The sequence below is a fragment of the Felis catus genome, chromosome C1 (assembly GCF_018350175.1).
Source record: "Felis catus isolate Fca126 chromosome C1, F.catus_Fca126_mat1.0, whole genome shotgun sequence".
In the NCBI taxonomy this organism is placed as follows: domain Eukaryota; kingdom Metazoa; phylum Chordata; class Mammalia; order Carnivora; family Felidae; genus Felis; species Felis catus.
In genome coordinates this window covers 136,011,874-136,083,962 of record NC_058375.1, presented here as the reverse complement: position 1 = coordinate 136,083,962, position 72,089 = coordinate 136,011,874, and the positions used below count along the sequence as shown (strand labels likewise).

At 37.6% G+C, this 72,089-nt stretch overlaps 1 long non-coding RNA gene across 1 annotated transcript; it reads right to left on the bottom strand.

Moving 5' to 3' along the window:
- Positions 1–30,321: 30,321 nt before the first annotated feature.
- LOC109502675 lies at positions 30,322–55,244 on the bottom strand. The gene is made up of 3 exons (XR_002161435.3): positions 51,973–55,244; positions 34,743–34,925; positions 30,322–33,433 (listed from the first exon to the last, which is right to left on the bottom strand). It is a non-coding gene; the product is annotated as an uncharacterized LOC109502675 (long non-coding RNA).
- Between the last annotated feature and the right edge of the window lie 16,845 nt (positions 55,245–72,089).

Genomic DNA, 72,089 nt, shown 5'->3' with positions numbered 1-72,089 from the left:
TTCAGATAACTACCAAAGGAGATGAGATGATGCTAGCAAATAACCATGGAAAACAGGAGAAAATATTTTAGCCTATTTCTCTGAATATGTAAAATCCCTCCCCAAGTCTATTTTCCTGAATCTTCTTTGACACCAAAGACAACTACTCACCACGTATCATTCTTCAGCATGTTTATTTCATTTTGTATATGAAAAGGTCAACCTGAAAATATACATCAAACCTGAACGAAAACATCCTCTTTTCCTATGCAACATACCAGTGCTTGAAGTTTGCTCTTCCCGCATTATTTGTTTAATAGAAATATTTTCCATACCACCTGGTTCTGGCAGAAAGTCAAAATTTGCATTTATATGAGGTAGTTTATCAAATATAACATACAGAAGTCTGTTAAGTACACATTGCATTTTGTTTGTGAGAAAATCTGTTTGTATTTAATGTAGTTTTTAAATTAACCTTAATGAAAGCTTCTGAAAATTGTTGTTCTAAGCATTTGAAATATGCAACAAGAACTGGTGGAAGACATAAACATGTTTTCCATTATATGTTATCAGATAGCCCAAAATTACTACAAAGAAGAATGTGGGACTATGTTAAATTAGAAAGATAAGCAAGCATTTAGTTAAAAGCAAAGGTCTTTAGAAGAGGAAAGCATCTAACGCAGTTAACCCCAAACATCTTATAACAATCTTCTGTCAGAGGTATTTTTACATTTTTAAGTCAGAATGTTCTTACTACATACAGAAATGAAAATTATTTGCATCAAACCTTAACATTTCATTTCTCTTAATCTAAGATTTGCTAAATACAGACTCACCCAAGGTTTTTTCAAGTGCTTCAAAAGGTAATTGGAACAAGACCCTATCTGGCCGTGTCTCTCCAGACAATAGTTTTGGTCTCTTCTCATTTTTCCACTGCCCTTTCATTCCCTACATCATTGTTCTTAATATCTTTTTAAATTTCAACCTATCTCAGTAGTTTTCACATGGAAGATTCCCCAGTAGGGGATACTGGATTAATGTCCATTTCTAGTAGACCATGTTATCAGTTGAGGCCAACTCAAGTGTCTTTAGACCTTAGACGATCTATTTACTCATGTAAAGGCAGCTTCACAAGTACTAACGTGAACAGGAGAACACAGAACGTGACTTAAAAGAAGGGATCCCCACTTGTTCCCATACCATCTTTGTCATGTAAAAGGAAATACTCAGCATTTTCAGAGAGCAGATATTTAAAAAAAAAATAAAACTAGATGTCCAGATACTTGTTTAAATCACATGATATTTAAATGCTGGAAACTAGCTTTCAAGTATCTTAAAATATTGGGTAAGCCAAACAAAATATGGCTGATGCCACTTTGCAACCTGTGTTACAAAGTACAATAAATAAATGTTAATGATCACCAAATTCAAGCAACAGCTAGGGAAATGACTATTTCCTTTTAGCATATATTTTAATCCTTTGGGCGGAAAGCCAGGGGATATTTAGAAATTAATCAGATATTATTCAGAAGTATTGCTCTTCAATGCTTACAGCATTTGACAAAGTCTAGGTTATGGTCCTTAATCCTAGATTTGCTGTACCTTTGATCACAAATTTCTTTGAAGCCACCGCAGTTTTGTTTTGATAGTTTTGCAAAAAAAAAAAAATCTTAACAACAAAGTTTTTTATGCAATAAATTCCATCTTTGGTTACATTATTTATCAGTTCCAGTTTCCTACCTGTCTCATCTCCTAAACTTAAATTTGTCTATTCATAGTTTTATCATATGGAGCCCCGTCTAAAGTATTTAATTTACTAAAACTATACATAGAGGGCTTGATCATTCATATATTTCTCCTTAGACATTTGTACAAGGCACATGTTGCTGTAAACCATCATATGTAAGTCCCCTCTTGAATTACCTTCCAGGGGACTTTGGTTGAGATAAAGAGAGGTATTACATGAAACTGTAAATTTTTATGCTAAGATCAAAAAAAAAAAGCGGTATACACCTTATTTATTCCTTATAGTCACAATGTGGGAAAGTTTTCTACGAATTTTACTTCCCCTTCCATCTTAATCAGGCCCCTCTGACAAGTGAGAAAGAAATTCCTAGAACTGGATGTGAATCATACACCTCTTCCCTCCTCAACCCCAGCCAGCTTAAAACAATCCTATGAGGGATGAGCTTTGAGCTCTTTGCCATCTTATCATGTCTCCAAATTCTTCCATGTAACAAAGTCAGCATCTTTAACGTAAGAATGATTTCATACCCAGATTGTTATTATTTCTAGAATGTATTTGAAGTGTGATTTAATGTGTTTGAAGGCGATGTTAAAAGGATAAAAGGAGTTGTTTAGTGGAGATTTAAGAGTGAATTTTTAATGTAAATAATTTTTAAGTCTTTTTACCCTAAATTACATTCACCAGGAACTCAATCTCGAATATAATGCAGAACTTCTCGCACGACACAGCAGGTCTAAGAAAAATTTGACCTTTGTGCACATGCAAATGTGTGGTTTTGTCTATTTTTAAGATGGCCCAGGGAACACATGTTCATGTATTATTATGGAACTTACAGTATCACAAAACTCATTCAAATAACTTCAGAAATTCCAGCACAGTTTTTTTAGAACAATCTCAGATAGAAAATGCTTATTCTGTGTGTACAGCTATGATTTTTATGACAACAGTCATGTTTGGCAAATAAAGTGGATAAACTTAAATTGGGCCATTCACTGGATTATGACATACAAGATTAAAATCCAGTTTCTCTATTTAATAAACATCCATAAATGCCTATAATATGAAAAGAGGACGATACAAAATGGCTTATCATAAGAGGTATATAGGTTCCCTGTTTTGAAGGGGATTCATTAGTTGTATTGTTTTTAGTCATTCTAATATAATTCATGAGATATTGCTAATACTAAAGTCATTAAGCCAACATATTAATTTATATGGCTATTTTCTACATATACTAGTGGCACCTTGGCTAATAAAGAATTTTATGGACTGAAATGTATTTTTTTTGAAATATATTTTAAAGTCATAAAAAGTTTATCATCAGATAAAATTTGAGTGTTATTAATCTTATCAATATTTAAGGTTTGTGCTCTATGAACTATCTGCATTAGAATCACTTACCAATTCTTGTTAAAAACATAAACCCTTGGGCACCATGCTGGAATTCACATTCTTGCCATCACCACATAATTTTCTTACACAGAAAGAATTGAGAACTATTGGTTGCTATATCAAGATACTATTATGGTAAGTTCATCACCTCTCCAATGGGCTCAGAAATCCTTCATAGCAAGGTAGAATCTCATCATTAGCTTATTTGTTGTATTGAGATGTTCCTCTTTGCTAAAAATTATATTATAGCCACTAGATTTGCTAACAATTTTATTGCAGCCACTAGATTTGATACATTTCTATTTTTTGTGAAGCACCTATTTACATCATTTAGGGAATTGTGTGTGTGTGTGTGTGTGTGTTTTAAATGTATGTTTAAGTTTAGAATCTCTTTCATACTCCCTATATTTCCAAAAAAAGAATGTCAAGGGGTTTGATATGATATAAATGATTAAAAAATTAATCATTACGATTTTGGCAGTTCATGCCTTCACTCTATACTTTCAAGAAAAAACATATTGTGCTTTCGCTTCTCTGGTTTTTGATCCAGTGTTTGATCTAATTTGATGGGGGCTTCAAGAATGTCCCTAACCCTCATCTCAAGTCTAATTATAACAAAGATAAAACCAGTACATTTCCATCTTCCTATACGAATTTTCATAAAATGGAGGAGTTAATATTTCCATACTTGACCTTTTCTCATTACAAAGAGAAATGCAAATAATTTAATAACATTATTTGCTTATACCCCTTAAGGTTCAAATAACTAGTTATTATATAGGAACAGCTAGGTCTAATCTGCTTCAGAAGAAACATACTCTGTTAGTGTACAATAGCTAATATCAGATCACTAATAGATTTAACCTTGTAAGTTCATAGATATTTAAAAGTGTGATGGTTTGAAGGTCAACTTGTCTGTCTTACTGTAAAAGAAAGGCAAAGAAATGAATAAAAATTAGAAAGAATTAATTCTTCAAAAAGTTTTTACAAATCAAAACCCCACAGTTTCACACTGAGAACAAAAGAAGCATATTAAACACCAAAGTTTATCAAGACAAATTAGGTCCCAGTTTCAAATTTTCTTTAATCTTTTGCATCTGAACAGTTTTTTTGCCTCATGCTGTTTTCCCTAGTTAAATGTTAAAATGAATTCTAGCCAATACCATTGACTTCCTCCCTTAAAAATATTGAGACACATAATAAAAAATTAATTACTTCCCCTAATTTCCGTGTGATTCTTTAAAAAGATGTAAAATTCATTTAAAGTAAGTGGTGACTTTGTCTTTGAAGATCACGACAATTAACATGGATCAAAGCTTAGGTTCTGTAACGATGATAGCTTATTAGCATAATGAAATTAACTTAGAGACAAGAATCTTTAATAGGTACAACAAAAACGCTTTAATAATACTTGAAGAAAATTATGTATTTGCTAGAAGTACAACAGTTTCAGATTTTCTATCCAATTAATAAGTTGTTAATTAACTCCTTTCCCAAACAATGCGCACTTTCAGTTAACATCTGCCCATGGAATATTCTGTCTATTGTGCTTCATTTTTTTGGACGGATATTGCAGTTTTGCCCATGATACTTTGTATCTTTTTTTATTAAGAAAATTCAAGTTTACTGCTCTATACTGTAGATCCAATATTTTCATCATGAAAATAAAAGAAGGCTTAATCGCATACCTTGGGAGGGGAATGAAGATGTCCAATACGTGATTACATCATGTTTGGCAGCTCACAATTCAGGTTTCCGCATTTCAAGGGCAAATTGTTTTTGGACAGCTTGAGGGTGTCTATAAGATTTGACCCACTGTTTCAATCCAAGAAGAAAAAACTTACTCATTAAAAATAATACTAATAATTTTTGTCTAAGTGGATGTTGGAAAACGCTTGGATGTGAGGATAAGTAAAAGAATGCTTTATTTCCTGTATCGAGTCTGTAAAATTGTGCTTTATCCAAGTGCTGTTAAAAATGTATTTTGTCAGGGGCACCTGGGTGGCACAGTCAGTTGAGCATCTCACTCTTGGTTTCGGCTCAGGTCATGATCCCAGGGTTGTGGGATCGAGCCCAGCATAGGGCTCTGTGCTGAGCATGGAACCTGCTTAAGATTCTGTCTCTCTCCCTCTGACTCTCTCACTCATGCTCTTGCTCTCTCTCTAAAAAATAAAAATGCATTTTGTCATTTATTTTGCCATTCGTTTCTTAAACCAGTATTTAGTGGATACTAATATTTATTGACCATGCCATGCACCGGGGTCTCTGAACATTCAAAAGAAGAGGGATAATGTTGTTATAGGTGTTGTTTTCACTGCTGCTGTTGTTCCTTTTTCAGTTGACTTATTTTCTCTTTGTCCACATAGCAGAAATGGGTGCTCTGTTCAGGTCCTTTTCTCTGTTACACATGACTTGGACACTAACTTTCTGACTGACACAGGCATAATCCAAACACAACATTTAAAAAATCAACACAAGAATGATTTTTTAAATATTAAAATCTAACAAGGAATGTCTCCCTATTGTACTCCCTCCATTCCACCTCCAAAAGTCTCTTCCTCTTCTGTATCCATATAGAAAATCTGGGTCTTTTCCAACCGTAGATGGTGGGAATATTCTAAGTATTTTCTTCTCTGGATCCAGAAATGAGAGAATAGCTTCTGATCCCAAATTTTTCTGCTGTTCCCAATCCGTATCATCAGTTCTTGGTTCCCTGGGAAATATGAGGTCCCCTGGCTGCCTCTTTTATCACCTGATCACCTACCTGCCTGCCCCTGCCCACACAGTTGTACTATAAGCTCCTTTCCTATCAGATAAGGGCCAAAACAGAAAGCATAGAAATAGGGCTCACAGCAGACATACAGAGAGAAATAGAGGAGAGTGGGAATATTATGAAGGTCAGTGATGCAATGGGAACATAATTCTGTGATGCTTTCAACTCTTACCCCAGGATAAATTATGGTTTGAGTGAATTACGACAAATCAGCACATGAAAACTGTTTCTTTTTCTTTTATTTTCTAATCTCACTCCCTACTTGAGCCCTAAGAATATTTTGTACCTTTATGTTAAAACTTACAAATTTTATCTTGTATATATGGCTATTTTGGGATGGGTCTTATCACATTACTCAACTATCCTTGAAGCCCCATCATTATTATTATTATTATTATTATTATTATTATTATTATTATTTTAATTCAAAGAGCATCTTGAGTCCTAAACTATAGCAAAATTTAATGGCGTTTTGAGAAATAACCTGACTTCTCCCTTCTTTCTATCCTCCACTCTCACACAAGTAACTACAATTGGTCAAACCTTAACTAAAAGTTCAATGGACAAGAGATCTTGGGAGGTATAGTTTGCAGGGGTCAGCCACTCTGATTATAGGACAGAGTAGGAGAAAGCACAAAATGGATAGAAGAATGACTGACATAATTTTGCAAATAATAGTTTCTTAATAACCACAGATATTAGATATAAGAGAATATTACTGAAATAGAATCCTCATGGATTTTCTTACCATCTGTTTAGTACTCTAAAGAATACCTCCACTCAGCTTGAGCATAGGGATGCCTTTCTTAAATGCATATCAGATTATATCATCCCTCTCATTCTGACAACCTTCAATTCCTTCTCATGCTTTATAATATAAATCCTAGTTTATACAGTTGATCATACGGACCTCTGTGTTTTGTGGCCCTTTCACCTCTAGCACCCCCTTCTGGCCACCAAAATATACCCCCTGGCCCAACCTAAACTAAACACTTGTAATATTGGATTGTTTCCACCTTTTGCATACATGATTTTAGAATACTTGAAATGTCCATAACCTCTCCCAACTCACGGCCAACACAGCCATTACCATTTTTTTTTGGTCCCTATTAGAATAACTTTTACAGTTCTTCAAAACTTCATTTAATCTTTATGTTCCCGGTATGAGCCTTTTTGTGTTCCTCTTGAACTCTAGGTATACCCCCACCAATACATTTCACTAGAGCAATTTTTTATATTTGATATCCAGTATCCCATGCAGGATTTTAAGTACATGAAAGTGAAGGACTATACCTTCCTAATTTTGAACCACTAATGCTCATCACATAGCTGGAAAACGATAATTGTTGAATTACTAAATGAATGAATGAGTCATCTCTTCTTTGACCACATTAGGTAAGTATATTCACTTTACACATCCCATAGCGATAAAGACACTCAACAAAGGAAGCAAAATCCCATTCTGTTTCCTTTAACGTAAATGGAAACTGTTCCTTAAAGATATTTTAAACAGTAATTAAAATATCTTACAATGGTCTCCTCTAAATAAAAATAGACTTAGTTCATTTCCTTTTCATTGAGGATCTGTTCTAAAGTAATCCTTTCCTTCTCTACATGAGTGTTGCTACTCTTTACCGTCTAAGGTTTTACACAGCTCTGTCCTGGATTTGAATTTCCCTTGATGACCCTGTTCCTTTAATGTTGCTGTTCTTGTTTTCAGAATAATTTATGTTTCACACTTAATTTGCATGTTTTTTTCTAACTTCATAAGTTTGAACAAGAGTATAGTTTTCTCGTCTCATATGACAACTCAGCAGGATAACATACTGTACAAAATATGCTCTGTTTTATTTTGTTTCTTCCCTGATCAAGTACAAAAGATATTTGCCCCTGGTAACTATCTTTTTTTTAAATTATATATTACTCAACTAATAGCAAGGGAATCCCTAGGGAAGAAGGTAGCAGAGGAAAAGAAGGAAGGAAGAGAGGCGGAGAGGAAAGGGAAAGATAGGGGAAGGCCAAAACAAATCATGTCTCTTCCCATTTGTGTTTACTTACCATTTTTTGACCATAAAAATCCTTCACAGCAATACCTTTAACAATGTTACCGCTAAGCTGAAGAAATTAATTAAAATCAGGATCCCTGGGAGGATAGATATACAATAGATTTGTCCAAGGGCTGATACAGTGAGAAAACTTAGGGTATATTAAAGTCTTAGCCTCTAGATGACCAATGATATTGTAAAAGGCTATCAGGAAAAGTAGAGGGCATTCAATTTGTGTGACTGACACAATTTGAGCCAGAGTCTGAATTATATATTAATCCAAAGATGGATCACTTCAGCTGTTTTAAAATATTCTATGAAAAGTTGACAATCATTTCTGATATCTCTATTTGCTTTGGCATGGCATAAATTGTGTACATATGTATGTATTATTTTAATGGAAGATTTTCAAATATATGCAGAAGTATAAAAGGATGATATAATAATGTTTTATGTATCCATCCTCCAAACTCAACAACTACCAACTATTGGTCAACAGACTCAATACATCCCAATTCTCCCACTTTTGTTGTTGTCATTGATAGTGTTACATAACTGGAATGTTTTAAAGCCAATTGCAGACATATAATTTTACCCACAAGTTCAATATAAATTTCTAAACGGTAGGGACCATTTTAAACACAACCACAATACCCTCAAATGTTTAAACATGAAACAATGACTTCTTAATGTTATCATCTAGTCACACTTAATTTTCTCTGCACTTTCTTAGATGGTGTGTTCAAATCAGAATACAGTCAAGGAAACTGGTTTGTTTTTCCTGTTGAATTTCTCTTATTTGTAATGTGTGTGATTATTTCCATAGACTGTCATTTAAGCTCTTTTTCATCTCTGAGTTTCCTATAAACAGGTGGGTAGAGTTAGGAATTTAAATGGGGTCATTTTAGTATTTTTGGTGGTATTTGTGAGGCAACAGCATCTCATGGCTGGTGCTGTGTGTTCCCTATCGTACCATGGCAGGATCCACTTAATATCCAGTGGCCCATTTGTGCCATTTTTATTTTTTTGTTTAGTGACAAATGATATTCAGTGAAGACTTATCAGTAGACTCCGGTGCTGTCAGCCTAATATATCCATTATACGTCCATTACAAAATTCCCCATCACAATATTCATGCAAGTCTTGGTATAAGTATCACATACGTAATTATTTTGTTGGAGGTTGCAAAAAGTGATTTTAAAAATTCTTTCTTTCCTTGTGAATTTTTTTCCTCTTATGCTAAAATCTTGGTTTCTTTGAAACACACACTGGGGTAAACTGGAAGGAACCAATGGGCATCCACATTGGGCTTAGAAAAAAACATTTGATTGTGTTTTTCTTTATGTTATATACCTGTGATAAGAACAAATTCAAAGTATTTGGTGATGCATTACAAATTAAAGTTTTTAAACTTTTGGAAAAAATCTTGTAAAATATTTATGAAAAGTTGAGCTTGCTTCTATAACTTTAATCAAACTTTTTTGGAGTTGAAGAAAATGTAGATACATAAGAAAGTATAAGCAATGATACATAGAGATTTCATGTTCCCTTTACTCAATGGTATCATCTCACAAAACTATGGTATCATCTTGCAAGAGTATAGTACCATATCACTACCAGGATATTGACACTGATACAGTCAAGATACAGGCGTTTCTATCACTACAAGAATTACTCATGCTTCTCTTTATAGTTTCCATCCCCTCATTCTTACACTGTGAAAACCACTAACATGTTCTCTAGTTATACAATATTGTCTTTTCAAGAACGTCATATAAACGGAATAATTCAGTATGTAAGCGGAATCATCTTTTTTCAACTCAGCGTAATTCTCTGAGATTCACTGAAGTTATTCCGTGTGTCAACAGTTCATTCATTTTTAACTGATAAGGAGTAGCCCACATACATCAGATTATTTAAATATTCCTCTACTGAAGGACCTCTTGGTTGCTTCCAGTATTTGGCTATCATGAATAAAGATGAAAGGAACAGTTGTATAGAGGTTTTTGTGTGAATACAAGTTTTTATTTCTCTGGGATAAATGCCCATAAGTGCAATTAATGGTCGTGCAGTGCTCGCATGTTAAATTTCCTTAAGAAACTACCAAACTCTTTATAGAGCCGCTGCACATTTTACATTCCCACCAACAATGTGTGAGTGATCCAATTTATCCTCATCTTCATAAGCATTTATTTCATCACTATTTTTTATTTTAGTCATTCTGATATGTGTGTAGTGATATCTTGTCCTTTTAATTTGCATTTTCCTAATGGCTAATGATGCTGAATATTACTGAACACATTTACTTTTTGCTATCTCTATGTACTTTTCAGTGAAATGTTTGATCTTTTGCCTATTATCATTTTTTAAAAATATATTTGAGAGAGAGAGACAGCATGAGAGGGGAAGAGTGGCAGAGGAAGGGAGAGAGGGACAGAGAGAAAAAATGAATCTCAAGTAGGCTCCACACTCAGTGCAGAGCTAATGCAGGGCTTGATTTCATGACCCTGGGATCATGACATGAGCTGAAATTAAGAGTTAGACGCTTAACTGGCTGAACCACCCAGACACCCCCCTTTTGCCTATTTTCTAATTGGATTGTTTATTTTTTTTACTACTGAATTTTGAGAATTCTTTACATGTTCTAGATATTACTCTTTTGTAAGAAATGTGGTTTTCTAGTATTTTTTCCAAGTCTGTACCTTTTTATCCTTTCAAAAGTATCTTTTGCAGAGCAAAAGTTTTAATTTTGATCATATGTAATTAATTCATTTTCCCTTCTATAAATCATGATTTTAGATTGCAACTATTTTCTCCTATATTTTTTCTAAAAGTTTTATAATTTTGTGTTTTACATTTAAGTCCATGATGCATTTTGAGATTTAAAAAAAAAATTAATGCTTATTTATTTTTGAGAGAGGGAGAGAGAGAGAGAGAGAGAGAGAGAGAGAGAGAGAGAGAGAGAACGGACCTGAGTGGAGGAGGGGCAGAGAGAGAGGGAGAGACAGAATCCAAAGCAGGCTCCAGGCTCTGAGTATCAGCCCAGAGCCTGACGCAGGGCTCGAACTCACGAACCATAAGATCATGACCTGAGCCAAAGTCAGATGCTTAACTGACTGACCCACCCAGGCACCCCAAGATAATTTTTATATAAGATGTGAGGTTTAAGTCAAGGTTATATTTTTGTCTGTGGATGTCCAATTAGTCTAGCATCTTTTGTTAAAAGAATATCTTTCCTCCATTGAATTGCTTTATAAAAAAATCAGTTGAACATATTTATGTAGCTCTTTATTGCTACATAAATTGATTTATGTATATCTTTACCTATGCTACACAGTCTTCAATACTTTTGCTATATAGTAAGTTTTGAAACTTTGGGTAGGCTGATTCCTCTTTTTTTATTCTTCTTTTTTTTTTTTAATTTATGTTAACTATGGTAGTTCCTTTGCCTTTTCATATAACTTTTACAATAATCTGCTCTTTGTCCACAAAACAATTTTGTTGGTTTTTTAAAAAGAAATGCATTTAACCTATATGTCAATTTAAGGACAAATGGAAGTTTTCTCTGTTCCTGTTATGGAATAATTTACATAGAGAGAATAATTTATATAATTTATATATTATGGAATAATTTATATATATAGTATATATATATATTTATATATATAATTATGGAATAATTTATATAGAGAGAAATATTTATTCTTTTAAGCCCTGAAAACTCCCTATTGTAATACCACCTGGACCTAAAGCCTTTTTGTAGCAGTTCTCTGACAACGTTAAATATTTGTTTTCATGACTTGAAAAAAAAAAAAAGGACAATTGAAATCTTTACTATGTTGAGTCTTCCAAACCTTGACCAGAATATATCTATTTATTTAGATCTTTATTTCACCAGCATGTTGTATTTTTCAGCATGTGAGTCCTGTACATATTATTTTTTTAGGTTCACACCTAACTGTTTCTCCCTTTTTAAACAATTTTAAGTAGGATTGCACTTTTCATCTTTTTTCTATGTTTATCATTAGCACATAGAAAGACAATTGCTTTTTGGACATTGTATCCTGAAAACTTGCTGAACTCCGTTATTTTCCAGTTTTCGGTAGAATCCTTGGGATTTTCGCACGGACAATCACATCATCTGCACATAGCAAGTGTTGTATTGCTTCCTTTGTAACCTTTATGACATTTATTTCCTTTGCTAATCTTATTGCACTGGCTAGGACTTTCAGAACCAAGTTGAATACATAAGAGCAGATACCTTTGCCTCCTTCCTAGTCATAGGGGAAAGCATTCAAATTCCTCACCATTAAGTATTGGCTGTAGGTTTTTTATAGATGCTCTTTATCAAGTTGAGGAAGTTTCCCTCTTCTCTCATTTTTCTAAGAGTTTTTGTTATGAATGATGTTGAACTTTGGTAAATGCATTTTCTGTACCAATTGATATCATATGGTTTTTCTTCTTTAGCTTGTTAATGGGGTAGGTCATATAATAGTTTTTGAGGACCAATCTTGCATTGCTGTAATAAACCCCACTTGGCCATGGCATACAATTCTATATATATTACCTAATTCTATTTGCTAATATGTTACAGATTTTGGGGTCTAATTTCATGAGGGATATCGGACTGTAGTTTTCTTCTTCTTTACTGTCTTTATATAGTTTTAGTATCAGTGTAGTATCCACTCCATAAAATGAATTTGGATATAGTTCCTGGTCTTCTCTTTTCTGGAAGAGATTGTATACAATTAGTCTTAAATCTCTCTTAAAAGTGCGGTGGAGTTTCCGAGTAAAATGATTTGGACCTGGCTATTTCTTTCATGAGTTTTTCAATGATGAAGGCAGTTTTCCTAACAGTTGCAGGACCACGGGCCTCTTTCCGTCTCTGGCTACGGAGTGAGAGGAGCTGCTGCCGTGACCGCCCACCCGCAACAGAAGGTGGCGCAAAACTGCTCCAACGTCCTGCCCCTGCCACAGAAACAAGCAGCCGTACACCGCCAAGTGCCGTAGGCTGAACTTGTAACTCCTTCTGCTACCGAGGGCTGATTCCCCACAACATGACTGGGCATGGAGCCAGGGGCCCAAGGCACAGGTGCAGTGGGGGTCATGAAATGTACATGGGGCCAGCGAAAACCTGCCACCTCCTACGTAGCTACCACCTGTCAACAAGAATGCCCCGGCCACCCTCAGCAGCATCTGACATGTGATCCGCAAGAACAAGTACCGCCCAGATCTGTGCGTGGCTGCCATTTGCACAGCCGGGACCACCCTGCGCAGCCAGAAGCCTGTGATGGGGAAGAGGCTCCCCACCAAGAGCACCTGAGCACCTGCCCCCCACACCCAAAGCAATAAAGATGTCAACCACCTTGGAAAAAAAAAATACTTACAGAACTATTTAAGTTATCTATTTCATATTTAGTCATTTGTGGTAGTTTGTGCTTTTCAAGAAATTGATCCATTTCATCTAAGTTGTCAGTTTAATTTGAGTTATACACAGTGTTCTACTGCTCTCCTTTTGATGTTTGCAGGATCTATAGTGATATCCCCTGTTTATTATTAATATTGATAATTTGTGCCTTCTCTTTTTTTAATCAGTTGATAAATTTGATCTTTGCAAAAAAAAAAGTTTTATGTTTTTTCCTTTCTATTTATTTCTGTCTTTGTATCCTTCTGTCTGCTGGTTTAGGCTTATTTTTGTTCTTTTTCTAGATTCTCGTTTTTGTTTGTTTTGTTTTGTTTTTTAAGTAGGTTTCACGCCCAGCACCATGCTTGAACTCACAACCCTTAGATCAAGGCCTAAGCCGAGAATAAGAGTCAGATGCTTTACTGACTGAGCCATCCATGCACCCCTATTTTTCTAGATTCTTAAGGTAGGAGTTGAAGTTACTGTTTTGGGACTTGCTCTCTTTTCTCATGTGTTTACTGCGATAAATTTCCTTCTCAGTACTGATTTAGCTGTGTTACACAAATTTTGGTGCGTTCTATTTTCATTTTCATTCAATTCAACATATATTTTTTTAACTTTCCTTCAGACTTTTTCTCTGACCCAGAAATTATTAGAAGTCTACTTAGTTGAATATTTGATGATTTTTCTGTTATTTTACTGTCGTTGACGTCCAGTTTGATTTCATTTTGGTCAGAGAACTCAATCTGATAACTTCAATTCTTTTAACTTTGCTGAAGGTTATGGCCCAGGACATGGTATACCTTTCAGCCCTGAGCCATTTTCTCTGTCCATCCAGGACTCTGATGACATGAATGTTAGATCTTCAGGTATAATACCAGAGGCCTCTTACATTTTGTCACCCAGTCTATTTTCTCTACATTGTTCAGATTGAAAATTTTTATTGTCTATATTCAACTTCACGCTTTCCTCTACCCCCTCCATTTTGCTGTGGAGCCCATTCACTGAGTTTTTAATGTAATATTACATTTATATTTACATTATATGTAAATGTATATTGTATACATTTGTATACATATTGTATACATTTACATATACATATTGTATATGTATTTTTACATTTTACATATACATATTGTATACATTTTATACATATTGTATACATATATGTATAATGTGTAAATGTAAATTTATATTTACATTAATTTTCTTTTTATTTGTTGAGACCTTTTTTTATTTGCTTCAGTTGTGTTTTTAATCGGTCACTGAAGCATTTTTATGACAGGCGCTTTGAAACCTTTGTCAAATAACATTTCTGTCCTCTCAGTATTGGCATTAGTTGTCTTTGTCTCTGTTCATTGATAGGTCTAGTTATTTTTTACTGAACCTGGGGTTTTTGGACATCATGTCATGATATCCGGAACTAATTTAAATCTTTAATTTTTGCTGACCTCCTCTTATGCCGCTCGAGCAAGGAAATGTGGGTCACCACTGCATCACAGACCATTTGGGACAGTAGTTCAGATTCCCCACTCAGTCTCTGTTCACACAGAGGGAGGGGGTGAAATGACATAGTGCCCAGTAGGTATCAGTAGAGTACCAGTGGACAGCCAGAACTCCCACCTATGCCCAAGAGTATTAGAGAGCACTTCTACAACCTTTTATCGCACATCTATAATTAAGATGAAACAAGCACATTCCAAATCATTAATAGTCACCATTAATGAAAAATATCATGAAAAGGTGAAACAATTTTAAAATCAACTCTGACAACCATTCAAAAAGTTAAAACAGTTAAAATTAGTTAGCAAAGCTAAAGCCTTTCCACTCATTGACAAATATAGTGCTGAAATTCCCTTCAATAATTTTGATTCCAACAGAATGTTTTCTCATTAAGATCCAATTTAGAAGCATACATATTATTAGAGCAGCTACCATGCGGCTAGTGTGGCTATCATTAAAAGAATACAAATGATCCACAATAAGATAGATGAATTCAATATATATAAAGTAATGATGTAGAGCCTCCATCCTCAAGCTGTGGCTACTAAGAGTCTCCACCTTGCTATTCTCAACCCACTAAGTTTCCACCGGAGGCCCGGTTCAGACTATGCACCTTCCTTTTTGAAAACCTGAAAAAGGACTCCTCTAAAAGGTCCAAAGACCTTTATTCAAGATGGACACAATGAGCTCTGCAGCTAGCCACTGAAGTACTTTTCCCCAACTTCCCTGCTGAGCCTAGAGCACCTGAGCCAAGCAGCAAATGCTGGATGTTAACTTACCCTGCTCACTGTCTGTAGGCTTTCCCCATCAGACCCAACTTGACATGGCTGCTCAAGGGCCAAAGATATATAGCCTTGGGGTAACAGGCCAGGAAATCTAGCTGTTCTGGTCCTGACCAGACAGAGCCCCCCCGAAACCGTGCTGCACTGCGCACATGGGCTTCCACCAGATCATGTAACGTCATATGCCCCAACCCATACACAATCTGAAAAATGCCATCTCTTCTTCTGACACTATAGAACACTCATCTCACGTGACGGGAGAAACGATTTACAGCAAAGTAAAAATTTTAAGAATAAATCTTGCTTGCCCACTGATAATTTATGGTAAGACATGGGGTATGTTCTGCAGGATGCTCACGGTGATGAAATACTTACAAGCCTTTCAAGATTTGACGAGAAAAAGACAGGGCTATTGGCCAGATCCACACACACTAGCCAGCCAGTATCAAGGGGGAGTGTGGAGATTTCTACTAGCCTGAGTCACAGAGCAGATCACCTATTTCCAAGTGCTCTGAACCACCCTTTGCCTAGTTACAAAACCACCACTGCAGCATGCCCATGTGTTGGCCCCCTCCTCAAGTAAGCAGACAATTGACCCTTTTCTCAAATAGTGGCCCTTGGTATTGCAGGGTTGCCAACAAAGTTTTCAGGGGTTCATTTTAAACAACAACAACAAAAAACACTAAAGACATTGTATTATATGTTTCACAGGCTATTTAAAAAAATTGGCATTTTTTTCTACTTTCTTATTTTTTTAAAGTTCATACTGTTGGTGAATGAGAGAATTATAATAGAAGGTATTATATTTTCCATGTTCTTTTTATTAAATAGAAATATGCTAACTCTATGTCTGTTCTTATTTTTATTTAGTTTTACTGGTCTATAAAGTACAAGTCAGAGAGCCACTCCACAAAATGAGTATTTTAGTCTTTTATAACCTTCAGAAACATAGGACAAAATTAATTTTCCTAACTCAAGATTAAAAAGAATGAGCTAAAAAATGCAACAACTAAAATAATGGAAGTCAAATAATATCATTTTGGGGGTTGTTTTAATATTTAAGACCAGCAAAAAGCTGCTATGTGAAAGTATCTATAAAACCAAGTCTGAAACAAAAAGTAACATAAAGGCATCATGAGCCAAACCTGTGAGATGGCCTGAAATTTTATCCTATACCAAATGGCTGGTGTTCACTAGATACACACAACCCGATGCAATCCCTGTTTGCACAATATGGCAACTGGTGTTATACTGGCATTGCCTCAGGGGAGGCCCCATTGACAGCTATAGGAACAATTTAATTCTCACTTTTTTTTTTTTTTTTTTAGTTGTCAGCAACAATGCCTCCACCTTCTGGCTTAGCATCTCAATATTAACTTAAAACCATGAAACGAGAACTTAATCAAGGAATGATTGGGGATTTGCTTTGCAGCAGCTGAGATATTAAAGGTGAGGTCAGAGCAAATATTTGTTGGTGGGGGACAGCAATTAGGTTCAGACAGAAGGTACAGAACTGCAGTGTTAGCTACATCTGTTCATAGCTGTGCCTCATCTCAATTAATGAAATATGTATACATTACATCGTAAGAATGTATAAGGTTGAGGGTTCTTGCAAAATAGTCTAGACTGGGGCCCTCGTGTTGGCACTGTTGATAATCTTCAAAGATTGCAAGTGGCTTGTTCCAGAAAAATGCTAGTTCTCTTGTGTTTTATAGCTGCTTCTTTCCTTCTTCTCCTTCACTATTATTGTTATTATTAATTACTATTATTTCTTATTCTTATTCTTTTTAAACTATTACCTGCCTCTGCCACAAAGCCATATTCAAGAGTAATGTGTGACCCAAGTAATAGAGAGTACCACTTCTCAACACCATGAATGATTACAGGCTATACAAGAATTATTGTTCACTTATAAAAAGCAGTGCCATAGAAACATAAGAAATAGGGCTCTGAGTTGAGAGACAAGATTAGTCCTAACTTTATTACTCCCCAGCTGGATAACTTTAGACATGTAAATATCCAATGCTTCTATTTCCAAATCTGGACAATGCTGTCAATGTTCATTCTATATTTCTTACAAGGCACTTGTGAGTATTAAATTTTTATTAATATTTTAAGGTCTGAAACTTCTGAACTAAAATCTTTTTCCTCTTAAAAAATGGAAATTGTTGTCTTTTACTTTTTGCGGCTATAATAGATAGGTCTAATTGGATCCCTACATTATAAGGATGAGGAAAAACTAAGATCTAGACCAGTAATTTTTCAAGGATCGGCACATCAGCCTCACTGGGAATGCATATACATGCCCTGCCCCCATACCCCCTGAATCAGAATCTCTTGGGGGTAGTGTCCACCTAGGAAGCTCTACCAATGTTTCCAACAGTCACTCAAGTCTAGAAAGCATGGGTCTAGACTGCCTATTGACAGAGAACAGAGTATGGAGGCAGATCCAGAACTAAATCCCATAGCCTCTAAAGTCTAACCCAGATCATTCCATCAATCTCTACTTTTAACCTTATTCTTTAGAATAAATACTATTGTTTTCTATACACGTTTCACTATTTTAAAAAATACAAAGGAATATTACATTGTATGTATATAACACACCTTCTTTATCCATTCATCTATCAGTGGATACTCAGGTTGCTTCCATATCTCAGCTATTGTAAATGATGCTGCAGTAAACATAGGGGTGAATCTACCTTTTCATTTTCATTTTCTTTGAGTAAATGCCCAGTAGCAGGATTACTGGATTATATGATAATACTATTTTTAATTTTTGAGGAATCTTCATATTGCTCCCACTGTGGCTGTACCAGTTTGCATTTCCACCAACAGTGCATGAGGATTCCTTTTTCTCCACAACCTCACCAACACTTGTTATTTGTTGGTCTTTTTATTTCAGTGATTCTAACAGGTGTGAAGCAAACTCTGTGTTTTGATTTGCATTTCCCTGATGATTAGTAATGCTAAGCATCTTTTCATATGTGTGTTGGCCATCTGTATGTCTTCTTTGGGAAAATGTCTACTCAGATCCTCTGCTCATTTTTAATTTTATTAACAGGTGTGAAGCAAACTCTGTGTTTTGATTTGCATTTCCCTGATGATTAGTAATGCTAAGCATCTTTTCATATGTGTGTTGGCCATCTGTATGTCTTCTTTGGGAAAATGTCTACTCAGATCCTCTGCTCATTTATAATTTTATTATTTGTTGCGTTTTCTTGGTGTTGAGTTGGATAAGTTCTTTATATAGTTTGGATATTAACCCTCTATTGGATAAATCATTTGCAAATATCTTCTCTGATTCCAGAGGTTACCTTTTTGTTTCCTTCACTGTACAAAAGCTTTTATTTTGGTGTAGTCCCAATATTTTAATTTTACTTTTGCTTCCCTTGCCAGAGGATACATATCTAGAAAATTGTTTCTAAGCTTGATGTCAAAAAAATTATTGCCTGTGTTTTCTTCTAGGAATTTTCTGGTTTTAGTTCTCATATGTAGGTATTTAATCCATTTTGAGTTTATTTTTGGAGCTACAAAAGACCTCAAATAGCCAAAGCAATCTTCAGAAAGAAGAGCAAAGACAGAGGTATCACAATCCCAGATTTTTAGATACACTACAAAGCTATAGTAATCAAAACAGTAGAGTACTGGCACAAAAATAGATACATAGATCAATGGAACAGAATAGAAAGTCCAGAAATAAACCTATGCTTTTATGGTCAATTAATCTATGACAAAGGAAGCAAGAATATGCAATGGAAAAATACAGTCTTTTCAACAAATGGTGCTGGGGAAACTGGACAGCTAATTCAAAATAATGGAAGTGGACCACTTTCTTACACCATACAGTTATGTTGGCTTTAAACCTCAATATTCAGAATAAGTACTATTATTTTCTTATACATATTTTACTATAAAAAAAAAAAAAAAACAAGAAGCACTGCAATCAGAAACAAAAAGATACTGGTTTTCTTTCTTCACTATTTCACAAGAATAGAGACCCTAGGTTTTGGGGTTTTTTTATCAAGAACTAAAAGCAAGAAATAGAAAAAACTATGGTATTTCCCTATCTTAAGATGTTGGCATCCTAAATTACTTCCTTAGTTCCCTTTCTTATCATGTTGTCTCCTGTCATTGTGAAACACACTCTATCAGAAACAAAATAGAAAAATAACTGCTTAAGGATTCATTGCATGCTAGAAATTGTATCTAGTCAAATTTGAATTAAATTTCTTTGCAAATAAAAACGGTATGTATCAAGGACCCGACCAAAGTATTTTAAGGAGAATTTAAGAGTTACAAATAAAGTATCAAAATGGAAATAAAATGGCTATATAAACACTATACCACTCTAAGTATTAATAACCTGATTTTCTCTCTTTTTAGACTATTCAAATCAAATACAAAGAGAATACATAACTCAATAATAAATAACCCAATACAAGAATAAATAAATGAAGAAGGGTGAAATACAGTAAGACAATAACAGGCAAGCACTTGCAATCAATTTATTAAAATGTTCTGTTATACCAAATTATACCCATGTATTTAAGTCTTTAAAAACTAAGACAGCTGGGGTGCCTGGGTGGCTCAGTTGGTTAAGCATTTGACTCTCGATTTCAGCTCAGGTCACGATCTCCCAGTTCCTGAGATGGAGCCCTGTGTAGGGGCTCTGTGTTGACAGCGTAGAGCCTGCTTGGGATTCTCTCTCTCAAGATAAATAAATAAAAATTAAAAAAAAAACTGCCTAAAGTCTAGAATAACTGAAGTCAGATGTGATTGGTTTCAAAAGGCTATGAGGATACCAAATAATTTAGCAGAGGTTGAGAGACAAAAAAATGAAGATTCAATCAATAATTTAAAGAGAGGATCTGGTTAAAGTCAATAGTGTATGATATTCAATGCCAGCTCCTAGACAAAATCATAAGATGGCCAAATTTGCCACTGCTCTTCTCCTGGCCCTTGGTGACTATTGACTGTCCAGTGTCATCACACTAATGTCCTTACTGGACATCCATGTAGCAATCAGAAAACTTTGGTTGTATGTAACAGAATCCCAACTCATGTAAGCTGAAGTACCACAGTTAACTAGAGGCAGGGAGGTTCAAAGAATAAATAGTCTTGGGGTAGAGTTAGTTTTAGGCATGGCTGGTTTCAAGAGCTTACATGAATTTTTACTCTTTTACTCTGACCCTATCTCAGTTCTGCTTTACTCTGAATTGACTTTATTGTCACATAGGCTTTTCTGTCAGGAGGACAAAATAACCTCCAGAAGCTCTGGCTTTTATTGTGACTGCTCAACAACACTAGCCTAGAGACAGATTCCTCATTAGCCGTAACTAGCTTCTTGCGAATTACACACTCATTGCTCAACAAATCACTGTGGCCAGGGATCTAATGGCTTTATTGAGCAAATCTATATTAAGATCTCCCCTAGGACTGGGGGATGTGAACCCCAACTGAATGAAGAGTGGGGGAGAGTTGGTTTTCCCAGGAAAATCAGGGTGACCTTAGCCAATACGTATAGAGGGCAAATGAATACTAGGTCAAAACAAGTATCCACTAAAATCTATAGTTCTGGACTGTCGTCTAGGATATAGACCCTTCCTTACCAGAAGAGAGTCCTTAACAGAAGAGTCTTATATTTCACTTCCCTTGGTGCTCCTAAGTGAATAAAACTCCTCACATACAAACTGTAGCATCATAGCTTCACCATGATGGCCTGGGAAATTCAGGGAGGGAATATTTTGGTCTTACTTACTATTATCTATGCTTAAACTCCTAGTAATGGTGGTCATTATTGCTGTTAAGTACATGTAGTTAAAATTTTCTTTCTTATTTTGAGCTGGTTATCTGCCCCTCTATGGTTTATCCATCAATTTTTCCCCTTGGAGTTGTCCAAATTATGCCTATTATGTGTTCTACATAGATCTTCACCTCTCTAAAGATAGGTTTATACAACTGCTCTGCATAGGATATGATTTCCAGAAATTGGACATCCAACTAATTTTTACTTATGTCCATTTTGTCTCCAATAGAATGTCTGCTCTTCTTTTTCTCTTGGGCTTAATTTTGGTTGAACCTCAGATTGGAAGATATTTTAGTACTTCTGTCATTCTTTATTTTGCTTGCTTGTTTTGTTTACATAGTCTCTGAAAGTCAAAGAAGTGAAAGTTCAACCAATAGTAAGCAAAGAATTGTTATCTCTTCCTAACGCTTCTCATTGCCTATAGGCTTCCTATGTTGAAGAGCAACAGAAATATACCAATTTCAGCTGTGAAACAAAAATATTCTGCATTCTTGTGTAATTTTTTTGTTTCATTTATCAGATTGTTTTACTTCAAAACAAATAAACAAGCAATTTGAGTCTTACAGAGAGTGTATACTTTATAATCTTGGAGTCTACAAAAAAATTTATTTATTGCTGCAAATGGTTGGATTCCTGCTTGTGTGCCATGGGAACTGAATTTCTGCCCTAATGTTTTGGCACATCTTCAGTATACTTACCTCTGTAGGAGTGGTGTGTATCCACAATTATGCTATTTGAAAAGAATCTTTGTACTGGAAAATCCCATTGAGATGTAGCATCGCGTTTCCAAGGGTGTCTTGGGACAAGAAAGAATGGGGCAGTAATATACAACCACTTGGTTACATCATTCATACCAGAGAAATTATCATCCTACTGCTGATGGGGAACACTTGTACTTCTCTATTATCAAAGATTTTGCAGAACTGCTCAGCCCCCTCTATTCATATCATTCCAGCTGTTCTAACACAAGGATTGAAACAGATTGTTTCATTCTCTAAGCGTACATTAAAAAGGACAATGCCATCATTGGGTGAGGGGGGGGGGGCTTTGAAGGGGTTTTTGCTCAATTTGGACTGTGTGTGGAGCAAGCTCACTGCCTTACAACAAAGGCATAAAATTCAGTGGTGACAGGCAAGTCAAAGGCTAAAGAATTCGTTAAAAGGAAGAAGCCCTAAATGTTCAGCCATAAACAACAAGAGACATCAGAAAGGAAGCAGGGAAAAGGTAAAGGAGACCGTGAGAAGGAATGTGCACTGGCTCAGCACTGCATCCTTTTATAATCCTTTGGGAAAACTCACTCATAGGGCTCCAACGGCTCTTTCCTGAATTTGTCTTACATCAAAGAGCTACAAACTTGCTCTTGCTTGAGTTGTTTTTAGTACCTTTTAAGTGTACATATTTTTTTTAATTTTTTAATACCAAAATGTTAAAATTTGTTTTAAGCCAAGTATCTTGTAATTTCTTTCCATGTGATCTTGAAGCATCAGCCTTGTTCTGTCCTTGGGAATCTTTCATTTCTTCATATAATATTCCTGTTTCATTTTACTTTCTGTACATATCACAAATATCTACCAGCCTTTCTTATTATGCTTTCTTTTCAATTCCTATTCCTATTTTCCTTAATGTCGAATAGAAAAATACATATTTTCACCCCAGTCTCCATACCAATGTCAGCCATTGCAAGTTAATCACGGAAAGTTTATAGTGAATGAATAATTTTCAATATATATAACATGAAGTCACCACCAAGGGTGCAGTATTGAAAAATGAGATAAAACATTTTCATATCCTGATCAGGACTGTGAAAACTCATGAAACAAGAAGGCTGTCAAAATATTTCTGCGATGTGAATTTTGTAAAGAACATATCTTTATACTTGGTCAATAGTGACAGCAAAATTGATTCTCAATTCAAGATCATTGTAGAGGGAAGTATTAGGGAAATATTTTATCTTCAGTTTGGCTCCCCTTTAATCCCCAAGTATATATGGATTTAGTTCTTAAAGATTCTCATTGATTTTTGCAAGTGGTAATTTTCAGACAATTTTTATTATATTTTATTGTAAGCTATAGAAATGGATATAGTCTCTGCTCTTCCTTCTTCTTCTTCCCCTTACCCACATTCCATACTTAAGACCGGTAGTGTTAGCAGGAGGATTTGGTTTCACCTGTGAAAGGGAGACACTGTTATAAGCTGTTACTTTTACTTGGAAAGTTCTCTTTTGGGTGGCTGGTCTATCAGATCACATGCCAGCTCACTTTTCCCTCCCACAATACTAATAAGTCTGAGGTCTTCTTCCTTCTAATTTAATAAACAAAAAGAATCCTTGAAGCTCACACATGGTCAATTTTTTTCGTGATGGGTAGACTACATAGGGCATTGGTCCTATCTGAAATTACTAATCAAGATATACTTATCTAGCATGTTCTCTTTCCTACATGTACTAGAAATCATGCAGTGGAGACAGGTGGCTATATTCAGGATTTAATGATCCTAATCATGGCCACATACACATATACCTCAAAGATATTGTGAGTTCAGTTCCAGTCCACTGCCATAACGTGAATATCATAATACAGCAAGTCAAATGAATTTTTTAGGTTCCTAGTGTATATGAAAGTTATGTTCATACTATACTATAGTCTATTAAGTGTACAATAGCATTATGTCTAAAAAATGCATTTGCCTTAATTTAAAAATACTTTATTGCTGAAAAACGCTATCATCTGAACTTTCAGTGAGCTTTCCTTTTGCTGGTGGAGGGTCTTGCCTGGATGTTGATGGTTGTTGACTAATCTGGGTGAGGGATTGCTGGAGGTTGGGGTGGCTGTAGCCATTTCTTAAAATAAGGCAACAATGAAGTTTGCCACATCATTGACTCTTCCTTTTTTTTTTTTTACCTATTTATTTTTGAGAGAGAGAACACATGTGCAAAGAAGGGAGGGGCAGAGAGAGAGAGAGAGAGGGAGAGAGACAGAGACAGAGGATCCTAAGCAGGCTCCACACTGTCAGCACAGAGCCTGACAGGGCTTGAACTTGTGAACTGTGAGATCATGACCTGGGTCAAAACCAAGAGTCAGATGCTTAACTGACTCAGCCACCCAGGTGCCCCAATGGATTCTTCCTTTTTTGAACAATTTCTCTGTAGTGTGTTACCCACAATAGAACTCCTTTCAAAACTGGAGTCAATCCTTTCTAACCCTGCTGCTGGTTTATCACCTAAGTTTATGTACTATTCTAAATACTTTGTTGTCATTTCAACAGTTTCCATAGCATCTTCATCAGGAATAGTTTTCATCTCAAGATAGAAACTTTCTTTATTCATCCATGAGAAGCAACTCCTCAACCATTTCAAGTTTTTTCATGAGATTGTAGCAACTCAGTCAGATCTTCAGGCTTCACTTCTAATTCTTTTGCTATTTTTTTTTGCTATTTCCTTTTGCTATTTTTTTTTTTTACTTTTGCTATTTCCACCACATCTGCAATTACCTTCTCCACTGAAGTCTTGAACCTAAAGTCACCCATGAGGGATGGAATCAACTTCTTCCAAACTCCTATTTATGTTGATATTTTGACCTCTTCCCATGAATCACAAATGTTTTTAATGGAATCTAGAATTGTGAATCCTTCCAAGGTCTCAAAGGACTTTTCCCAGATCCATCAGAGGAATCACTATCTATAACAGTGATAGCCTTATGAAATATATTTCTTAAACAATAAGAAAAGTCTAAATTACTCTTTAATATATGGGCTACAGAATGGATATTGTGTTAGCAATCATGTAAACATGTCATTAGCAATCATGTAAAACAGTCACTGTATATCTCCATCAGAGCTCTTGGGTGACCAGGTCTGAAAGCAGTAGTGTTCTGAAACAAATCTTTATTTCTAAGCAGTAGTACAGGTGAAACCAAATGTAAGCAGCGGGCTTACATTATTCAATGAAACATGTTTTAAACAAATGTGCTGTCATCCACGCTTTGTGGTTCCATTTATAGAGCATAGAAATAGTAGATTCAACAAAATTATTAAGAGCCCTAGAGTCTGGAGAATGGTAAATGAGCACTTCAAGTTAAATGAAATGCTTCAAATTAAAGTCACCAGCTGCATTAGCCCCTAAAGAGAGTCAGCTTGTCCTTTGAAGCCAGGTATTGACTTCTCCTCTTTAGCTATGTAAGTCCTAGATGGCTGCTTCTTTCAAAGAAAGGCTGTTTCATCTATATTGAGAATATACTGTTTAATGTATCTACCTTCATTCATATTCTTAATTAGATTTTCTGGATAATTGGCTAAAGCTTTCACATGAACACTTCCTGCTTCACCTTGCATTTTTTTGTTATGGAGGTGGTTTCTCTCCTTAAACCTCATGAACCAATCTCTGCTAGCTTCACATTTTTTTAATTCTTTTTTGTTTGTTTGTTAGCTTGTTTAAGCTTATTTATTTATTTTGAGAGAGAGACAGCGTGCATGTGGAGACAGAATCCAAGCAGGCTCTGTGCCATCAGCATGGAGCCCAGCGTGGGGCTCAATCTCATGAAACCTGAGATCATGACCAGAGCTGAAATGAAGAGTCAGATGCTTAACTGACTGAGCCACTCAGGTGCCCCTTCACACTTTCCTTCTGCACTTCCTCACCTCTCTCAGTCTTTGCAGAAGTGAAGAGAAGCTAGGGACTTGCTTTGGATTAGGCTTTGGTTTAAAGGAATACTGTGGCTGGTTTGATCTTGTATTCAGGCACTAAAACTTTCTCTGCATCAGCAGTTAAGCTGTTTCACTTTCTTATTATTCATAGGTTCACTAGAGTAGCACTTTCCATTTCCTTCAAGAACTTTGTTTTTGCATTCACAACTTGGCTCACTGGTACAGGAGGCCTAGCTTTTGGTCTATCTTGGCTTTCCACTAAGCTCATCATTTCTCGCTTCTGATTTAAAGTGAGAGATGTGCAAATCTTTCACCTTTCATTCAGAAGCCATTGTAGGATTACTCACTGGCCTCATTTCAATATTGTTGTGACTCCAGGAATAGGGAGGACTGAAGAGAGAGAAAGATGGGAGCGGCGGTCTGTGGGGCAGTCAAAACACACACATTTATCGAGTTTGCCCTCGTGTATGGGTTTGGTTCATGGTGCCCCAAAACGATTACAATAGTAACATCAAAAACTGCTGATCACAGATCGCCATAACAAATAACAGTGAAAAGGTTTGAAATATTATGAGAATTACTGAAACCTGACGCAGAGACACGAAGTGAGCAAATGCGGTTAGAAAGATGGTGCAGAAAGAGTTGCTGGACAAAGGATGGCCATCAACCTTCAGTTTGTAAAACAACAGATATCTGTGAAGTGCAATAAGGCAAAGCACAATAAAACAAGGTATGCCTGTAATCACAACAAATATGGCAATGTTTGTTTAATTGTGGCGCACACATACAAGTTATCTGTGGGAGGACACGGAAGAGAAGGGTTTGAATGTCTTGACTGTGGCTACAAACTAAGTACTAGGCAGTAAACTGAGGCGATTCCATTATTCAAGGAGGACATTTAGTCTAAAAGTAGATACCTGGGGAAGTTCCTTGACTTGCTGACTTGGGTTTCATGATTATAAACAGAGTATACTATACTCATTCTGTGATATGTTAAGTTCCCAGCCTACAGAAGCTTCCCAGCATTTTTTTTCTAGATCAAACTGCCTTTATATCTCTATTGTTTTCATTCCAACAAACCCACCTCCTCGATATCTGTGGCCAATATTGAACACACACAGACACGCACACAAGATGAAAATCTCATTTAGGAGAAACAGAAATTAACCCCAAAACCTATCCAAGTTTTTCTTTCAAATGGTGAGTCATTTCTGCCTCTAATTTTTCATGTTTCCTGAATTCTTACTCATTATATTGCTACTGAAAGCTATACCTTTATTTCTGTTTTTAATTTTTAGCATTATTCGTTTTTGAGAAACACAGCAACACTGAGCAGGGGAGAGGCAGAGAGAGAGGGAGACACAGAATCCAAAGCAGGCTCCAGGCTCTGAGCTGTCAGCACAGAGCTGGATGTGGGGCTCGAACTCATGAACCATGAGATCATAACCTGAGCTGAAGTCAGACGTTCAACTGACTGAGCTACCCAGGTGCCCCCTGAAAGCCATACCTTTAAATCTAGCTTGGGTTCCTCAAAGTCCTTTCCCCTTAACTCCCCACCTTTCCAAAATACCCACAACACATTGCTAATTTGGTTTTGTCTATGGAACTGTGAGCTTGTGAATCATAAAGCAGGGGTATTGTGTCAGCCAAAGAAGTTTGGATGTTCCTCTCCTTACATGCCATAGTGACCACCCTACCACTAGAAGTGGCTTCTAGTACATCTAGAAAGTACCAGGATGGGGGAAGAACAGATCTTACATTGGTCCATAGAGGAGAGAGTATATTTAAATACATGATAACCATCAAAACTGCAGTCTTTACACGTCTACCTGGCTCACTGATGCTTGAGGACCCACAAAACAGATGCATCTATCCTTTCCCACCGAAACCTCTAATGCCTTTTCACCATAGTAACTAAATTAGTAACTTCGTGTTAAGGTGAGCAAGGCAGACCAATGGTTGTGTGAATAAAATACTAGCAATTATTTTTGCTTGTTTCACTTTCCCTTTAAATTCTATTGTCTGAGTAGCATATTTATAAATGTAATAGAAAATAAACACCCAAATAAATATAAATTTCAAAGGAATGACCCCAGTATTTTTATGGCTTCAAAATAGTTGGAAGTCTCAATTCCTGAATCACTTTCTGATAATATGCATTTGGGGAATGTGCTCAGCAGAGTGAAAGCTTCTTCCTCACCTTACTAAAACCTCCCCAGCAGTAATGTGACTGGTAGGGAAGGGAGAGGATTCTAATAGGTTTTGTTTTGGTCTGGCTTGTTTTTTTTCTTTCTTTCCTCCTGACCTACTTTGTATACAGCACCAACTTTTCCACCAGCCTTCCTTCTGTTTTTCCTTGTTCGAGGAGCTGAGCAGAACAAAGAGAAATCCTATGATGGAATAAAGTGTCCCCTCTCCTTCTGCTCTCTTTAAGAGAAACTGGATGTTTTGAGGTATGTTCCTGATCTGTGATATGAATAGGAAAGACAAATCCTCTACTTATTAAACATCTTGACATCTCCTGTCGAGACCCTATTCTTGGGCATGGGAGGTAAGGCTCAAATGTTACATACAAGGAAATCCTTATATCCAGAATTGAACTACTAACCATTTCTAACCCAAAGGAGCTGGATTTCAAACGTAATGTTTGCATTACTTGACACAGTTTTTTTTTTTTTTTTTTTTTTTTTGCCCTTCCCTACTTCTGTTTAAAGACTGCTGGAAATCAGAAAGAAACATCATGAGATCTGCTTTATTCTTTAATTCTCCATTCAGCTGCACAGTATCTTACATTTAATAGCCATTCAATGAATATTCATAGATTTGACAGGACTTGCTTTAAGATAGTGCTTTAAACTAAGGCTTTGGTTCTTCAGGATTAGTGTGAGTCAGAATCACCTGGAGAACCTGTCAAATCGAAGATTACTGAACCTCAGCCCCAGAGTTACTGATTCAGGAGGTCTGGGGAGGGACCCTAGAACCTATATTTCTACCAAATTCCTAAATGATGATGATGGCTGCTAATTAAGGATCACACTTTGAGAACCACGGATCAAAGAAGTGTAATATATATACATATACATATGTAATATATATATATATACACATATTCTCTGTAAGCATAGACAAGGCAAGACCTAGAAATAGACTGGGGTAATCATTTTACAAGTGAAGAAAAAAGTTCAGAAAGACTGTTCTAAGTGTTCAGGGAGGTTGAGTACGTTTGCCCTAAAGCCAAATAGCTCCTAAATCGTGAAGTTCATATTAGCACCCAGATTAATTGTTTTAATTCTATTCCCCGTCTTCCACCCATCTCTATCTATTGTTGAGGTTTCAGTTTTGTGATGTCCGCAGACTACTTAGAGGACAAAGCAAGCAGCCCATCATCAAGGGAGTGGGGCTTGAGCTGGAATTAGAACACCCAGGTTCTAGACAACTTTTTCTACTAATTACCTACCCCACCCTCACCCCACTCCCACCAAGACGCAAGACCGCCTTCAACAGCCAGACCAACCTGGTGCTTTATGCCTCCTGCCTGTACTTCCAGGACGACTTGGCCTTTGAAGCGCTCCGTAGGTCCTTCCCGCACCAGCCCCGGTTGGAGAGGGAGGAGAGGGAACTCCCGGAGGAAGAAGACCAGGTGGCCGCGGTATCCGCGTGGCCGCATAGCCTCCGCAGAAACCAAGCTCCAGGACTGCCCGCTGCGAAGCACCTCGAAAGCTTTGGCTTGCGCCTTCCAGCTGGAGAAGCAAGTGACCAGCTTCCTTTATCAGCAACAGCTGGCCACTGATGGGAACGACTCCCACCTGTGGCAGCTCCCGAAGCGTCCCTCCCTCCACAAGCAGGTCAAGTCCTTCAAAGAGTATGTAGCTCTCACCAAGCTGAGTTGGATGGGGGCCCTGCGCAGGATGGCAAGCCCAGCATGGTGCACAGCAGGAAGAACTTGTCCACCTTCCACGTAGCCACAGGGTGACTCCCCCCACCTCCCCATCACCATGCTGGGCATGCATACCGCAACATTGCCCTTGAAAACCATTCACTTAAAATTTTCTTTCTTCCAAGTTTACCATTCCTTTCAATAAAGGTATATGGTTCCTAAATTAAAAAAAAAAAAAAAATGGAAGCAAGAGAGGTAATCTCTCCCTGCCTGCGATTCATTCATGAAAATGATAAACTCTGCTTTATCTTCCTCATAAGATTGTGTGAAGATCAAATTTCATAATGTATTTGCAATTAAATCTATTTGTTCCTACCTACCTCATTGCAGAAAGAATGTAATAGTTTAGTATATAAAAAATAATTTAGAAATCTAAAAGTGCATTAGAGATTTAAAGTCTAATTTAGGCAGAGTGATTATAACTTGTATTATTTTAGTTTAAAAGTCTATGAATTAAATACAGAGATTAGATTAATTGTTAATATTTAAGACATTTAGAGTAAGTTTTAAAATAAAGAATATGGAATAACCCAGCTAGGGATATAATCCACTTTGGAACTAGTAAGAATGAGGGAAAATGCTACAAGTGCTTCCATATTCTGAAATAAGTACACAATTCTGGTATGAGGAAAGGAACATCAGTAATGCAGCTGTTTCCCCAAAGGGGGGGCGGGGGGAAATTTTGATTCAACCTTTCTCCTACCGACTTCCCTTCTTTCTTCTCTTCGATTTCTTTCCAAAAAGTTTTGAAATATCTGTCTTCTGAACTTCATATTTGTTCGACATTCTCATGTAATTTCTTTCACATCTACTAACAGATATTCTAAATGGAATATAAATTTAAAGCATTTCTCCCAGTGACTCCAATAACCCGTACTTGCTAGGGAGTACATGAATGCATTACTTCTAGAAGCCCAGCCTTCATCTGGTTACGTTCACTTTCATTTAACTCAATTGAACCACAGAATATTGAAGCCAAAAGCTACTTAAGACAACACTGCATCCCCACTCCCTCGTTTCACAGATGAGGAAGAAAGGAACAGACTAGCTGTTAAGATCACACAGCTACTTAGTAACGAGGCTTGTACTAGAAGTAAGGGATCTACCACTCCCATGACAGCTTTCTCTTGGCCATACCATGCTACTCTGGAGTCTGCACCTTTACCTGGGAAACTAAGAAACAGGTTAGAGCCAAATCAAAGGCCTCACTGTGAGGCAGAAGTTCCAGAAAAAAGTGCAGAAGGTACAGAAAAAAAAAATTCGATGGAACCAGACAGTGTGCCGTGGAACCCTGAACTGATTTACTTAACACTGACCTGAAACATGTGGCTTTACCTCAGTTAGCCCTAACTCAATTGTTATGAAGTGGGGACCAGAAATACCCATATTAGAAGGTTGATGGTATAACAGACTATGGTCCACTCTGCCCACAATATAGTAGGGAAATAATATATCCTCACTCTGTTCCTTATTTCTCACACTGTTCCATCTTTCTTCAAGTACTATCTGCCACCAATCAATATTTCTCTCCTTTGCATCTATAGAATTCAATCTTGGAGGTTCCTTCTTGCCTCTGTGACTTTTCCTTTTGCACCCCCTATGATAGTTTTCCCTTCCCTTTCAGTGCTTCCCGTTCACCCTTCCCCTTCTCCCCTATGCTTTCACAAACTTCTTTTGGGGTGCCCACAATGAGTGGGGATTGCTTACAGGGAAAAGGCGATGCCAGCAGTACCCTCTCCCCCACCCCCTATCACCTTCCTCTGTAGTTTGAGGACACTTTCAAACAGTGCTTCTAATATTCTTTTAGTAACCAAGAGCCATTATCCAGGCATTTGGAAAACGGCTAATGACATATACCCAACCTGCCTGAAAATGCCTCAACAGAGTGAATATTAAACTTCAGAGTTTTTATTCAATTCTTGTTTCATCCATTGTATGTGCAGTTTTCAAAAGCCTTCATTACGTACCTGTTGCCTCAGCAAAATATGTGACACTTGTCTGAATTCCACTTTGACCTTCCACCGCTGTTGAAATACCAAGTTTGAAAGAACATGTAGAAAGAAAGAATATTCTTAAGAGATCCAGAGAATCATTCACTTGAAAATTTCTCCATTATTTTGCAACTCTAAGAAGTCGCCAACATCATTGCAAGATTTGGCTTGTACACCTGGAAAATATGAGACTTGAATATTTCATGTTGACACTCAGGCTTCTCTTCCCTTGGGGATGGGGAGAGAGGCTGAAGTGCATGTGTTAATCTTATTGCTGGACTGTAACTCAGCATATGCCACAGGGGCTTCCTGATGGCCTCTTTCTTTCGATATTTACCCCCTACCTTTTCATGCAAAATGAGTTTATGTAGCTGTTCATATTATTGGAACAAAGTATTGCTCAGGGTCAGCTTTAGCCCCAGGTAAAGGAGGCAGATGTTTTATAGGCTTTGTTTTTTTTTTTTTTTAAGTCCAAAAGCCTCCTACAAAAAAAATTTTTTTTTGTAATAGCTCTCTTGAAATCCCCATATTAGTCACTTCTGTGGAATGAAGCAATGAGAAAAAAAATTATCTGATAAAATATACAAGCTATCTTGAAGACATGACACATAAAGCCCCTTTTACTTACTGATCAAACTAGATAGTCACTTAGAAGAACTGAAGAGAAGAAAAATGTGATAAGAAAGAGGAGGAAAAACAAGGCTTGGAGCATGTCCAAACTTAGAAAGGCAACAACATCTAAACAGTTGAAGGAGATGACAGAAAGGAGATACCCCCAGATATACACGTCCTGATTTGAAAATGATTGCTTAGGACCAACCCTGATGCTGTATATTTCTACTTCCATCTGTCCGTCCATCCACCCAGCCATCCAGCCATCCAGCCATCCATTTCACAAATGTTTATGGAGTAACTTTGAATGAAACACTGTGATGTTACATTAAGATGAAAAGTGTCTCCAGGCATTACTCTTAAAAACATACAAAGGAATAAAAGTGTCTAAGTAAAATTTACATATCAGAGTCCTAGATGCTGTAATACATATCAACTGATGGGGCTATAATAAGAATGAAATTTCTTATCTTGTGACAGACATTGTTCTATAGATGAAGTATTCATTTACTCCTTCCAATAATGCTTTCAGGTAGATACTATTATTAAGTCCATTTTACAGGTAAGAAAATGGTGATAGACCTTAAGTAACTTGCCCAAATCCTATGGATAAAAGGAGACAGGATTAGGATTTTGAACCCCGGTTCTCAAACTCCAAAAGACATTTTCTATATCTCTTAGCTCTCAAGAGTACCCAGGGTCAGAGCACAACTAAATAAAATCTTACAGAACTAAATATGAGAAATATTGCCCAGATTCTTCACGGTCTTCTCTACTTGAATTTTCAGCGAGTCAGGAAGGAAATAATATTTCTTCACCTAAAATTGGGAAGAACGTATGGTTATTATAGTCATTGCTTCATTCCCTGCTGCCACAGTATCATGAACATGACTGCTTGCTAGCTTAAACATCAAGGTTATTCATTGTCAAGCTATATCCTCATGGATGAAAAGGGTGGGTAGGACACCTTTGAGCTATTACGATTTGGTCATTTTCATTATGAGTAGAGATAAGCGCTTGGACATTTCTTAGGCTCACAAAAGAGATAGATGATAAAAAAAAAATAGTTTAGGGAGGCCAGTGAAATTTGTGAGCAAGACCACTTTTGTCAGGGTATGGGGAGGAGACCTAGGAGACTGAGGCATCTAATTTGATACACTTATAAGCCACAAACATGTCTGAATGACCAAGAGCCAGCCATCACCACAAAATAACCAGGATAGGTCCGGAGTCAGCAGGGAAGAGCTGGGAAGAGGGCCAGGCCAATAATGAAAGGGGGCATTAAGGTACACATTAAACTCTCCAAAGGGGGAAAAAATAAGCAAAATTTCCAAGACATCCCTAACGAAAAGTTGAAGTATTATCATTTTTGCTAAAGTAGCAAAAATGGCAAATTTGCTGGTTTCACTAAGTACATTATATTGCCCCCCCCCTTTCTTTTTCCTTGAAGCGGGGAGGTGGAAAAGCTTCACTGAGCAACAGTGAAGATGTAAGAGACTTTTCAGAAGTGGTGCATCAACCAATTACTTGGAGTTTGAAGGGAGCAGTTTATTTTTCTGGCACTGAGAAATCGGCATATTTGGAGCTGGCATCCAATGGCTTAGTCCCGCTCCCCGAGCGATTTGGGATTCCAGATGGGAGAGAAGCTGTCTTCTTTCAAGGAGTAAAGCTGCCACTGGAACCCAGGGCACTTGATTGAAATTTCAGACATCTGATTTTGTCAGAGTTCGGATCCCTTTCCTTTGAAATGCCCTGCCTTAATAACCGCTTTAACCCATTGCCAATCTCGCCCGGCAAGCATGCCTCCCTATGATTGGGAAAATTAATGAACAGGCACTGGCTAATATAATTAAACCCAAACACTCCTGATTCCAGTATTGAGAAAAAGCCATCGCCCTGATTTTCTCTTGACAACACACAAGTCTTGCCATCCCCGAACTGTTTAATTATTGAAATGAACTGTAACAGGACACCGGATAGGGGCAGAGGTCGCGGAACAGTACTGGAAGTCAGAAATCAGGCAGGGGCTGACACAGAGCCAGCCAGCGCCTCCGGCTGCAGCCTCAAACCCACACGCTTTTTCTCAGGCAGCCAGCCTCTGATAGGTAGGGTGATAGCGGGACTCACTTGTTAGGATTCCAAAGGTCCAACGGTGCTTGCTTGTTTTAAGACAAGCCAAAATATGCTCGGTGACCACCAGGACACTGCGATTCCCATGCCCTGCCACATTCCTCCTCTCCAATCCCAGGCGGTTTTTTTTTGTCTCCCTACGTGCAGTCCAGGATGTAGACAAAATGAATTCCAAGTGACCTATGTGGGGGTGGATTTTTTTTAGAAACAAACAGCAAATTAAGAGGGGGGGAAAAAATCCTGTTCTCACTTTTTTTTTTTTTTGGAAGGGAGTGTATATGTTTATTTTCTCAGAGACACTTTCTGGCAATGGCAACAGAACTCAGTTCTATTGAAAGTTTCTTATTTTCCCCCAACTTGAACATACTAAATATCAGTCCCCTATTTTGTTTCACTTCCTTTTCTGCCTCCCAGGCCTAACTGAACCTATGACAATTACTTTCTTTAAACAGAGATGCCCAATTTTCTTTTTTTTTTTAATTTTTTAAACATTTATTAATTTTTGAGAGACAGAGAGAGACAGAGAGTGAGTGGGGGAAGGACAGAGTGAGAGGGAGCCACAGTAATGCAAAGCAAGCTCCAGGCTCTGAGCTGTGGGCACAGAGCCCGATGTGGGGCTCAAACCCAGGACCGCGAGGTCATGACCTGAGCCGAAGTCGGACGCCCAACTAACTGAGCCCCCCAGGCACTCCGAGGTGTCCAATTTTCTATGATTCTAGAATAGCAGCATTTCCTGGAAAGGTAGGGATTTTTTTTTCTAATATGTCAGAGTAATATTTAAAGTATTACCAAAGATGATTGGGGGAAAATAGCTGGAAAAGCTTGCTGGCAATATTAGATCTAGGCAAATCAGAGTAAAGGTGTAATTTTCAAATATGTTAGTATTTAATATTCAAGATTATTACTTAACAGTCGAGAAAAGTTATAAAAATAAGTGTATTCAATGGTTTGATAAAAAGATAATGTTTAAATATTTTGTGTGCTCTGAATTACAAATAGAACTTCTCTTTTATTTTTTATTTTTAAAATTTTTTTAATGTTTATTTATTTTTGAGACAGAGAGAGACAGAGCATGAACAGGGGAGGGGCAGAGAGAGAGGGAGACACAGAATCCAAAGCAGGCTCCAGGCTCTGAGCTGTCAGCACAGAGCCCGACGTGGGCCTCGAACTCACGGACCGTGAGATCATGACCTGAGCCGAAGTCGGACGCTTAACTGACCAAGCCACCCAGGCGCCCCTAGAACTTCTCTTTTAAAGAAAAAAAAAAAGTATCAGAAGTAACAGGGTTTTCTGTAGCACCAGACATGGCCTGACATAAACCTGTCCTCAATCTTTGTATCCTACACCATTCTCTTGGATGTCATTCCTCCCTCACTCCATGTCTAGTGCCAATGGAACCTGTTATTTCTCTCACCTTATTAAAACTCGTTCTAAGGCTAAGCAATGATAAAGCCTTAAAGGGGCTTACTAATCTTTTAATTATAAAACTTGGATACGTGGTCTCTTTTTAGGACCAGCAAAGGTAACAGGAGGACAAGATATTACTGGATCTGCATACCATTTTTAGCCAAACGGAACACATAAGCAATTAATGATTGCACTGGGACAAGAAGCTTGAGGAGAACTATCCCAGGTGAAAGGGACGTCTTCTGTATTTATCTAAATATTGGATAGTGAAGAAAGTCATGTTTAGAAATACATTAGATGGCTGTATCCTGTTATTTTCCTAACCAAACTAACTTCCCCCTTTCTGTTTTATTACTGCCCCCATCCCTTAAGCTGAACTCCCAGATCAACACTGCCAGCTTTCAGGGTCTCAACTCAACCTTTGCCATCTCCGGACATTCTCCAGGCTTTCTGGATAGATTTGCTGGGAACAGATGAGACTTTGGTGTTTCCAGGCCAGCCTCCCAGAGTAAGAACTCTCTGCCATCACTCAGATCCTCTGTCCCCATCTAGCTGCCTGGGAGCTAAGAGTCCCCATGTGATCAAATCTTCATAGATTATGCATGGTCCCGTGGGTGAAACAATAAGGACATGTGAAATGCAGTAGGACTCTGTCACAAGCTGAGTAGTACAAGAATTTAATAGCATTGGAAGAAGTCTTATTCAACATAGTATGACAGTGCCTAGAGAAGAAACCGGGCACAGTCATAGTGAATTAGTTCTAGCCGTCTCCAGATACAAATATGATAACAAAGACATCCCTAGCAGTTCCTTTCGATAAGTTTGGTGAAAGGTAAAGAATGGCTAGCGGTGATTTCCAAACTTTAGTGTTTGTAAGAATCAATGGGACCATTTGAAAGAGTTCCTGGGTTCCATCCTTTAGCAAAATTGATTAGATGCCCAAGAATCAGTATGTACAATAAGCACATCAGGTGGTTTGGACGTCAGGGGTCCATGGAGCCAAAAGCACTGGAAAAAGTCTTCATTGTTTCTCCATTATTCTCTTGCCAACACACAGAATGCCCTGGGCCTGTAAGTAGCTGCTTTTGTTTGCCTACAAGCCCTCCTGTATTAGGGAGGATGCACAGACCTACCTAAGGCTGGAAAAGAGACTTCCGCACTCCTATGCAACTGGTATAGTGTCCATCTGGGAAAAGGGACCACTTTTGGCCCAGACTTGAAATGAAGGACTCAGATCAATCTCCAGAGAAATAATGTTGAGTATAGCCTAAACCCCATTCAAGGAGAAACTGCTATTCCCTTTATGATTCTGCTTTGGCAAACGGAAGTTAGAATGCAGCCCAGCTGCCCCAGCCATGTACAGGAACAGACTACAGAAAATATGAATGGAAATTGCTGGTAGGGAGACATCTGAATTTTTCAAACAAGGTGAATTTCCCTCCTGCTTCTCTAATTTAACATTCCAAGATGAGAAGAAAGCTGGCAACTGAAAACTGTACTTAATCCATTCTTTAAATAGCATTACAGTGTTTTTCATTTCTCTCCACACTGCATTTTGTTGTTTTTGTCTCAGAGGCTTTAACACAGGGCCAGGACTTGCACTGGGAGGCCTGCGGATTACAGGAAATAATGACCTGTATATATTTAGTTGTTCAAAGGAAATTAGAGTAGCCTGATTTTTATTATTCCCCATTGCCCTCCGTTCTCTGGTGTAATAACTTGCCCTGTTCTCTAATTTACTTTTACATCATCAGAAATGTATACCATTTAGTCCGGATTCTCCCATGACCAATCAGGACCTGCTTCTAGCTAGGTTAACAAAACCTTCCATAGAATGGGACGCCTTCATAACACAGGCCAGCCAAAGACACTGAAGAGCTCATCTTTCTGGAAAGTATGCGACCTGGAGAAATTTACCCACTTCTTCCCTTCGGTAGCCAGTGACCACTATATGCCCCTGCTGTTGAATGTGACAGCTAACCTTTTTGGGACTGGTGTCGTTTTAGATTAACCTTCTCCTGTAAAAATGTGTAGGCAATTTCCTTCTATTTAATCTTTTAATTGTTTATCAGTGTATTTCCAGTGGTGCTGCCTCCCTGTGCCGCCTGTCCCTCTCACCCCATCTCTTATGAGCAATCTCGTATATTCTATTTAACGTTGATATCCAAAACCTACAATTCATCTGCTTGTAGTTTTTAATTTAGAGGAAAAAGCTTATATATTTGAGTTTTCTTTAAGAATCATAATTAGATGTTTAAATTATGATTTCGTTGAGATTTTCTAGTTCCATAGCACGTATCATCTGAATTTGCCTGCCTACTGGGATGGGGAGGGAGGGGCACAGCTGAAAATACATCTGTATTGGAGACGAACATCATAACACCTTCAGAACATTTGAAAAAGTTCCTGGGTTAGTTTTTCTTTTCATTACAACTCTATATATGGTTTATAGACTCTTCAAAATGAAACTAACATTTGAAAGGTAGGCGAAACAGATTTTTGTTAGTTTCAGTGTGTTTTTGTGACAATCGATGAAGTTTTGTGGATTCTCTAAATTCCATTGCCATAGTGTGAGTTGTGTGTTCTTTCACTGGCAGGGTTTGGCAGGATAGAAATGAAGTAGTAAGTAGTTTTAATAATCACAACTTCTGAAATTCACTCCAACATGATCATATTTTAAGAGCTCAATAAATTTGGCCTTTATAAACTTTTCTTCATCCCTCCCCAAACATTTCTTTTCAGTCTGGGCAGTTGCCTCATTATTAAATAGGTTCTCTATTCCAAAACAAACTCAAGTCACTAGTATTCATTTTACTTTAATTGCCTTCAGCCTCATATATTATAAGATTAATTATTGGTTTCATTCAGTCCCCTCCCCGTCCCTTCTGAAACAGCAGCAATCTGCCTCATTCCTACTTAAAATTTCTGAAAAAAGAATATTTTTCCTTATCATACTCTCTCAAATTTGGTGCCTCTGGATGTTCTTCACATCTTCCTAAGTCTTAACTGAATCCTCTCAACTCTCCTAGTTTAACACAATTTTTAAAACAACTGCTACTTTATAGCAACTCTAACAACCAAACCATAGTTTTATTACTGGAGCTTAGGCAGTTTCTCTTACCAAGTCAGCTGCCTTGCTCTGAATCCTAATCCTAGGTGACATGGTAACTTGGCTGGGTCTGGATTCAGAGGTCACAGAAATGCTTTTGGAATACTCTGGCTCACTAACCCTCCAAGGACCTTTGAGCCTCAGGAAAATTTGGGATATGAATAGTTTATACCTCAGTGTGTATTTAAATCAGCTAATGTTTACCCTTTCCAGAGAGTTCACCAGGTGGTTGGCCATAGGGCTGGGGGCAAGGGAGGTGGATAGGGAATAATGTAGTGGAGTGAAAAAGAGAAATACGGACTCTTTTCTCTGCGGTGACAAAAAGATTCAATTGCCAAACTTCAATCAGAAAATATTTATTCCAATTGATTATATTTATTCCAAAATGATTTCATAGGGAATCATGAAAACAAATATGATAGCAGGATAGACAGATGATATATTGAAGCATTTATCTCAAGATAGAAATTTGGATTTTGCTCTATGTATTTTTCTCTCTCCCTTTTCTTGGAGTTTATTTATGGATTTTCAATTTGATTCCATTTATCTGTGTTTGTCCTTACACCAGCACCAAGCTGTCTTGACTTCTACAGCTTTATAGTAAGTTTTTAAAATAGGATTGTGAGTCCTTCAACTTTCTTCTTCTTTTCCAAGATTATTTTGAACTATTCTGGGTCCTTTAAAGTAATTTTAGGACAGTTTGTCATGTTCTGCAGAAAAATCAACTCAGATTTTGATAAAGATTGTGTTGAATCTATAGGTCAATTTGGGAAATATTGCCATCATAAAAATATTAAACATTCTTATCTATAACATCAAACATCTTTCCATTAATTTATTTTTTTAAATATGAAATTTACTGTCAAATTGGTTTCCATACAACACCCAGTGCTCATCCCAAAAGATGCCTTCCTCAATACCCATCACCCACCCTCCCCTCTTTCCCACCCCCCATCAACCCTCAGCTTATTCTCAGTTTTTAAGAGTCTCTTATGTTTTGGCTCCCTCCCTCTCTAACCTTTTTGTTTTTTTTTTTTCCTTCCCCTCCCCCATGGTCTTCTGTTAAGTTTCTCAGGAAACTTTCACATAAGAGTGAAAACATATGGTATCTATCTTTCTCTGTATGGCTTATTTCACTTAGCATAACACTCTCCGGTTCCATCCATGTTGCTACAAAAGGCCATATTTCATTCTTTCTCATTGCCAAGTAGTATTCCATTGTGTATATAAACCAAAATTTCTTTATCCATTCATCAGTTGATGGACATTTAGGCTCTTTCCATAATTTGGCTATTGTTGAGAGTGCTGCTATAAACATTGGGGTACAAGTGCCCCTATGCATCAGCACTCCTGTATCCCTTGGGTCAATTCCTAGCAGTGCTACTGCTGGGTCATAGGGTAGATCTATTTTTAATTTTTTGAGGAACCTCCACACTGTTTTCCAGAGTGGCTGCACCAGTTTGCATTCCCACCAACAGTGTAAGAGGGTTCCCGTTTGTCCACATCCTCGCCAGCATCTAAAGTCTCCTGATTTGTTCATTTTAGCCACTCTGACTGGCATGAGGCAGTATCTGAGTGTGGTTTTGATTTGTATTTCCCTGATGAGGAGCGACGTTGAGCATCTTTTCATGTGCCTGTTGGCCATCTGGATGTTTTCTCTAGAGAAGTGTCTATTCATGTTTTCTGCCCATTTCTTCACTGGGTTGTGTGGAGTTTGGTGAGCTCTTTATAGATTTTGGATACTAGCCTTGGTCCTATATGTCATTTGCAAATATATTTTCCCATTCCGTTGGTTGCCTTTTAGCTTTGTTGATTGTTTCCTTTGCAGTGCAGAAGCTTTTTATCTTCATGAGGTCCCAATAGTTCATTTTTGCTTTTAATTTCCTTGCCTTTGGGAATGTGTCAAGTAAGAAATTGCTGCGGCTGAGGTCAGAGAGGTTTTTTCCTGCTTTCTCCTCTAGGGTTTTGATGGTTTCCTGTCTCACATTCAGGTCCGTTATCCATTTTGTGGATGGTGTAAGAAAGTGGTGTAGTTTCATCCGTCTGCCTGTTGCTGTCCAGTTCTCCCAGCACCATTTGTTAAAGAGACTGTCTTTTTTCCATTGGAAATTCTTTTCTGCTTTGTCAAAGATTAGTTGGACATAGTTTTGTGGGTCTAGTTCTGGGGTTTCTATTCTATTCCATTGGTCTATGTGTCTGTTTTTGTGCCAATACCATACTGTCTTGAGGATTACAGCTTTGTAGTAGAGGCTAAAGTCTGGGATTGTGATGCCTCCTGCTTTGGTCTTCTTCTTCAAAATTACTTTGGCTATTCGGGGCCTTTTGTGGTTCCATACAAATTTTAGGATTGCTTGTTCTAGCTTCGAGAAAAATGCTAGTGCAATTTTGATTGGAATTGCATTGAATGTGTAGATAGCTTTGGGTAGTATTGACATTTTAACAGTATTCTTCAGGTTTTCACTTTTTGCAGATGACATGATATTATACATGGAAAACCCAATAGACTCCACCAAAAGTCTGCTAGAACTGATACATGGATTCAGCAAAGTCACAGGATACAAAATCAATGTACAGAAATCAGTTGCATTCTTATACACTAATAATGAAGCAACAGAAAGACAAATAAAGAAACTGATCCCATTCACAATTGCACCAAGAAGCATAAAATACCTAGGAATAAACCTAACCAAAGATGTAAAACATCTATTTGCTGAAAACTATAGAAAGCTTATGAAGGAAATTGAAGAAATCATAAAGAAATGAAAAAACATATTTCCATTAATTTAAATCATCTTTGGGGAGCCTAGGTGGCTCAGTCACTTGAGTGTTCAACTCTTAGATTTGGCTCAGGCCATGATCTCACAGTCTGTGGGATTGAGCCCTACATTCGGCTCCACAGTGTCAAAGGAGCCTGTTGGGGATTTTCTCTTCCTGTCTCTGCTCCCCCACTCCCCTCGCTCACACACACACACTCTCTCTCTCAAGATAAGCAAAGTTGAAAAACATCATCTTTAATTTCTTTCAACATTTTTTTTTAGTTTTAAGAGTATAAATTTTGTACTTTATTTGATAAATTTATCGCTATTATTATTTTTCATTAAATTGTTTTCTTAATTTTGTTTTCAGATTGTTCATTGTTAGCATATAGAAATATATATAATATATATATAAATATATAATATATAAATATATAATTGAATTTTGTATTTTGATCTTGTACACTGTACCTTGCTGAACTCTTCATTTGCTCTAAAGTTTTAATGGATTATTCAGGATTTTCTATATATATATATATATGACCATGGTTGCTGCAAATATAGAGAATTTTAATTTTTCTTTTCCAATCAGGTTGTCTTTTATTTCTTTTTCTTGCCCAATTTCCCTGGCTAGAACCTCCAGTAAAATGTTTAATATAAGTCACAAGAGTAACATCTTTGTCTTCATATTAGGAGGAAAGCATTCAGTCTTTCATCATTAAAAATGATGTTAGCTAATAGGTTTTTTCATAGATGTCCTTTATCAAGTTGAGGAAGATCCCTCAATTCCCAGTTTATTTAGTGTTATTATCATGACAAAATGTTGGATTTTGTCAAATCCTTTTTCTGCATCTGTTGAGATGATCATGTAGTTTTGTCCTTTATTCTGTTGACATTGTATATTCTATTACTTTAATTGCAGAAATAAAACCATCCTTGTATTCCTGGGATAAGTCTCACTTTTTCATGGTATACCCTTTCTTTTTTTAATTTTTTTTTTAATGTTAGAGAGAGAGAGAGCTCAAGTGGGGCAGGTGTCAGAAAGAGAGAGAGACACAGAATCTGAAGCAGTTCCCAGATTCTGAGCTGTCAGCACAGAACCCGATGCGGGGCTTGAACTCACAAACCATGAGATCGTGACCTGAGCCAAAGTCAGACGCTTAACTGACTGAGCTACCCAGGCACCCAGCACCAAATCTTACAAATGGTACACTTCATTAATGAAGCCATCTGGGTTTGGGTTTTGCTTTGTAGGAGGGCTTTGAGTTACTGAATCAAAGTCTTCACTCATTTATATGTTGCCCTCAGCTGTATTTTTGCAGTTTGAAACATGGAGGCATTTTTCTCTTATTTGTAAAAACCAAACCTCATTGAAAAAATATCTTTGGTCTCATGATAACAAAGGAGAATGAGGATAATTTCTCCAAATGCAGTAGTAAATAAGGAAGAAGGAGAGACTTCCCTGAACTGGGGGGAGTAGGTGTACCAGGCACAATTTGTGGCATAGTCCTATGGAGGGGTCAACACATTATAGCAGGGATGTGACCAACTAAAGATACTGGACACAATGTTTGGACTCCCACAATCTCCAGCTTTCTCCTACCTCTAGAAACCCTGGGATCTGCAGAGTCACGAGACCCGCAGGTACCTGTATAAGCTGATACAAACAGAATCTCAGTAAAATGGAATATGGATTTATGACTGATTCCTGGAGGAACTCCCTGACATTTTAACTTTAGCTAGAACCCATGGTAGAATAGGGGCTTCATGGATTTAAATCAATTTAAAGAAAATTAAGATAAACATCTTAATTTGTTGACTAAAATTTGTAAGACGTTGTTAACATTCTACGTGTTCATGATTCTCCACCATAGACTAGCCCCACCTGACCAGTCCTTTAGCAGAGCTGAATTATCTAGAAATTCTTCTAGGATGTTAGTCCCTTTCAGTATAATATAGAGATTATGCTCCCTGATTCTGGAGCCAGAGTGCCTGGAATTAATGCCTGGTTCAGCTACTTAGTAGTTATGGGCCCTCAGGCAATTTACTTAGTTTTTCTGTATCTCAGTTTCTTAATTTTTAAAATAGGGATGACATATAATACCTAATGTAGTACCTACCATGAATGACAGTCGTCATTTATTCCCTGTCTACCAAGATAAATGATATTGTTACCAAAAATAACTTGCTGAAGAACTAAATTCTATATGATGTGTAATTTTTATTGAAATGGCCGAATATCTTCCTTCTTCACTACTCGTGCCACTGATATGGCATCTCCATCCTTGCTGTCACCCATTTTCAACCTATTAGTTATCCTTTATTTTTCCTTTACCGCATTTTTTAAGACTTAGAGACTCTTTTTTTTTTTTTTACCTTATGTTTCATATTCTCTCCTTTGCCTCCAAGCCCTCCTGGTTTTCACACAAATTATTGAGAAATCTACCTCCAATGTTGCCTTTCTTTTTCCAGTGAATGAGTCCTGAGTGCCTGTATATGTCAAGCTTGGCACTGGTCTTTTAAATGCAGTATTTGGGGCAGCTGGGTGGCTCAGTCAGTTAAGCATTTGACTTCAGCTCAGGTCATAATCTCAGAGTTGGTGGGTTCAAGTCCTACTGTCAGAGCCTGTTCCAGATTCTGTGTCTCCCTCTCTGTCTCTCTTTCTCTTGTGCTCCCTCTTGCTCAAAAATAAATAAATAAACATTTTAAAAATAATAAATAAATCCAGGATGTCAAATCCATATCAGAGCCCTGCAGGAAAAGTACTGCCATACCCATTTTACAAGTGAGGAAATGGGTGAGGAAAGATTTGGTGACCTTCCACCCCAGTTCACTCAGCTAATACATGACCGGTCTAGCACACAAATTTGGTCTGAGTCTCTAGTCCACACTGCTGCTTATCTTTCAAGCTGCTGCCAAAGTAATTTTGGTGTAGTGCAGCTTTGATTATAACACACTCAGCTCAATGGGTCCTTATTGCCCATAAAATAAAGCCTAAACTCTTAGCTTTAAAATTCAAAGCCTGCTATAATCTGGCCCAAATCTCCATTTCCAGCCTCTCTTCCCATTGATCCTTCGCACACCCACTACACTCCAACCAAAACATATCACTTTTCATTTGCAAGTATGTTATGTGCTTCCCTGCAAGGATGCCTTTGCACATATCTGTCCCTTGTACTAGGATATTCTACCCAGTGCCACCCCTGCCATAAGGGCCTTAAATCTCAGATGGGATGTAAAGTGCCCTGCTCTCTTCTCCCACAGGAGTTTGCATTGATCTGCTTCATGCAAAATGAATGCCAGTGCTGCTGGGTTGGTGAATACATAAAGGAGCTGGAAGGATTCACATGGCCTTTTGCATTACCCACATAAGAAGCAGCCCTGACAGGGGGCCCATCAGGGTAAAGAAGTGTCTTGCTACTTTTCTGCCCAATCATCCCATCATTTCAGTAAGTCTAGGTGAGGACACCTAGCCTATGGGTACCACCAGTGCAGCCACATGGGCATCTGGGTCAATCTTGCCTATTTCACAGGCTTATATTAAGATGATGGGAGTCAAGGGCCTTAAACAGATCATGGAAATTGCTATATTAATGTCAACTGCATGGCCAAGTGACTAGAAAAATACTATAGTGTCTTCCTCAGGGGCCCAAGAGGTTATATGGCCCATGAATTTGTTATGGACACAAGGAACTTAACAAAGCCTGTAAATATTGACTGTGGATGTGGCCAAAATGCTCCAAGATTATGCTTCTATAACCTGACAGTAGAATTCCTTTATCCCAATTCTATCTTCCAACTCGTGGCTGAGTGGTGGATGATTCAGGAGAAGAGTTCATTTCTTAGATGCATTGCCTACATTATACACCTGACTAGTAGCATTTGTGGAAGGGAGAGGGAGAAGGGGCTAGGAGAGAAGTTGATGATTAAAGCTACACCCCAAATTTCCAGGTCATATTCTATCTCCAGCCTTAACATTCTTTTCATGTTTGATAGAATGATTTCCACACTTGCTCAAAGGGTAGGATTGTTCAGGTACCTGACCTATAGTAGGCACTCAGAACACATATGTTTAATGAAAGAAAGAAAGAAAGAAAGAAAGAAAGAAAGAAAGAAAGAAAGAAAGAAAGAAAGAAAGAAGAAAGAAAGTTTGAGAGAGTTTGACAGAAAAGATCAGAACTGGCTGATCAGATAAGCCCCTCTGGGTTCAGCTACTACAGACAAGTGAAGAAAAAACCAAGAGCAATGAGGAGGAAGATGGTAATGCAGAGTAGAAGTGCACTTTCCTGAAAGAGGAATCAATTTTTTTTTTCATTCTACCATTCATTAAGACACAGGAATTATTAGGTGGAGGTGAAGGATATTGTCAGATAAGAATTTTGGCTACATAAAAAAATTGACTTCCATATGGAATTACTGGCTTGGTGTGTTTTATACATTATTTCTGGATGTTAATTTGGTTTCATTCAGATCATTTTTGTGAGAGTGCCTATCCAGAATTTAAAATATCCCTGGGGATTAAGAGGGAGGGAAGTGGCCAGCAGTATCCATATTCCATGTAATTAATTATTTGGACAGATTCATGTCATAATATACTGATACAGATTTATGTAGTCATCTCCGAACACATCTTACATTCCATGTTAGCCTAAAAAAATAGATCATGGAGAGTATGTCTTATTCAATGTGCCTAGCTTAGTGCCTTTCATATATTGATGCAGGGTTCAGATTTCATTGACAGTGTATTTTCAACATAGAGGATTCATAGCCTAGTATTACTTTTACCTGCTAGTGGTGAGTTAGGCAGGTAGAAGAGGGGCATTGAGTATCTGTGTAAGAAAGGGGAGATACAGACTTCCTTGAGCCAGAGTCAGGTATTACCTTATAATCTTAAAGGCCGTGATGTGGACAGTTTAAGGCAGGATTTCTCAAACTTGGCATTATTTACATTTGGGGCCTGTTAATTCTTTGTCTCGTGGACCAGTCCTGTACCTTGTAGGATGTTTAACAGCATCCCTGGCCTCCACCTGCTAGATCCCTGTAGCATTCCTCTAGTTATGACAATACAAATTATCTCCAGACATTGCCAATATATCCCATCCCTTATGGGCCAAAAATCACACCCAGTTGAGAACCACTGGCAATGAGCCAAAATAAAACATCTTGGGAGATTTGAACCCCCAAATTCATGGAAACCACCCAGCTGAAATGCCACTTTGAAGGAGCTTTCCAAAGAAAGAAAATCCAGGTATAAACAACAGCAATAACAACAAACCAGGGGCAACATTTTGAAGAGAAAAAGATAGGAAGTGAAGCCTAGAGCAATTTCTTCACCCAACTAGCTTACAGCTACTGAAGCCACAAGTCTGTTTCTGCAAGACTTAGGAGCTGATGATCATAGAAGTCCTGGCAGAGGTTAACAGTAGGAAAAACGTTTGTCCATAGAATATAGCTACACATATTCATGATACAGGCCTAGTTCCAGTTTTCAAAACACAGTGGAACTTGCTAAGCGATAGTCACGATGTAGCATCAGGGAAGCAGGGATGGATGGGGTGGGATCTGAGCTAATGGTACTCAGATTTTGAGCCAGGACAGCATTCCTGTCTAGGTTCCAGAAGTACATGTGCACACAAAAGCAAGTCTGGTCCTCGTTACTGTGTAAAGATAGGGTCCTGAATGATGACTAAGGAAAAGCCAAGTTCTAAGAACTATGGCACCTAGAGCAGAATTTGACCTGAGATTTTATATGACTGAAGGCACTACAGGGTTTATGGGGCAAGTTAGATTCTGGCCTCAACTCTGAAGCCCAAAGGTAAGCAGGAGACATGATGTCATGGGTGAGATAAGCATCAATGGTGATTCAGACTGAGAAGCATCACCACTGGTGCTCCAGCAGCATACCCCTACGCAGTCCTATTAACCCGATAGAGTGAGTCAGGAGAGGCTGATACTCCCTGTCTGCCCCAAGAATCATGTATTGGAAGGTTTTGCAATGACCTGCAATAACCTAAAATATAACATTGTGTGAGAATAAAAGGATACAAAATTGCATACATATATAGTGTGGTCTTACTTTTTTTAATTTTTTAAGCAAGTTTTTAAATGTCTATTTTCTTTTTGAGAGACAGAGCACAAGCGAGGGAGGGGCAGAGAGAGAGGGAGACATGGAATCTGAAGCATGTTCCAGGCTCTGAGCAGTCAGTCAGCACAGAGCCCCAAGCGGGGCTTGAACTCATGAACCGTGAGATAATGACCTGGGCCGAAGTCAGACGCTTGACAAACTGAGCCACCCAGGCGCCCCTGATCTTTTATATTAAAAGGGTAAAAGATATATCATAGCTAACTAGATACAAATATTAACACATAGGAAACCTCATGGAAGGAAAGAGTGGAGATATGCTTTAAGATGTAGGATGAGAGGGGATTGTATATTACTTTTATTTCTTCATACTTTTCTTTATCTTCTATGTTCTGGGTAATGAGTATGAAATAGTTTTATAATCATTTTTTAGGTGTTCTCAAAACATGAACTTCCTGTCTCAAACCAAGATTGGTCTAGGAATTAGGAACAGCTGATTTCCTAAGTAGGACAAATATTAGGTCTTGTGAAAAAGCTTGGGAAGACACAGCTTGAGGAAAGAGTGGGAAATGTGGAAAATATGGTTTGCTCAATGGAAATGAACACACTCCTACATAAACTGAACAAGAATTTAGCATGTGTCATCAGAGCACTTTCTTCTTAACAGACAACAACTTTATAGTTTTGTAATAGGAAGCAACATGTTTTCTCTCCCTCCCCCTGCCCCCACCCCACCACCAACTGTTCTCTGGGAAAAAAAAATCCTCAACTCTTTGGCCACATGTAACTGTATACTAGGCTATGGAGTGTAGGGTTTGTTTGGAATGATGGATGGTTTGACAATATAGCACAATCAGACAAGACCAGCCATCAATCACTTTAAATCAATGATAGACCTTGGGTGTGTTTTGTGCCATTTTCATTCATTCTAGTGCCCAGAGAGTTGCACAGAGCAACCTCATGACCTCACATGAGCAAAGAAAATGGCTTTTAAAGTTGTTTCCAAGCTCTATTCATCACTCATTCCTGGGTGAGATGCCAGGAAATAACTTTCATGATTTTTCTTTTCTTTTTTTCCAACTCATCTTTCTCACCTCAAAGCCTGAACGAAGGATATGCACATAGACAAAAAAGGGCAAGAACCCCTCTGAGTGGGCTAGGTTTTCTATCCTGTGAAGGAAATTTGGTCCTTATTTATTGCATTTTTTTTAATTTCTCTTACTCATCAAACAATCTGCTCAGAATTCCCTCCTGTCTTTTAGAAAGGAAGTTGTGATTTAGTCATGATTTCCTCTTGGGTCATTCCAGAACATTTGGAACGGAGCACTCTGGCCATCAGCGTATGCTAAACTTTGCTCTTACGTTCACCAGAAGAGACCATGAGAAGCCTACTCTGCTGGGCACAGGTACTTTTCACTGTGACCTTCATGGCCATGCTTACTAATGTCTTGTCCCCACCTTCAAAAGGCCTAAACCACCCCCAAAAGTGATACTGACATCTCTTAGGGTTAAGAATATCACTGCAGGGGCTAAGGAAATATGAAGTCTACCCCATAGCCTCAGAAAGACTTTCAACACCTTTAACAATATGCCTCTTTTCCAAAGCCCCTTATAACACATCTTCCCCAACTCAAAGCACTAGGTCAGCTCTGGCACTCTCAATAATCCCTTTCAATGGTCCTAAAATACAAAAGTATTTTTACTTGTCCTTATCCTCCCCTTTTCTTGTCACAGAGGTAAACAGGGAAATAATAGCAGTTTAGCCCTGCAGAAACAGAGGTTAACTCCGTCATTTTAGGGTGAAGCCACAGGAATGAATAGAAAAAGCTAGCTTTTGGCTCATCTTGCTATATACAAGATGCCTGCAACAACTAGTAACATTTTATTTATTCCCATAACAAATGGACCCACCACAAATTTCTTTAGATTTTTCATCTCCCAGGAAAATACCTTAATATCTATCTTGTGATACTGTCCTATAAATGCATGCTGCATACAAAATTTTATCATGATGTTCATAGGATTCTGTTTAATGATGGAAGAAATTTTGTGCATTTTTTTAGAGTGTCAAGTTCTATTACTATATACACATTACTCAATAAAAAGGCAGTGGAATTGAACACTAAGGAATTGGAAACTAGTATTACTGGGATCTAAACACTTCAGGTTACAAGACAACCTGAAATAAGAGAAACTCACTGGCCTAAAAATCAAATCACTGATTAGTCCCCAGATCACTTACTAGATAAAGAAGGCAAGATGCCTTTTGCCAAGGTACCAAGCCTGTCTTTGGGCTTCAGATTCCCAGCATTTCGGTAGAATGATTTGGGGAATCTGGGTGGACTAAAAGCTATTTCTCTTATAACTGCATGAAATTCCTCTTTCCTCACTTATCCATGACAAAAATCTTATCTTCAGTGACAGTTACAGAATAATAACACTGTCCTCATTATTTTTGTTCCTGTTGTTATAAGGACCAAGACAAATGTGAATATTTTCCATTAAATTATATACATATGTGTTTATTTCTGCGTGTGTGTATATGTACATATAGGTATGTATGTATATGTGTGAGGGTATACATACATACACACACAGACACACACACACTCATACACATAGTTTCCCATTGTGAAAATTATAGATCTAAATATGATACTGTCTTACTCAAAACGATCCACATGTGTCTGTGGCATTGATAAAACAAGGACTAATATAGACCGCAGTAGGCAGAGCTGACCTTTTTGTCACTAAGCAAGTTATAGTCAATCATGGATGTGAGGAACTCTGACCACTTCAGTAGTGAGATAACTATGTTCCTTGTGTTAAAGTAATTAAACAAGGAGGCCACTAGACTGAGGTGGCTCTATTGCCTGGGTAGCCTCTGTAAGCAAACCAAAATCCAAGCCAGAGCCATGCACTTGAATCCAAAAGATGACAGGTAAGAACAATCAATCACAAACAGCCAAATAGATTTTACCAAATCAGGTGACTGTTTAAGCTACAACCAGTCAAATGATTTCCTTACCTTGCTTTCCACCTTGTCTATAAAAATCTCTCTCCCAGCTCCTGTCGGTGGGGCACTCCTAACCACCTTTGACTGGGTGCCATCAAATTTGAATTGATGTATGCTCAAAAAAAATTTTTGAAAATTTTAATGTGCTTCAGCTTATCTTTTATCACTTGCATAAAGAGAAAAAAAAAATATATAGCCTAAAACAGTTCAACTCTAAAATGCACATAGGGGAAAATTATATCAGAGAAAACACAGACCGTATACTCCTCAATCTCAGCCCTTGGAATGGAAGCAAACATCAAAACCCCCATGTGGACAAGCTCCTTTGGTGGGAATCTAGTGGCAGACGAGAACATTGTTGTAGAAGAAAGAAAATCAAGCAAAGTTTCACTCCTCCGGGGCAGACCAGCCAAGAATACCAAAGTAGAGCTGTATTTTTATTTTTCCTGTTACAGCACAGATCTGTTGTTTGGCTACCAAATTACAGGTTGGGTCTGGTTCTCACATACTTCTGCTTTTCATGTGCTGAACAGGAAGAGTAATAACAGACTGCTTCTTTTACTTGTGGGATTTAGGTATTCTTCATCCTAGAATGGGTCATTTTACTAAGAAAACCTGCCAGTTTAAAGACTGGAGGTGTATGCCATTCATGTGGGGGTGGAAAACCCATAAAAATGAGAGGCTTTTGGCTAAAAGGAGTGGTTCTAGTTACTTGTTCCCATGTTTAAATGACATGTTTATGAGTCATACTCTTATTATCTAATCCCAACAGCATCATCCAGAGATCACTATCATTTATATGACTACTTCAGAGAAGGGTCTCTGGGAAATTTGACCAAGGAGAATATAATACATACCCATTCAGTTATAGAGCAGCACTCTGCACACACTTTTCATTCATTTCTTTTAAATGCTCTATCGGTAATCTATAAAAGATAATTAAACAAAGTGTAACAAATGTTGTACAAATGCATAATACCGATATCCTGGACAGGAGAGCAGTTAAGTATAATATAACATATATTGAAGGAAACTACTGCACACAGATATTACCAATTAGTATTTGAATCAATTGGCATTCATACAAATTCTGTTCTCTTCGTTGTTTAGTTAATGGCTTTGCTCAGGAATCAGTGGGAACTAAAGTGACTTATTGGGATAAGATCTGGATACAGGGAATCAACTGACCATTGAGAGTATTATAGAAACATTTTAGCGGGAGAGGCCTTATCACTCTGACCGCCAACATGGGAAAGAACCTTGGAATTTTGACTCATCAGAGGATTTTTAAGAACTCTGTTGGCAGACAGGACCTATCTTGAGGACATCTGGCTTTCTTCAAATGAAATTAACTTATCCTTTTTTTTCTTAAAAATGAAAGAAAGAAATAGGTGTTTTCTTACCTTCAAGGCATTTGTCTTGTCTAAAGATTAAAAAATAAGACATTATCATTTATATCACCCTTCATATTTGTGGAAGAAAATGCTATCATTTTGTTTTATTCGAAGAGGAAATGGAAGAACACAGGATCTAAGTGATTTCTGCTGAGGGAAGTACAGAAATTCAGCAGAGGCAAGTAGGCTCAGGATCCATGATTACGTCAAGAAGAGGAATAACCAGCACTGAAGAGAACTCTAACTTTCCTACCCTAAGAGAATGCATATTCTATAATCTCCACTTACAATTTTTCTATATGTGGGTATGTTTTCTCCTGTGGCTTAAACTACCAAGGTCTCTTTTGGACCTATCAAAATTCCATTGTCAAAATATCCTTGGCCTATTAATGAAAGGAGGAAGCCCAGGTTTCTCTGACCAAGAGAAGAACAACCTGAATTGTCTGCCTTGCTAGGTGCATAAATTATTCCACCATACATATTGTATGATTCGACAAAATCGGGATTGGATGCCTTTATTCAAGAGAACGACCAGTGATAATGAAATATGACTGATGGGTTAACAAAATCTTTATGAATAAAATAATAATAATAATGATAATAACAATAATAAAAGTAAACATTTCATAGTATAATCTGGTTGCAATAATTTGGGTGGACATAACTAAAATCTGAAAAATATCAAGCCTCAAGGTGGGATGGAATTATTGCCAATATCCTCAAGAGTAGTTGAACTTTTCATCTTTAAGAAGAATGTTCTAACTATGCATATTCTACCAATTATCAAGTAAATTTCCACTCAGCACTTAAGCAACAAAACAAGGAAATTAAAAAGAAAACAACACACTTTTGATCTCAGCCACGTGTAGTGCTTTGTTTGGCTATGGTTTTGGATTATTTTCATAAATAATTTAAATCCCAAGATTTCCATTCCTTTTTTTTTTAACTATTTGTTGACTTAATAATGCCATGTGTGTTCATCTTTGTTTTAAATGTCTTATGCACATGATCTTGCTTAAAGTGAAAACTCCTGTTTCTTGGCTTATTGAGAGAATAGAGCAAGGTTACATTTTTACTCACAACCTTCCAAATACTCTTACCTGTTCTTACATTTTCTGAGTCTTTACTGTCACAAATAACCAGACGTGATTGCCTCAAGCTCTCAAAAAAGCAAGCAGATCATGTTAAACACCAGGTGGGGTTTAGTGACCTCTTATAGGAAGATGCCATTTCCTGATGCTCTGTGCTTTGCAATGAGGTGATTAGATGATCTCGTTGACCCAGAGTTCCTCTACTTAATCAACAAGAGAGGATTTTGGAAGCAGAGGCTTCCCTTTAAGCAGCTGACGTCAAAGCTGCAGCAAAAGCAGCATACAGCAGCAAGAGCTGCAGGTGCACTCGCTAAATCACTATGTCTTTACTTTCTCAGGACAACCTCCAGAGCGTACTCTGGCTCGCCACACATCTGGTTGATATTAATTGGTCACTGAAAAGAACATATGAAGATGCGGCATGTATAATTACATATTTACCAAAATGTCACAGCGTTTGATCGAAGCTGTCCCTGTGGCCATTGCTGTGACAGGGGCAAGTGGAAAGAAGGGAGTCACAGGGAGAGCTTTGTATGACTTCTCAATGCTTGACCGTAGCTTTCTCCATGAGGGAGGTGAACTAAAGCTCTTAACTGTGGTAACTAGAGAAACATTAAAGATAGTTGAACATTCTTTTCATGCAGACGGTTACATTCGCCTTGTAAATGATCCCTTGGCCTCCAGCTTTGCCCTCCTCCATCAGTTCCCCCTTCAGATGCTCTCATTAGACCCTAAGTGAGATCCTGATCTTCCCTGCCCACATCCCCTCCTACCCATGTCCTGCAAGTAAAATGCAAAATCTTTCTGAGGGTCTAGGAGGCCCTCTGAGATCCATTCTAACCTTATCCCTCTAACTTTGTTTCTTGTGCTCTTTCCTTGGCTCACCCTTCTTGTCGGCCCCGCTCTTCCAGGAAGATGCCAGGCATGGTCCCACTCCCAGGCCTTTCCACTGGTCCTTGTCTTTACCTGCACTGTTTTTCCCCACGTACCCCAGGGCTCACTTCCTCACTTCCTTCAAATCTGTGTTCAAATCCCATCTTCTTAGGAAGGTCACCTCTGGCCTCCCTATTTAAAATTACAACTCTCCTATACTAGCCTGCATCTGCCCTCTCTGTTTCACTTTCTCCCTGTAGTCCTTACTGTCTTTTAATATTCTACCTAATTTATTCATCTTATTTATGATCTGTCTTCTCCCATGAGAATGGAAGTCCAATGGACAGGGCTTTTTGTCTGTCTCGTTCACTGTTATGAACAGTGCCTGGAATGGAATAGGTGCTCAAAACATTAGCATCCAGCCGGTCAGTAGTCCATGAAGTTTGATGGGGGATCCAAGGGGTTTAATTTAGCCAACTGCTTCTTAGAATATGAATGAGGCTAATCATCTGTTCTATCTGTGGACCAATTAGCCCTACAGAAAGAAAATCTTCATTCTACAGCAAAGACGTCACCCTAGTGTTATCCCTCCACCTAAACATTGTAAGTAAATCACAATAAGAAAATATTGATGACACCATTCAATTCAGGATGAGCTGAACAAGAAAAAATCCCAGAGCATATATCTACCAATAGGGTGTATCAGTAAAAACACCTTTATATATAGCATATTTATTTATTTTTTTAATGTTTATTTTTGAGCAAGAGAGAGAGACAGAGCACAAGTTGGGGAGGGGCAGAGAGAGAGGGAGACGCAGAATCCGAAGCACACTCCAGGTTCCGAGCTGTCAGCACAGAGCCCGATGTGGGGCCCGAACCCACAAACCGTGAGATCATGACCTGAGCTGAAGTTCGTCGCTTAACCAACTGAGCCACCTGGGCGCCCCAATATATAGTATATTTATTTAGATAGTATAGTTCCTTAGTCCAGAAAGATATGATAGTTATAAGGAAATGAAGACATAAAGTATATTTTAAAGCCAAATAGAACTAGAAATGTTTGTTTATGTTTTATGAAATATGTTAGCAGCTATCCACTTGCCAAAAACAAGACATTTTATTTTACTAATATTATTAGTAAATATGTGTTTCTCTGGTTTTAAAAATAAGTCCTTTAATATAAAAAATTCAAAGGAAATAGAGTTCTGTAGTTAGGTAGGTTTGTGAATTTTCTCAAAAATATGTAACCATATTACTTAATACTCCTGACACCGGCAATCAAGAATATTTGATTTTTTTTTTAAAAAGCAATTAGCCTTTAAGAAAAACAAAAGCTAATTAAAAGTGACAATCTAGTCATCTAGGCAAACAACAGCTCAGAATCAGTCTATACTACCTACTATAAACTGAAAAGCAGCAAACTATAGCTTAAAATGACTTGTTTTGGGGGCCCCTGAGTGGCTCAGTTGGTTGAGAGTCCAACTCTTGATTTTGGCTCTCATGATCCCACGGTCATGAGATCAAACCCTGTGTCAGGCTCCATGCTGAGTGTGGAGCCTGCTTGAGATTCTCTTTCTCTCTCCCTCTGCCCCTTTCCCCCACATGCACGCCTCTCTCTCTCTCTCGCTCTCTCTCAAAAGTAATAAAAAAATAAAATGACTTCTTTCCAATGTAGTTTTTTAAAGTTCTCACAGCTGCAGAGGCCTCACATCATTTTTCCTGCCCTGCTCTGTTGATTTATTCTCTGAAGTTGGTTAAATTCTTATGTATGGAAGGCTACAGCCATACATAACTTCTTTTAGAAACTCATTTGTGCTTAAGTCAATCTATCTTCAGTTATCCATGCTTCGAAAGCTTAGAGATTCAAAACCTCAAAAATAAAACAAAGGCATTTGTAGAAAGACTGTAAGATCAGGCTATGGCTGTGCATTATTCCTAGGAGGCATTAATTTAGCAACTAGATGGATGTAAAATCCACCGTGAACGGCATAATGGACATAAAAGAAAATCTATAGTGAACAGCATAATGGACAAAAAGGAAGAGGAGGGAAGGGGAGGGAAGAGAGAAGAGGAGAGGGAGAGAAAAAAGAAAACAAGTATCCTATTGAGTTTCCTCATGTAAAATCGAAGAAATTCCGTAAAACGCTCAAATACAGAGGACGAGAGCAGCTTGTAATTAAGCATACATTTTCCCCTAATTCCATCGTCTTTATTCATTCCTACGGTCTCACATTTTTTTCGATCTCATCTTTTCTGTTCTTTGCGCCTGTGTTTATGCCACAAACTCTACGTGTTTTATTTTCCTGTTCTCTTTTCATTTCCTTCCTTGTTCACATACCTTGTTTTGCAAAAAAAGAAGTTGCAGATGTGACTGGACGAGCAGAGGCAGGGTGCAGTCTCCAAATCAGCTTGATTTCATTCAGATAAGACCGCCCAGGAAAGTGATGAGGGAGGAGGCACAGTGTATTCCATGTCTTAGAACCACGCCCACGAGCTCGCACCCTGCCATGTCTGTAAATGGCAGGGCCAGCTACTGGGGAGTTAAGGCCTGGAACAGGACTCCTGATATGTCAGGAAGTTCTGGATGACTGTATTTTGCTGAATGATGAAGTAGCAACTGCTGGAAATAATAATAGGCCTTAAAATAGCAAAAATTCCTGAATGACTGTATCAGGGAGTGACCAATTTCTATCATGTGTTGATGTCAATTTAGCGCATGGATGTTCCCTAGAGAAAAAAGAAATGAGATTCCAACCTACATTTTTTTTTTTTTTGCAAGTGATTTAAACTACATACAAAACTCCTTCCAGGCACAAGCTATAGAGCATACTGGAAATGTCAAGAGGCCAAGTGACAGGAAATGCATTTGGTAGAATCATGCTGCTCTCATGTTTAATGTGGGAATAGGAATATCCTCAACAGCACAGCATTCCTGGATGGCTCTGAAACCACAAAATGCCACAACTACAGAGTTAAGGAACAACTTCTGTAGACGAAAGCCTGAGAAAAAGTTTCAGAAACTCTTTGAAAGGAAAGTGCATGCCACGTTAATAGCCCTTAAGGTGGAACTGAATGTGTTTTATTAGAGATCCACGATCATGAGCTGCTGGTTCGTCCTGCCACTAGTGAGGCATGTCCTGCCATGTTTTGATTCTTGAAAACATGGAATTATTTACAAACATTCAGAAATCAGAAAATGTCGGGACACCTGGGTGGCTCAGTTGGTTAAGTGTCCGAATCTTGGTTTCAGCCCAGGTCATGATCTCATGGTTTCAGGGTTCAAGCCCCACGTTGGGCTCTGTGCTGGCAGCACGGAGCCTGCTTGGGATTCTCTGTCTCCTTCTCTCTCTCTGCCCCTCCCCTCAAAATAAATACATAAACTTAAAAAAAATTACACTATAAAAAATCAGAAAATGTCATATTTTAAAAAGAAAGATTGGTATTTTTCTGGGGAAAACAAAAAAGATCTGCACCACTGGAAATATATGCCTCTCTGAGACCATTTTTTCCAGAGCTAGAGCTTGGCTCTTCTGTCCATGAAACAAAACTTCCAGTCTCTGCCACTCATTGTGGTGGCTCTTACACCAGATATGCTTTGTTCATTTTCATTACCTGCCTGGCTTTGAATCTGAGACACTTGTTCTAAATTCTCCAGCTGGATCTTAGCCCTCTATATCTGAAGACATCAATGGCAAGGAATAACGAGTTCAGAGAAAAACACTTCAAGAGAGAGACGGAAAAGTAAGAGTTTCTTACTCAATAAGAACAATGTCATCTTTCCACCCAGGGTTTCTTAAGACATGTCCCAATCTAAAAGCTGGGAAGGAGAAGTGATGATAAAAGTGTCCAAAAGGACCAACCACAGAGTGAGAGAATGAGAGAGACAGAGACAGAGAGACTAGTACATTAGCAGGTGTCAAAAATGTCTTTGTCAACATTAACACTTCTCGTTGGGAATCACATGCAGAAAAGGACAGAGATTAGAGAGGGGTCTGAAGCTTCACACAGAGGCCATAGTCTATAATCCTATATTCACTAGAATATTTCTCAGATGCTAATGAAGCATAAAATTCTGGTAACTCATTAGGAAGGGTTCTTTCCAAGATCTTTTTATATTTGTAATTTTGAATTCTTTTTCTCAAGGATGGTCTCCCAAATTTTATATATTTCAGGCCTCAAAAACCAATATCCACCTCTGCCCATATCCCCAGATATAAATGTCTTGGCCAAACTTATCAGTCAAGGGAACCAAATGAAAACTGCATAAGGTGCCAAGTGTGTGTGTGTGTGTGTGTGTGTGTGTGTGTGAGAGAGAGAGAGAGAGAGAGAGAGAGAGAGAGAGAGAGAGAGGGAGGGAGAAAGGGAGAGAGGGAGAGAGAGAGACTGGCCAAGCCATTCAAGAAAGGGAGATGACCCAGTGGTTACTAAAACCATATTTCATAGAATGGGGGTGTCTCAGAAATTGCTTATTTCATGCAACACCTTCTGACTCATTATTCCATAAGATAAGCTATTTTCAAAGATTTAAAAATAAATTAAAATTCCATTAAAACATGCTTTTTATGAATAAAATCAGAAGCACTGATATATATATTCTCTCTGTAGTTTAATATTCTTTATCATTTAAGACTCGAGAGGCATAATCTGTCTTGTTTCCCTGATCCCTAGTATATGGAAATGTTTAGAGATTTACTATAACTAGGTTTTAGAGGATTGTCCACAAAAATAATTATTAAGAAAGAAATCCTAGAGGTATCAGCTAACGTCACAGGTCTAATAAGTGTTGGATCTGTTCTAGAATCTGTAATATAATCACTTATTCTTTTCATCTTTATAGTATCATCTTATACAAAAATGTAGGTGATAAAATATTGTAAAGTTTTACTTTTAGAAAACAATGTCGGAAGATATTATCTTTCCACTCATTAAGATCAGAGTCTTATATCTGACATATAATGAATCTGTAAGCTACTGGTATTCAAATTATATCTAATTGCACACAAAGAAGTGGGTCCTAGAGTTTTGACTATCTCTAGCTTCTCAGAGGTTTGGTACTTTTCATTCCAAAATCAATTTTTCTAGATTAAAATGCAGAAGTTGGCTTTATTTTGACATGGAAATTTCAAACCAGTCATGGAGCAACAGGTTGATATAAAGGGGATTCCATCTCTCATTAGGAAATTGAATATAATTAAATAATAATCCACTGAAACTTGACAATATGCTTCCCTTACATCCATGCTATAGGTTTGTCAGATAGCTAACATGGATGAAAAGAAGGGACATTCTGAAACTAGAGTATAAAGACCCTTGAACTAGGTCCAAAAGAAACAGTCTTGAATCAAACGCTTCACCATTATCGGCAATGTCCTAATAAGATTCCTTTTGAAAAAATATATATTAGCCCTTCACTGTTCTCTTCTTTTCTTTTTCTGTTTCTTGTACATTCATGTTTTGGCAAATTAGTCAATAACAACATTGAGGACACATTTATAAAGTGATGGATGAAATAAACATGAAACTAGAAATGTGTTTTACTAAAATTGGTTTGACTTATTCTTGCCATATAAATCAAGCAATATATTTTCGATAGCAAGATTGCACCTACTTAGGTCTACTTGGATTTCTACTAAATTTAAACACTCAAATCTTCAGATTTATGGCTCTCCACCAAAAACAAAGTTATATTTTGTAGCAATGAAGCAAATAAAATATTTTAGCGCATGCAAAATAATTCATTTCTGTATAGTATCTCTAGTTTTGCTCAGTCTTTGCTTTCACAGACAAATACACACACACACACACACACACACACACACACACACCACACCAATCTCTTCTTATGACTATTATCCCCTCAAATCGTTTTAATTGAAGTATATGTGTAACAAGAAAATGGCTGGAGGCATTGAGATCAATGAAAGGTTGCGTGTGTGGGTGTATGTGTGTATGAATTTTCTTTCTCCTAATAGTGTATTTAGAGTGATACTTTATTATTTTTGATTGTCATTCTGTTTTGTTTTGTTTTTGCTTTTGTGAGAAAAATTTCTTTTCTTTTTGACACAAAATCTTTCCTACTAGAAAGCTATTTCTTTGATTGTCAACCTTTGAATTAATTTAATAGTATGAATACCTCCAGAAAATTTTAAAGAGATTTAGAAAATAGTGTGTTGTTCTATAGAAAGGACAGAACCTCAATCTTCAGATAAATCAGGAATTTGTCTTTGTCCAATTGTCTTAGAGAAGCTATGTTTTTTCCCGTCTTCTTTTTATTTTGTGAGGTAATGAAATATTTAAATAACTGATACTTGGCAGAAACACTTATTCCCACAGTATTTCTTGCCAAAATGAAAGAAGAAAGCTCCAAATATCAAACAAGGGACGCCGTATTTGTGAGATTATGAGGCTGATTTTCTACATGACCTCCTCTTTAAAATAAAATAAAACAAAATAAAATAATCAGAGGAGTGGAAATCCAGAAAGCTTTTTGCGAAATGATATAACCATCCTCAGTTGATGACAGAAGTTGAAAATAAAAAAGGATATAGCAAGAAACAATCTTACCCTGACAGTGAGTGGATCAGATAACCAAATCAGTTTCAATATTTGTTCAATTTTTAAAAGGAACACAAAAGTTAGGACAACATGACCCATAACTTGTTATTACCTAAATAAAACTAAATGCCTTTAAAAAGTTTTCCATTGGAGGGGTGAGGGGGGCAGAAAACAAGCTAGGTCAGAAATAATGTGTTCACTGGGCCTTCTTTTATGAAAGGAAAATGCTCTACCAAAGAAAGAAGTAATCACATTCGACACAGGTGTCATTTTTATAAACATCAAGCTGGCAAAAATACCCTTTCTTTCTTCCCCAAGATTTGCTTTACAAAATTTAAGGAGGAACTCCCTTCACTAGGGCTCCTCACTTAATTGTTGCATCCAAAATTTATTAAAGAAAGAAAACAAAAACATTTGTGAGCCACAGAGACTGGTGGTAACACAGGTATGGGGAAACCAGGAGGATCTGCTGATTCCAGATGGAGTGGATATATCCCCATGGCACCTATTACTTGCCAAATGTTTCGTAAAGCAAACACATGACCTAAAAGATTTTGCAAGTGTGGGGTCTTCAAAAAAAAAAAAAAAAAACAAGGAAAAAGAAAAAAGTACACACTTGCAAAAAAAAAATTCTGTTCTTATTTAAAAGTCATTTCTTAATTCCTAACCATAAGTTGTTTTTAAAAACACACACACTTTTAATATTTTTCAGCTGTCATGCCCACTTTAGTGAGTCTACATGTGTGGGTACTCCATAAAATCTCAGTGGTGGTGGCAGATGTCCTCTCTGAAATATTTCATGTGCTGCTGGGGGTGGGGGAAGTGTCACTTTTGTGCCATGAACACCATTCCTTCTGAAGGCTCTGATTTGGGACAGCCCCTCTAGAGCAAACGCTGCAGTGCTTGATGTCACTCAAACGGGTGGTAAGCAGCAGAGAAACATATGACTATGTCAAGATGAAAAAAGGAATTTTAAATAATAACATATTTATGAGGCCCTTTACAACAGCAAAAGAACGGCTGTAAAAAGAAATCAATAATTGTTGTAATTCCGGCTTGGCTATGGGAGAATAAAAATTTATATCTGTTGTCTGAAGTGAACAAAACCTATGTTCATGGAAGCTCTACTCAGTCCGAGGAAGAGTCACCTGGTTGTTGGAGCCTCAGAGTATCTCTTCCTTTGCATTCCTCTAGCAGTTTCATGATGTATCACACATTTTCACACTTAATTGCATGCTGTCTTCCTTTCTTCTCTAATTGTTTAGAGGTTTAGTGGTTTAAGAGATGTTTTTACTTACTTTGAATTAACTTGTATTCTTTCTCCTTCAAGATGATTACTGTGCTGAACAGAAGATACTTGATAAATATTTAATTGACCCATTAATTCATTCAGTAAATTTCATTAAGCACCTACCTTGGGCCGGATTTAAAAAATGCCATGCACCCTTGCCCCCGGGTAGCATACACATTTCCAGTAGAGAAAGCAGAGATTCCAGCTAAGAATCCCAGGAACAGAAGTAAAACTACATCCAGTGATATGAGCTTTGAAGGAAGAATACCACTTGCTGAGGGCGTCTATCTGGGGATCTCATGTCAAGGGGGGATGGGGAGAAGGTAAAATTTTCTAAGCAACTGACACTTTAAGTCCAAAGGGTAAGTTTATATTATCAAGGGAAGAGAAATAGAAACATCTTGGGAAGAGGAAAGTGCAGGCTCGGATGAATAACTGAAATAAGACTAGTGTGTTGGGAGAGTAACAAATACTGGGTGAATAGAGGAAGATTCTGGAAAGGTTAGCAGTGGCCGTGTTGGCCCTTACGGTCTATGGTAAGGATTTTGAACTGTGAAGTCATTCAGGGTTCTCAGCCCTACAGTAGTAGCATGATAAAATTGACTTTTTAAGATGATTCTCCCTGCACAGAGAATAATGATATAGTTAACAGATAGGTAAAACTTAATTAGAAAGAATAAATATAGAGACAGGGAGAACAGAGGAAAAAAGATTTCATTAGTCTGGGTGAAAAATGACACAGCCTTGAACTAGGGAGCAGTGGACATGGAAAGACACGACAGACTTGAGGTATGGTTGGAAAATCACATCTTTAAGACTTGATGATAGATTTGATGTGGAGTTTGAGAGCAAAAGGAATAAAAAAGAATACACAGAATTCTAGCTTGAACGACTAAGTGGTATAGTACCCTTTCCCAAGATGGGGAAATAAAAGGGAGTGTGGGACTAGACTGAGGAAGAGGGGGGAATCAATAGCCAGCTTCAGCTGTAAAACTTCAACTGACCCTGAGTTATCAAATTGGAAGTGTTGAACCAGCAGTTGGACAGATCTGGAGCTTGGAAGAGAGTTGTGGTTTTTTTTGGTTTTTGTTTTTGTTTTTGTTTTTGTTTTTCTTTTGAGAAGACAGTTTGGGAGTCATTAACCTACAGGGAATTTTTGGAAACAGGACTGGCACATATCACCTAGGGAAAGAGTAGGTGAGGGGAGGTGCAGAGGGCCCAGGGCAGAATCTGGAAGAAGTCCAAACAGGACAAGGAGACATAGAAAACAGATCAACATAGAGGAAACAGGAGGAAAGCAGCGAGTGGAGTGTGAAGTAGCCTAAGGGAAGAGAATCCAAGAGGCCCCACCTGTTGACCGCCCCTTAAGAGAAACTGCACAATCACCAATCAGTACCTTCCATTCAGGTGTCTGCCTTGGGTCATTCCTGTTGGAGTTTATGATCAAAACACAGATTATTTTCTCTGTCACTAATGTCTTCATTTTTACATCATTTTTCTCCCAATGGGTCTTACATGAGCTGTTCTGGAAAACACATTTCTCTTTGTGAAACTGCATGGCTACAAAAGGAATTCTTGTATGCCAGGCGATCTCTATTTTTAGGTCAGACCATCTTAAACATAGAGTCCAAATTTGGTGAAAATGTATCTAGTATATGATGTAGTTAACAAACAAGTAAATGGTAATTTACTATTCCATTAATAAATATTTTTGCCGACAGATGTTAAATGAGCTATAATTTATCTAACCAGCCTTCATGCCACCTTCTTATCACCAAAAAAAAAAAAAAGATACTTTAAAAAAGTACCGGGGAGCCTGGGTGGCTCAGTCAGTGAAGTGTCCGACTCTTGATTTTGGCTCAGTTCATGATCTCATGGTCATGAGATTGAGCCCCAAGTCAGGCTCCAAGCTGGGCATGGAGCCTGCTTAAGATTCTCTCTCCCTCTCGTCCTCCTCCTCCACTCATGTGTGCACACACATTCTCTCTCTCTCTCTCTCTCTCTCTCTCTCAAAAAGAAAAACTGCCAAAAATGTGTAAGGGATGCAAGAAAATTAAAAACAAGTATATTTTATTAGAAAAATTTCTGATGGGGTGCCTGGGTGGCTTAGTTGGTTAAGCGTCTGACTTCAGCTCAGGTCATGATCTCACAGTCCGTGAGTTCGAGCCCCACATCAGGCTCTGTGCTGACAGCTCGGAGCCTGGAGCCTGCTTCAGATTCTGTGTCTCCCTCTCTCTCTGCCCTTCCCCTGCTCATGTTCTGTCTCTGTCTCAAAAATAAATAAAAATATTAAAAAAAAGAATAAATTCTGATGAATGTATATTCTTTTTAAAATTTTTCTTTAAAGGTCTGTGTGAAATATATTGTTGGTGGGAATGTAAACTGGTATACTTTGGAAAACAATATCATTTTATCTTTTTAAACTTTTTATTTAATAATGTAATGTAGAAATTGCACATAAGTGTATAGTTCTCTGAATTTTTACAAACTTATCACACTTCTAAAGTCAACACTCTGATCAAGAAACAGAACAATTCCAATACCTCAGAAAGTGCTTTGATATTATATTTTTTAAAGTTGAAGCTTCACTAACCCTATAGCAATTCTACTTACTCACACACACATATGCCATATATATATATATACATATATATATATACACATATATATATACACAATTCTGTTCATATACATGTATACCCACATGTATATATGTGATACTGTGTATATATATATATATATATATATACATATCAGCAATTCTGTTCATATACATGTATATACACACACATATATATACACATACATATATATGTGTGTGTGTGTGTGTGTGTATCTACAATATAAATTCTTACACACAACTCTCAGAATTATACCAGAATGTTCATAACAAATCTGGTTATAATAGCTTAAAATTGCAAACAATCCATATAACAATCACCTGGAAATAACAACTTGCAGTATATTCGCAGAATAGAATATAATACAGCAGAGAAAATTCAAATGAATAAACAACCTCTAAGCACAACAACATAAATGAATCTTAGAAACAAATATTATAAACATAATGTTTATGTAGAAAAAGCAAATTCCAGGAGAGTAGAATTAATTGTATGGCACCCCTTTTATAACATTTTAAAATGAACAAAATATATTTAGGCATATACAAATGTGTGATAGAAACAAACAAGCAAATAAAAACACAATAAATACAACATTAATAATAGTGGTTTCCTTTTAGGTGAGGCAGAGGGAGGGGACAGGAAGAAGCACAAGGGTGAGTGACAGTGCAGTATATCATCGAGACCAGGGCAATTTTGAAAGCAAAAGGGGGCACTATTAATAAGTAAAGCAGGGAAGTGATGGTAAGTAGAGACTCTCCCAAGGCAAACCTGGACTGCGGATCACCCTAGTTATTCACAACCAGTTGTTAGATTGATTGGTAAGTTTATGGGCATATTAATTAACTAATACAATTAATAATAATAATTAGTATTATTATATAACTAATATAATTAATATATCATAATAAAATTAATAATAATTATTATTATATAATTAATTAATTAATATAAATTAAAGAGGGACATTCATGAACCAACAATTTATGACTGATTCAATTCAGGAATCATCGAGGTCCAAACATAAGTAATACTTTGTCGATTTAAAAATGTTAATTATTTAGTGTCCTGGGCTTTAATATTAATCCTTGGGGGCATGAATGAGAGGGATGGAACAGAACAACCATTTCCTAAAAGAGAGTCTAACTCAGGAAAGGAGGTGGAAGGGGGAACAGTTAGCCATTGTCCAGTCCCTTCTCTCCCAAGATCCAAAGAGTCAAAGTTCACAATGTAACAAATGTAATGAATGAAATAATTATTTGATTTTATACCTAATTGAGGTTAGGCTAATTACTTAACGAATTTCAGGGCACTCAGACAGGTTCAAGTTCTACCTAATTATTAAGCCAAAGTAATTGGATCCTGACAAAGTAGCTGACATTGCTTTATAAGTATCCTTCAATAGCTAAAGGGAGTTTTGAAATTCAGTTGGATCTTCAGGTTTGTATAGGAAGATGTTCACAATTCTTAGCCACCAATAAAGCACAAGAAACACCAATCCAAACAGGTCCCAGCCATGGCACTGGTGTAGGATTCTATAGCATTCCTGCTGCTCTGGCATGACCTCTCCATGCTGGATCATAAAGAGAGCCAGTGATCTCCAAGGAGAAGCCACTACAGCTTGAGTGGGAGGTGTGACCTCTAAGGACTTGAGCTGCAGCTCGTAAATAACCAGTTATGTGAGCAGGTCAATGTTTTAAAAATCGGTAAAACTACAGGTGGATAAAGAATTCATTCTGCCGGGGCGCCTGGGTGGCGCAGTCGGTTAAGTGTCCGACTTCAGCCAGGTCACGATCTCGCGGTCCCGGAGTTCAAGCCCCGCGTCAGGCTCTGGGCTGATGGCTCAGAGCCTGGAGCCTGTTTCCGATTCTGTGTCTCCCTCTCTCTGCCCCTCCCCCGTTCATGCTCTGTCTCTCTCTGTCCCAAAAATAAATAAACGTTGAAAAAAAAATTAAAAAAAAAAAAAGAATTCATTCTGCCTAAAATTAATATAATTTGGAATATGAAGAAAGTGAATACAAATTGCCTTGCTTTCTCAAATAAATATGAGAAAAAGGAAAATAAAATGATCACGACTGAGACCTCCCTTGGGACTTTGGAAGCCTAAATGTGATTCGTTTTATGAAAATCCACCTCTGGCTATGACCACAGTGGAGCATACCAGCTGAGTGTTTACCTGAACTTCACACTGAATATTACAGATCCTACAGATGTGCAGACTGAACCAGCCTCTGTCAAGACCTTGTCACTGTTGACGACAATCCCTGCATAGACACAATCAGTGTGTTTGACTTCCACTTTTTGGTTTGTGCATGATTTGATTGTAAATTAAATTTGACTTACTACATTAGGATTCTAATCTTCAGGAAATACCAAAGAGGTGCCTAAAATATTTTTAGCAACTGCAGTAGAATACAAAGCAACGTTGGGATAATTCTCTCCATGGTACCAAACTCTTCTATAACTCCAACAATTTCCATTACCCCAGTGCCTAAAATAGGCATATGCTACATGTTTGTTGTTTAATAAATGAAGGGAAATCTGGATCTTAATTATGGCTTTACCATTTAGTGCTATACCTTTTTTTTTTTTTACTTGTCTTTAAAATGGGAAAAGTAATAAAACAGAAGCCTGCTGTGAGGTTTACTGACAAAAAAGAAGAATCAACATGGGAGATGCCCAGAAACTTATGGCCTTCCCCTTACACCAGAATATGATTAAAGAACCTGATTTCTGGAGCCTATAAGAAAACGATGGGGTTTCTCTACTAAAACAGTCCCTAGAGCCCAAAATGACCAGGTTTCTCAGTGGTGTCGAATGTTCTAATTAATACAGTATCGATGTGTTGACTAAGTCCATATCACTCTGACTCAAGCTCAAACTAAATGCTATTAAAGATTGTGAATTCTATATCAGTATTGAATTGAACACACAAGGGAGAATTGTTTCTTTCTTTTTTCTTTTCTTTTTTTTTTTTTTTTTTTTTTTGAGAGAGAGAGAGACAGACAGACAGACCAAGCAGGGGAGGGTCAGAGAGAGATAGAGTAGCCCAAGCAGGCTCCATACAGAGCCTGAGGCAGTGCTCAATTTCACGACCCTGAGATCATGACCTGAGCCAAAATCAAGAGTCAGACACTTAACTGCCTAAGCCACCCAGGAGCCCTGTGGGAGAATGTCCTATATATGATGGTTTTAAAGGAGGGAAAGAGAGAAATCACAGCAATTAGTCCTAACTAACAGAGTGAAAAATGGAACACAAGACTGCTAGGACAATACCCAAATTATTAATGAATTCTAGATAACAAATAGAAATATATTTGTCATAAATAATTATTGGAACAAAAGAGGTCATATTTAAACAGGATACTAAAATCAAACTAAGGAAATTCAAGAGAAATTCCAGTTCTGGAAATACAAAAACAAAAAAAACAAACTAAACTAAATAACCTTCCTTGTGGTTACTAACACCATTACTGTCATCAGGGATTACTGAATGATTATTATCATCACTGCATGATGTACAATTTCAAGTTCTTATAAGCCTTATACCTTATATATAATGAACATGGTAATAAATGCTAAATGTGTGAACACATTAACAATATATGATAAGTTTCTTTCTAGGAACTAGCTCATGGATGTCAGAGTTTTATATTTGGTAGTTTCAATTAATTTTGCTACTTAATTCTAAGTACTATATTAAGTTACCTCAGTTCACCCATCTGGTAAAGAAATTTTACATGTAAAAATCAAGGCTTTTCTTTCCAATCATATTTCTTTCACTTTCTGAACTCCGCTTTTTATAACCCTAATTATGAACAAAGAGATCATGAGAAGTAAATCCATTTCAACTTCTAGCTACATTCAAAATACGGAATATTGAGTCTCCATGGAATGCCCAACCTCAGAAAGATTTTCCCCTGGGCCTCACAGGATATATTTTACAGCAGTTTGGGAGAGGAACCAATATTTTTTACGGTTCTCTGGAGCTTTGGATGGGCAGAAGACCACCAAGAAGTGGGATAAGTTTTCAGTTCTGTGGGTGTTACTAGAAGGGATTTGCTAAACCTACAAATTTCCTTCTCAGGTCACGATTAAGTCAAGGCGACATATATATAATATCTGTATGTGCTGGTGATGCAATTGCAAAACATATGTCTGTCAAGATAAATTTAAAATACATTTTTATCCCAAACATTTCTAAGGATACCCATGCAAATAATATTTTTCGGTTTATGAGAGACCAGTTTGTAAGTTTCTATAGAGGCTTTAAGGATAATGTGAGATCTAGTTCAGAAGAAAATTTGTTTTTCTATCTATAATTGTCTTTCATTTACATTTACATTTTTATACCTATAATTGTCTTAAATTTACACCTCATTGTCTTCAAAGGGCAACGTTTCTTATGCATATATTGTGAACATCAAGAGTCCTTGCAAAACAACAGAGAAAATAACATTAACACAATGGGAGTTGACTATCATAAGGATGGAAAAACAGATTAATCATAGCAGTAATAATAATATCTAACTTTTAAAAAAGTTTTTATTTGTGCAAGGCCTGTGTTACGTAGCAATTTTATGCAGCATCTAACATAATTGTCATGACAATCTTATAAAGAGAAGATGGTCAGAATTGGAGTTGGAATCCAGATAAGTGAAACGCTATAGAATGAGGGTGGGAATAAAAGAATAAAGAATCTTTTAGCCTTTCCTGGTATTCTGTCTTCCATAACAAATTGTTTCTCAAAAAATGATCTTGGGTCTGTGCTCCGTTTCTCAAGATAATTCTCACAGTTGTAGTTTGGCTATATGAGTCAAAAGGTTTAAAAACCACCATGTTTTTTGAACCAGGATTTCAACCTCTGAGAATTTTAACCTAAAGAAATATCCTGCAATTGCATAAAATACAAATGCAAAGATGTTCACTAAGGCTTTCTGTAAGATAATAAAGACTTCTAAACAGCACAAGTAATATGAGATTTGTTAAATAAACAATGGGAGACCTGTGTGATAACTGACTATGCCCCATTATAAACTGTACTATAGGAAAAAAGCCTCTAAGCACACAAAGAATAGATTCACAAAGTATTGCTGACTTTAAAAAAATGTATCCCAGTTTGTATAGAAACAAAGATATACCTATAATTTTGAAAAGGTCTTAGGGGGGGAAAAAACACATCAAAATGGTAACCCACGACACTTCTCCCAGATGTGTTCAACACCAAAAGCACCAGTAGCAAAGGTGAAAGGAAGCAACACAATGTCCTCATAGACAGAACTCTGGTGTGATTCTAGATGTTGTTCTAAGTAGGAGCCTAGTTCCCTGGCCATCAGTTAACTCCACAATGCCCTTTGGTAACTCCCTTTTCTTCTTGAAATATCCAGGGCTTATTTCTGTGGCTTGCACTAAGGATCCTGACAGATACAGGTCCTCGTTTGAGCCTACAGTACAGTCCTGTGTGAAACACAAAGTTTTGCTCAAGCCAGGCTTTTGGGAGCATATAGGGAAGAAGCTCGGGTCCTCACTTTAAAATGACCATAATAAATTATTCCTATGATTTGTGGAATTATAAAATGCAAATTCTCCACCCAGAGATAAAGTTTTGAGTAATGGTAGAGACACTGGAAAATTACTGAAACAAATTGGAACTATGGGGGGAATAAAAGGGGACTGCTAGGAACTGAATTCCTCAGATCCCATCTAATGCACGCTTTGACTAATGAAGGCCTCAATGATTTCTACTGAAAGAGTTCTTCAGAGGAATTCAACTTCAAGGTTAAGGTCTAGATTCAAGAAATAAGACTCCACAAGATACAGGTTTATTCAGTCCATACAATGCGGAACTACCAACAGCTTCAGAGAGGATTCTTGATTCCAATTCCCAGACCCTGTAACTAGCACCCATGTGACGCACTAAAGCTGTTTCTACCCCGAAATGTCCCCACAGCCCAGTGATGTGGTGACTGAAAAGAATAGATAAGTAGGTAATTCTAAGGAGCAAAATGAAGAGGCAGCCATTTAAAAAAAGTCAAATAGAACTGATTTCACTTTTACATTCAGGACCACACTATCTCTGCCTCTCTCAAGCCACACAATCCATACACAATAACACACCTATTAGATAGTTCCTATGGTCATTTGACTAAGGGAGACAAACTTAGACCTCATTACAGATGGGCTGCCTGATATGCCAGTACCAGCTAGCCATGTATTCCACTGCAGACCCACTCATAAGTGGCTCAAAGAATATGAGTCCCCACTAAAAGAATATGATAAAGGGATATTCTCTCTTGTGGGCACGACCTGGGGCAGGAAATCTGGTTACCTAATTTGCTTAGGAAGAGAAATGGCTTAAGGAACACTCTGATTTATAAGCAGTCACTGGTCATTAGGCTAGTTGGCCAGGAATTAGAAACACAGCGCTGGGAAACTGGTGAGTACTGTCTGGGGCAAAGTTAGATGAATGTACCAAGTACAGACACACAGCATGAGGGTGGTTGTATCCCATGTGAAAAGCTCAGTGAAAGACATCCACTGTTGAGGAGGCCCGCATATCATAGGGGTAAAATAATTCATGCAATGGATATCAGGCAGCATCCTTTCCTAGGCACTACAGTACTTATTCAGTGGGTCCACGTATAAAGGTACCACAATACCAGAAATAGAGGCTTCACAAGGGCTCAATGCCATAGATTTTACTTCTGCTTATCTCCACAGCATAGCAATGACCAATGCTTAACACTTGACATAGCATCATTCCCAAAGAGACCAACAACTTCCTGATAGCAGATTGAAAACAGTGGACATCTATAATTTTTAAGGGGCATCTACCCCTCCAGAATACATACCTATTCTGTAAATGGGCTTGCTTCACATCTGCCAGTACTATCATCCATGAACTCGTAGACATATCTTGCTAATCATCGCAGAATCGCACAACATATTAAAGCTCATTTTACAGCAAAAACCAATGGGTTTACAACCATGAAATTCACTTGTATTGCAAAGCACCGCATTGCCCAAAGGAATCTGACCTCTTCAAATAGTGAAAGGCTTACTCATGATTCACTTGTGAGGTCATTTGGAAGATCACATCTTGGTAGTACTGGGTGCTTTGAGACAAGGAACTAGTATCAGGTGGTGTTT